The sequence below is a fragment of the Meleagris gallopavo genome, chromosome 2 (genome assembly GCF_905368555.1).
Source record: "Meleagris gallopavo chromosome 2, MGAL_WU_HG_1.1, whole genome shotgun sequence".
Taxonomy (NCBI): domain Eukaryota; kingdom Metazoa; phylum Chordata; class Aves; order Galliformes; family Phasianidae; genus Meleagris; species Meleagris gallopavo.
Window position 1 is genome coordinate 50,089,021 of NC_139405.1, and position 72,089 is coordinate 50,161,109.

General features: G+C 40.4%; 1 protein-coding gene across 23 annotated transcripts; it reads right to left on the reverse strand.

Annotated features, from left to right (window-relative positions):
• Positions 1–6,481: 6,481 nt before the first annotated feature.
• LOC146544971 (uncharacterized) lies at positions 6,482–49,726 on the reverse strand. Of its 23 annotated transcripts, none has more exons than XR_014881337.1 (7): positions 49,127–49,379; positions 44,258–44,355; positions 20,003–20,155; positions 18,985–19,067; positions 17,864–17,983; positions 15,602–15,688; positions 6,868–12,692 (listed from the first exon to the last, which is right to left on the reverse strand). XR_014881337.1 is itself a non-coding variant. In XM_085217096.1 (6 exons), exons 1-6 carry the CDS (start codon positions 49,523–49,525, stop codon positions 7,636–7,638), a joined length of 315 nt encoding a protein of 104 aa, XP_085073222.1. In that variant the 5' UTR covers positions 49,526–49,726; the 3' UTR covers positions 6,482–7,635. The 23 variants fall into 23 exon arrangements, 7 of the variants coding, with proteins under 7 accessions (XP_085073222.1, XP_085073220.1, XP_085073221.1 ...); XR_014881348.1 differs by having other exon boundaries at positions 6,869–9,528; XR_014881347.1 differs by having other exon boundaries at positions 6,870–9,531.
• Between the last annotated feature and the right edge of the window lie 22,363 nt (positions 49,727–72,089).

A 72,089-nucleotide genomic window follows, 5' to 3' on the forward strand; every position in this document is an offset into this window, starting at 1 on the left:
TAGGACAAGCAAACCTCCTGATGAAAGGTGAAGCACACACCTGAGAAATAGTGTTTATTTTATCTTCAGAGCACTAGTTGGCTGCACAGGAGGACCACTAAGAGTACAGTTTGCCATCTGACATGATTCAAGCAACTTGAGTTGCATGATCACATTGTTCCTAACTTTTTTTTTCTTTTTTTCTGTTCCCTGTCATGGTCCACATGAGAAGATGCTGGTAATGAAGGTCATTTGACTTCAGCAGCACCTGGAAGGTGAGATAGAAGAGTAGCAGCTTGTGCACACATATCTACAGAGAAGAGGGAAGTGGAAAATGAAACATATCTTGGACAAAAAGTGCATAGGATTAGCCAGCTGAAAGACATGCATTAAAATGAAAAATAATCTTGGTTGTCAGCCCTCTGCCCTTGCTTTGGACTTACTATAGTTGCCTACAGCTTTTATATTAGGGAAGACTATTGATTTCATATTTGCATAGTTTACACAGCAATACACTCCCAATTCTGGCTACGGTCTCTGATCATCTCAAGTCCTAAAAACAGTAAGTATGGTTTGTTATCTTCAATAGCTGAAGGCACTTACCACAACCTGATTGAACTGTATTCAACACTCTTGTGACATTCACACACAGGGCAGCCCAAGTCAAGCAGTGTGTGCAGAGAAATATGCGGAGAACTGGGACTCAGACCTGAAGTTGAAGAAGACTGTAAATATCTCACAGAGCCTGCCTAAGGTGTAAAAAATAGGTGATAAAATGTCTGGAGCATATGATGTCTTCTTTTGCTGGATCCTTCATTCTGCAGGGTGGAAATGTTACTGAAATAAGAGAATGTCCTAAAGCAGTAGCAAAGGAATGCTTCTATATGGTTAAAGTAATTGATTATTTCACCAAATAGCCAGAAGTAAGCATTACTTCCCCCAGGTTGCATCCACTACAGTAATCGAGTCCTTGTTAACAACTTTCAGCCATGAAGGAAATCTAAGAGAAACACTCTTCTAATCCTGGACTTCAAATTGAGGAGAACTGAGGGAGAACTGTGGTGGATTCAGTGTTCCTTGTACTTACTATTCATGGGCCAATGGGAAAGGGAACAATTTTTATGGCATTTTGAAAGGCTGTTTACAAACTGTTGGCCTAAAAGAAAAATCTTGGAAAACTTTCACTGTCAATATCTTACACAACCACTGGTCTGACATGCAACAAGCCAGATGTATCCTGCAGCAATACTCATGCGGAAGGAGCATGAAAGACAAGTTAGGTGCTGATGTTCTCCAAAATCCCATATGAGCAAGTTATTGCACAGTTATGGCTGGCTGAATAACAGTGAATAACTTACTAAATCAAAATGTTCTTTTTTTTTTTCTTTTTTTTTTTTCCTGCACAGACATTGTCATGAGCTTCCCAGTTATTCAGTTGAAATTATTCTCTCAGTTTTTCTTTGTCCACAGCAATTCACTGAGAGATTAAACAAAATAATGTCGAAATTCATAATATCAGACAAAGATCAGATATTTATTTTCCTTTATTAGATAATGAGACATTTTGAATTGAGTTTCTGCTTCAATACTTAGGCTTTTGAAACAGAAAATGGCCTTGTGAAAACACTGCTTATTATTTACTATGTTACTATTTCAACAGCTAATAGTAAATTAATTCAATAGACTATTTTGTGAAAGTCAGCAGAAAAAAAAAAGAAAAAAAAACACCAAAAACATGAATAATCAAACTATTTAGATCATTTAAACACAGAATTGTCTGAAGTCTAAGTAATGTTTGTCTACTCGCAATCACAGTTCCATGCAGTTCCATGCAGCAGACTGTACAAGATATACTTTCAAATGTAAGCTAAAAGAGAGTGGTTTATGATAAAAGGTAAAACAACTACTTTCACACAAATTAATGAAACTGGAATTTTGAGCTCAGAACAACTTCAGTTACCTAATTTGTTTTAGGATGTGAAACACAGTGGTCCAGATATAATCAGCAATAGTGAAATACAGAATGCCATATACCTTGACTCCACTCATCAGGAAGAAAAGATCAGTGCTCCCAGTTCTCCAGATAGACCAAGTTGTTTGTTTACCCTCTCTAAATGTTCCCTAGAAAAATTTGTGCCAAGCTATTAAGTACAGTGTCAGCATGTAACAAAAGCAAAAAAATCTTACGTGTGATAAAAGAATATTGAAAACACATGTTCCGTATTGCTCAATGGTGCATTTGGTGCATTACAATGTATTTTAAGGCATTATTTTGGTTAAATATAATCTCTATTTGACACTTACAATTTAAGAGAATTAAGGTATACCACTTGTTACTCTCTCTGCCAAAGGGGAGAATGAATTCCACAGAAAGGAAATTACAGAGATAGAAGTTACCCAGGGTGATGGGGATATGGAGTTAGACAACACTTAAGTTTCATTTTGCTAATGGATTACAATACTTCTCTTTAGTTAGAAGCTAATGGATAAAGTAGATACGTATATGGCTTGCTTTTTTAGTGTAGATGCATTGTAAGTTATTCTTACTGAGTGTCAAAATGAGCCCAAGTGGCAGATTATGTATTTGCTTACCTACATTTAACACTGGCATCTCTCCATTCACTCACACTAGGGTAAATAAACTGAGGCTCAGGCTCTAGCTCTGTATTCACTCTTGTTTGATCTCACTCTAGATCAGTGATGCCAAACCACTAGCACTGGCAAACGGAGGTCTGGGCTGGCATCACTGACAGTGAGCAAACAACACTTTCCAAACACTTTCCAGACACCAAACAGCACCCTCCTGCTCTAGGGGCTCAGAAAGGCTTTCTGCCCTGAACTCCACAGTTGCCTCCTGTGTTGGTCCAAAGAGCCAACTTGACATTTCTCTTCTGCTGTCTCCAACAAAGAAATCCACTGTATTTATCCCAAACAGCAACACATAAGTGATTACTGCTGACCCAACTAATCCAGCAGCATGGACGGCTCGGTAATACACAAGCAGACACAGGCTGAGAAAATTTTCAACAACCCTGTTTCAAACCACTGAGCTATTACTGGATTTGTTAGTTAGTTTGTTTGTTTGTTTGTTTGTTTGTTTGTTATTTGTAGGACACTACAAGACAAAAGCAGAAAACTACCTAGAAAAGGCAGATGGGAGAAATAGAAAGAGAAAACTGAAGGTCTCTCACAAGAGTGAGCTCAGCGTTTCAATTAATGAATTGTCTGCTAATAGGGGTTCCTGGACATTAGTAGCACCAGTGCCTGGTTCACCTGGACCGTAGGGTCCCAGGGTCATGTCCTCTCCCAAAGAGGAGAGTCCCAGCTCGATGCCTTGCAGGGGCTGTGCTCATACTGCATGCAGCCACAGCCAACCTCACACCAGCCGCTGCCTTTTAGCTAGCACCACCCCTCATCCTCCATCCCAAACGTCCTCAAAAGAGGCAACGGGACCACTGCTCCTACTGGGACGGAGAATGCAAGGACTGCCTTGACTCCCGACCAGACTACGAGCCGCCGCGCCAATCCTGTAGCCGCAGCGCTATCCCCACCCCCGCAGCGCCCCACGGCCCGCAGTGACCGCCGCCCTCCACCAGAGGGCGTCACGACCCCGCGTTCGGGCGTCACTTCTTTTCCTCCATCACCCCAGGTCTGGAAGACCCGGCGCGTCACCCCGGCCAGCCCGCGGAGCCCACACTGCTGTCCCGGGCCGCCGAGCGCCCAGCGGAGGCAAAGGAAGACTGATCTTGGAAGGGTGTCCCTTTGTGCACTGACGATGTTCGTAGGGTTGATGTGAAGCTCACGTTTGGGGCCGCGTGTGTCTGTGTTACGTGTGCCTCTCCGTGTGCACGCGTCCAAGCCGAGCTCTTTCTCCTACCCCAGTGCCTCACCACCAGCAGCTCATCGTGGTCCAGCTTCTTGCTGCATTATCCCCAGTGCTGGCTCAGCTTCTTGCTGCTTTCTGCCCAGTCTCAATCAGAAGTCCTCAGTATCTGTTCCTCCTGTGGCTCAGGGAGATGTTCTCAGTTGAGTCTGTCTCCCAGATTCAGTGCTTGTAGGAGGAGGATTTTGGTCACCAGGAGGTGACCTCCTGAGGAAACTCAGGAGAACTGCATAGCTTTCCTCATGACTACAGCCCACACTCTGCTTTTTGGGCAGCACTGTCTTCTTTTATATTTTGTAAGTGGAAATGAGTGACTGGTATGGTGGGGCACTGCTGAAAAAAAAACAGTCATAAACGTGGATAATCTGAGCTGACTCCTTCAAAGTTCACACCCCACGAAGCTGCAGAGCAAAGCCAAGCGGATGGGAGAGGGATGTTTCATAAGAATCAACTGCCTGTTACAGAACAAGAGCAGGGAAAAGTGATCCCCTCAAGACAGATATCACTGCCAGACCATATTGGTAAGATGGCAAGTTACAAATACAACTGAAGCCAGAGAATTTGCCAAAGGAAAAGAAAAATGACAGAAAACAGATGCAAAACAAAAAGATGCCAGAATAAAATGTGTCTTAGGCCAGTGCTGGAACATACCGCAATCCCTCACCATTCAGGATGATTTAAATGGATGGAAAAGGGATTAAAGTCTAATCCAGCAGTTGCTCTGTTTGAATTAATCTCATAGGACTCCTTCAGGATACATATATTGAGAAAGAAGGAGAAAGAAGGAAAGAAAGAATACAGTTGAAGGACTGGGCCCTAAATATAATCTGAGGAGACTTGAAACAGATTCTTGAGCTACAGTGTTTTTTAAATACTGATTATCTGATCCAAACCCTTCTGGATATTTCAAACAGAAAGTGGGCATTGTTAATATGAAGTTCTTTTTGAAATACCGGACCCCAAGCCTCCTGCTAGTTTTTGGCTGTAGCAGAGGCAGTAGCCATTTCATTCACGCTCACTGAGATCCTCTTCAGTACTGCAGAGCTTTCCTTGGCTGTAATCTTGCTTTCGAATGCCACTGAGTTTCTGGGACAGTCTCAACTATGAGGAGACTGTCCCACTGGGTCTTGGGTTTCCTGAGAGCCTGAGTGATTAAAGAGATTCTTCTTCCTTTTGAACTCAAACATTTTCCAGAGCTGCCTTCTCCCTGAGAAACACTATCAATCTGAGGCAGGGCTCTGAAATATCTACACCAGTACTGCCAAAACAGCCTTACATATTTCCGAGCAGTTATGCAGCCTTTAGTAAATCACCTAAGCATGAGCAAACTGTGCTTCAGGAAGAGAAAAAATATATATAATCAGAATGCTGGGGATGAGTTGTGCCTTGCAAAGTTTAAGTAGACACACTGGAAAGGAAGGCAAAATAAAGTATTAGTCCCAGTTCCTAATATGCAAGATCTTGCTTCTATACATGTTGGTCCCCTTTATGTGTGAAGGTGGGTGTATCCATGGCAGGATCCATCTCTCAAAAATGGAGCTCTAGAAATCACAGCCAAATGCTGCAGTCCAAGAACTATGTACTCATTTCAGCAATACTGCCTATAAACAGTGTAGGGTTTGTAGTTCTCAGCCTTCAGCCTCCCTGGAGGGTTCAGAAGTTCCTTGCAAAACAGAGAGCACTCTAAAGGATATTGTAATATTAAAAAATAATCTACCAATACAGAATGTAGAGAGCTGTGCTTGTCCTGTGTCTTTTCCCAAGTAAAACCATTACAATGGTGCATCATGTAGAAAGCACTCTAGGCCACAGACTCTAAGAAGAAAGGAGTTTTTTGAGGAGTTGGGGTTCAGATTAAAGTATTTACCAGTTTGCGGGGAAGAGAAGGGAGGGACTGAATAAGTTCACGTGGTAATAAGGAAAAATTACAGCATGGGAATGTTTGGGAATATGAGTTCTCCTTTCCCATTTCAGAAGCAAATCAACAACGATGTGATTCTGCCTCTGTGGAGGAAAAGAAAGAGATGAACCCTGAATGGCAAAACATTTTGGCTCAGGTGAGATGAGTGAAAAATTCCAACGGCAACCAGAACTAAATACTTACCTTTGAGTTGCCTTTGCTGGGCACATGTGAGTTACGCAACAGCAATATGAAGGAGATACTGGCAGCTTGTGATGCAGACAGCTGGGATGCAGAAGTGAGGACATGGGCAATGCCTGCCACTTGGCAGGAAACAAGGGTCACAGCTGCGATATCAAACCTACAGCGATAGCAAACATGGATTTGCGCTTCAGTGCTGTTTTGAGCATGACATACATCTACCTTCAAACATCACTGTCTGTATTCTCATTTTTCCAGGAAAATATTGGCAATTGTATTACCCTACCAATATCAACTGTGCATTTGTGTCTGTTTCTGTACAGCCTGTGCACTGGAAATGTGTTTTGGCTTCAGCTCAAAACTACTTCAGTGCCCCCAAAGAGATCTTCATTGTTATAAAGGCTTGCTGAGATTATTTCCAGTTTATACACAACTGTTTCTAAACCCTGAGACCTATGCTTTTGGTTGTCTACTGGGGAAGAGTGGCAAAGATTAAAGAAATGCATGCCTTTGGCTGCATACTTTAGAATAAAACAGCCATGGTTTTCAGGAACCTCTTTTAAGGTGTAGTAAATCCAACTTTCTAAATGCCCAAGGCTGTGTTTATCCAAAAGTATCTTGAGGGAGATTGCTATGTCTATTAATCTGTTTTCCTGTTTCCTTACCTCAGGGCTTAAAGGCTACATAAACCAACCAGCTAGAAGGCTGTTAGGGAAAGTCTCCACAGACAAGCATCTCCCTCTGCTTTCTGTGCTTAAGTAACACACTTCTGGTACAGGGAAATCATTAAAGGCTGTTATAAAGTAGGAGCAATAGATGAGGGTGACATGATAGCGACAAACCAGCATGATTTCTGTCTTAGAAGAAACCGTGTCTCAGACCAGTGAGAGGCCTTTGAAAGAGTTAACAAAACAGCAGATAAAGGGCAACCAATGGCTATATTTTATTTAGGCTTTCAAAAGGCTTTTGATAAAGTTCCTGAGAAAGGCTATAAAGAAAACTTAATAACCACAAGGTGAGAGGTAAAGTCCTGCATGGATAGTGGGAGAAAAAAGCCCATGGTTGTGAGAGTGGAAACAAAGAGTAGGAACAAATGCTCCATCTCAGCATGGAAAGGGTAGGGTGCACAGGGGATTAAAAATAAGATGTGTGCTTGGGACATTTATTAAGGATTTGAAGACCATGGTGAAGAGCAAAGGTGACAAAGTTTGTGTCACATAAAATTAGGTAGGTGAGTCAAATGGAGAGGCATGAGAAGCTGCAGAGATTGACAGAATGAAGAAAACAGAGAATGAATGACATTAAACGAAGGCAAAAGAAAAAATAGTACATATAGAACACTACAAACTGTACATGCACGTGATAGGGATTTGAATTACTTTTAAGCATCTCAAAACACATCAGTAGATACAGCTCAAGGCAAGTGTCTGCTGACTGTGCAGAGGTGGTTTAAAAAAAAAAAAAAAAGGCAGGCATCAGTCTTTGTGAGAAAGAGTTTAATGAACAATAAAGAAAATAGCATAACTGGTGAAGGACTCGGCGAGACTGGGTTGCCTCAGGTTCTGCTCCTCATACTCAGGTTCACAGGAGGCTCAAAAGATGCAGCCTCCAGCAGGAGTTTTTTCTGAGGTGAGGGTAGTCAGGACAGCTCTCCTTCGTGTGGATTCAGCTGTTATCTGAAAGGTATGAGCTCACATCACAGTGTTTCCTGTCAGCTGGCCCAGAACAGTTGCGTGGTTTGATTAAACTTTGGGAAGTTGTCATATTTGAAACATCTTTGCTTCCAGACAGGTTAGAAATGGCCAACTAGTTCAAAGGTCACTGGCCACAGTGAAGAAAGTAAGACTAACAAACACACCTGTAGAGACAGTATTTATTAAGCCTAGATGAATAAAAGCAATACTGAAAGTTCATTAAGAACAGCCAGAAAAGAGTGAAGTAAACGATGGCAGAAATACAATAGACTTGGCTATATTGTTACAATATATATCAGATAAATTTAATAAATATCCCTCTAGATATATTGTACCAAGAAGCCAGGTGGATTCTTTGTCTTTCCAGTTACACTATAAAAGCATTGGCACACATTTAAACTAGAGTTATGAAATACATTTTATAGCACTGTAATTGGGTTTGTTGGGCTTTGACATCTATCTTTACTAAAAATTGACACTTAAAATCAATATTTATTTGAGTCTGACAGTTATCACAAGTTAAAGTTTTTGCTCAGTCTTTCAGTCATTTTTAACAGTAGGCAGAACTGTGCTCTGCATCTGAGAAGGTAGGATTCACAGACAGGAAGCATCCAAAATCAAGGCTTACTGAGGAAAAATGCACATTACTAGGACAAAATGTATATTACTAACCTCTGGGACTCAGTGCTGAGAAGAATTATGGAAAAGGAAGATTTTGAATATTGGTTACTATGTTAAAACATAAAATGATAAGCTACATCAAACCTCTTACAGAACAGATAACGTCCATGTTGGTAGGTATAACATAATAAGCAATACAGAGAGAACAGGAAGAAGACTCAGTGTTGATCACTAAGGAATGAATTTCGTCTCAATTATTTTCAGCTATCTAAAAGCTAGGTATCAAAAAGCCCCTTCAGTGGACCAGAAACAGATGTATGCTTACAAGGTGCTGTCCTCCTTCAGCATTCACAATATTATCCAGTCAATCAGTCTGCTGTGTCAGAGACTAATTGCTCTTGTGATGGGTAGACTCCACAACCTCTTTGGGCAGCTTGCTCAGTGCTCTGTCACTCTCAAAGTAAAGCTCTTTCTCATGTCCACATGAAACTTTCTGTGTTTGTTTTTGCCCCTTGCCCCTTGTCCTGTCACTACACACCACTGAGAAAAGCCTGGTTCCTTCCACTTGCCTGGTCCCATCCTTTAGATATTTACAAGTGTTGATAAGATCCCCTCTCAGACTTCTCCATGCTGAACAGTCTCAAGTGTCTCAGCTTTTCCTCATAAGGGAGAAGCTCCAGGCTCTCTCCTTGTGGTCCTTACAACCTTCTCTGAAAAAGGGTACCTTAAATGAAGTACTTGTACTGGTCTGGCTGGGATGGAGTTAACTTTCTCCATACTAGACTGTATGGGGCTGTTTTTTGGTTTGTGTCTTAAGTTTTAATACCACACCAGTGTTTTGGCTACTGTTGAGCAGTGCTTGCACAGCATGAAATCTTTTCCTTTCTCCCACTTTATCCTTCCTCCCTGCAAGGAATAGGCTAGAGGTGGACAAGAGACGGACAGAACAGAATTGGGACAGCTGATCTGAATTCTCCAAAGGGACATTTTATGCCATATAACATCATGCTCAGCAATGACATGTGAGGTAGAGGAAGAACGAGATAGGGAACTTCCAAGATAGATAGCATTCAGAGATTGGATGAGTATTGTTCTACTTGTGAGAGATGGTGACTGATTATGTATGGATTTTTTATTACTCTTTTATTTCCATTAGCTATTAAATGAGTTTTCTTACCTTTGTTCTTCATATTCTGTGCCCCATCCTGCTGTCAGGGCAGGGATGAGTGAGTGACTCTGTGTGTACTTGCCTGCTGGAGCAATTGCACAATAGCAGTTATTCTATGTTCATAAATGAAACAAGTGCACATATGAAAGAAGAACCAAGTCAAATTTAAGTCTCATAAAATGGGAGTAAAACAAGGCCAGAATGTTAATGTTTGAGTAAATCATAGAGAAATGAGTGACATTGACTGGAGATTCCTGCAGAGCACCTCAATAATATTTTGCTGATTCTCATGACCTCTGTATCAGATGAGGCTTTGCCTATCCATTCCACATGCAAAGAAGAGATTCCTGTCCGAAGTTATATCTATGAAGCAGTATTTAATGTGCTCCTGAGCAATCCATCTGAGTGCTACGCCTGTGGCAATATCACAGGAAATGCCAACACACAGCACAGAAAATGTCAGCTTCCTACGAGACAAGCAAAGAAATGCTATTTCTTTATGCTATAATGTGATGCCTCATGCATTTTTCTTGAAGATAGGTATTTCTAGGTTTATGTTTGGCTAACTGAAGTTTTTGAAGCTGGAGCATACGCTAACCTGCTCCACAGGACCGTGGCAGTAGTGGGATCATTGTAGCGAGGGACACTAATGTGTCAGCTTTGATTTGCTGTGTGGCCACAAGTAAGTCATCCCACATCTCTTTATTTTCTGTTCCTTTCCTCCATATTTCTGGATTATTAATTTGGATGTGCACCTTCAGACAGAGTCTGTCTCAGCTTTTCTAGACACACTGGCAGAGATGGATGACCCCTTGAATAGCAGTGACTGCTTGCAGAGACACATCCTGACAATTCAGTGCAGTGTGCTATGATGGCTGGATCTCTGAGAGCTGTTGGCCTCCCCATGATCCTCTCCATCACTGGAAGAATCTGGCATGGTATGCAGTTGAGTCCCATGGCAAACAGCTGAGGCTGGTATCCACAAATGCTGCTAGTTTTGTTTTCTTCCACAGATTACCCAGAATCATAACACAATTTTAGCTTTGTTACTGTGGCATTTTCCACAAGCCACCTAAATCTCAGGGGAAGCAAGCTGGCCACTGTCAGCCGACAGAGGAGCTCTCAGCCTCTTCAAGTGGATCACATAATTGTTGCTAATCTCTAATGGAGGTGACTATCACAGGAGCAATTTCCATTTCTGAAGTGAAAGGTTCTGCAAAATCAGGAGAGAAACAGAGAGGAGGGCGTATGAACTTGCAAGCAGCTCTTAGCAGAAGTGCCTTCAATAAAGGTGAAAAAAAAACTTTTGTTGATTTCAGACCTAAAGCCCAAAGAGAGCAGAGATGAGGAAGAGGATTCCAGGCCATGGGAGCAGCCAAGCAGAGCGATGTGTCCCTGGCACAGGCAGAGTGGAGGACATGCGTTCCTCAGGGATTACACATAGCTGCTGGAAATGAAGCCTGAAAATCAACAGAATGGAAGCTTGGAAACCAAACCCTGGGCTGGAGTTGGTAATTTACCTTATTTGAAATAAAAACAGCTTAAGCTGAAGCTAGCCGGAAATTCATCTGACTTGAAGCTGCGAGCAAAATTAGCATAACACTCTGCAGGTTGGAACATGGGGGAAGCAGAGTGAGGGATTGAGCCTTGATGGCTGCCAGGGGAAGGCAACTGCTGCTGCTTCTGCACTCCTATTCAAAATTATCCCTTGGAGCCAAAATCATTTCAAGACCAGGCTAGAAGACCATAATAGTGCCTGTTGGCCTTAACAGCAACAAGCAAAAAAAAAAAAAACAAAAAAAAAAACAACTGCAGCAGAGTTATCATTAAAAGGAATAAGAGTATGACCAGCCCCCTAGATGGGTAGAGTATGGTAAGTACTAATGACAGACTGAAGCATCTCGGCCAGGAGTCTGTCAATGTAAATCAATGCAGCTATGCCTCTGTGAAGCTAGGCCAGTTTATTCCATTAAGAACCCAGATCTGGAATGCAAGTATGTATAGCCTATGTGTGTAAAGTGCACTGTGCTGGGGGGGATGGGGGATGAGACAGCCACAAAATGCCATATCATGTTGAAAGATCCAGGATGTCTCTCATGACTTAGATTGGGTATCAGAAGCCATCTAATCATAGCGGTAGCCAGACAGGCTAACTCAGCCATGCGAGCTAATGTATCCTGTTGCTGCTTTTAGACTAATTCCAGTCCCCAAGCTAATTCTTGCAAAGCTAGCTTGTAGAGTTAGCCTATATAATTCAGCACTACATTGCATTGGCAAACCCTTAAGGAGTTTGACTGTGTATGTGCGCAAGCGAGAGAGCACAGTTCAGTGATGCTGTATTCACAGGGTTATGTCTGATGCAGATTTTTGCCCATGTACTCATAATGAAAGATCCATTTCTTCTCCTAATGTTCACAAACTAGCCCATATGTCACTAAGTCATTTAATTAGAAAGACATAGTGATTAATGTAACCACCTATAATACGACACAACAGATTCTACTTCTGAGTATTTTCCCTGCACTTACACTGGCAGCAATAATGGCAGCAATAGCAATAACCTCTCTTTTCCGTTTAAACAAGCTCTTTCTCAAGCATCAAGATTTTCCATCAGTGTGCAGATGCAATTCATTGTTACTGCATGAAGAGTAAGATCATGTTGTGTCTGAACAACATAAGGCTCTTACAACAAGGTAATATATTTCCAAAGCCTGAAGTGACTTTCCTAGACAATGAATACCACAGAATACTTACAGAAATGATCCATTTAAAAAGGACTCTGAATGGGTATTTTCATATAGAACATGCAGAGCAGTCACTGTGTCAATGGTGTACCATCTCCCACCATTTTACTGATTTGGTTTACATTTTGATACTATCCCTATGTCTTAGGATCTCTGCTCCATTTGTGGGAACAAGCAGCAGACTGGAATGAGTAATCAGCAAGTTCTCCAGTATCTGCAGCGAAGCATAAACATGAATGAGCCTAGACATGCTTAGAAGACCAAGAACATATTAATAACACTTTCTCGATGTTTTTAATGATCTTGTTTGGAGCAGTGAGAGTGTAGAAACTGCCTCCTACTTGAGAAATAAACACACATCCATGTTGGGTCAGCTGAGGAGAGCAGCAACAGCAAACACACATTTCCTAAGTGAAGCATTTCTGTGCGAATATCTTCTGGCTTTAAAACGCAGGCCCCAGCTGAAATTTTGAAATGAGTTATCTTCTATATGTCCAGGATTCTACACACATAAAAAGAGGAAAAAACACACAGAGGGCTTTTTTAAAAATCTGTTTTTCCAGGGAGAAATACTGTTGGAAACATAAAAGTTTTTTCAGGCTTGCCCTGGGCACTCCTTGAAAAACACCATATAGACAATATGCAATGAAACCTCTGACTGTCTCCAGGAGGTATTCATCCTGCCTCCCCTTGGCACGCGGGGTTTCCTGTCCAGCCTCACTGGATTTATTGCCTCATTGTGGTAGGAAAAAAAGCAAGGCTAGTGACAGGCCTTATATGGGCATGGAACAACCAAGTATAACTATAATAGAAAAAGAAAATAAAAACAGGTATAATTACAAGTCAGTTAAATATAAATCAGTACAGGGATAAGGGGAAAGGAACAGTATGCAGAAATCTGCAAGATATACAGATGTTCTCCAATTTTCTCCCTCTGCCTGTAGATTAACAGGACTGAGAAGCAACGTCTGTATGGGCATTGTGAACAATCTTCACATCTACTGGGTGGGATTTCCAGCCACTGACAAGCATAAGAGAGATTAATGATGAAACAGCAGCATTAAAGAAAGCAATGACAGGAGGCTGAGATCTTTTGGCCGGGTTGGTTTGTGCTTCCATTACTGCCTGGTAACACATAACTCTTTATGAGGGCATAAAATTGCTCTTTACAAATGTTTTTCTCTTTCAAAGGTCAGCAAAACCACAGTGAAAGTTAAAGAGGAGTGCATAGCTCTAATGGGACTGCTGAAAGCAGGCAGACGCCTTGAGGAAAGGAGGCTTAATCTGACATCTCAAAAGGGATGACCATGACCCCACTCCTCCATTTTCAGGGTCGTGGTCGCCACTACAGATTGCTAGCACTTGTGGCAGCCAGGAGGGCACCTGGTGGCTGCTTTTACCATGGTACAGGTTTGGCAACCTCACTCATGGACTGTAAAACAGCACAAACCCTTCTTTATTCAGATCAGAGTACAGGCCAAACAAACAAGAAGGTAAAGTCACATCAGATCTGGCCAAGATAGCCTAGTTCCGTTAGCATTGGAAAATGGCCTTAGCTCATAGAAGAGAGTCACAAATCTAAAGAGTGATTTTTTCAGAGAAGCCATTCCAGTTATGAATCAAAGGCACAGTGCTCAGGCTCAGACAGTTCACACCAAATCAGCTGCTGGCCAGTCAGTTAAAAAAATCCCTGAATTGTTAGTCAGTCTGTGCTTCATTACTTGATTCTCATACATTTCCAGTGATTCTATGCTCAGCTCCAAGAGGTGACAATACCATTGAGAATCTGCTGATTCAAATCCCTCCCTCCTCACCATAAAGCCAGTAGGAAGAAGGAAAAAAGAAACACAACTCTACGTTCTATTTTACCCCCTTCAAATAAACCCTAAATTGCTTCTTTCATGCACTCAAGGTTTTGAGCAGGGTAGGAAGCTCTGATATAAAATGGGGCTCAATTTTGTTAAAGACAAGCTCTGCAGCAAGCCTGTGAACTCCAATAAATTTGTAACTCTGTTCCCAGTCAGAAAGAGAACAATAGCCTCTCCTATTTAATTGTGGATTGCAGCGAGTGGTTTCATGCTCAAACCCTCTTGTAATGTAGTCCTCTCCTTTTAATCATCAAAGGTGATCTCTGCCAAAGCAGCTGACAGTTGCATTTGATCAAGTGTAATAAGAACAGTCAGATCTTCCAGGATCCTTGTAGTTACCCATTTTCCATGTGTAATTCCAGTCTATTTCATACAACTTTAATATGACAACTGTATTACAAAATTAGAGGGAGGATTTGGGGTGAGATGACTCACTGCTTTTTTTGTTATAGAATCCAATCTCAAGACAAAGCCATTTTCTACCTCCAACCCTGCTGCTGACCCCCTACACGACCTTGAACAACCTTTGATGTCTAGATCCCGATTTCCACTTTGCCTTTCCTATTTAGACTGTGAACTGAGGAAAGCAGAGGCTGCCTGTTGTTGGGTCTCTGTAACAGCACAGAGGAGCATTCATATAGAGTTGGTGTCTCTGGCCATTAACACTAGCACATCTACATTAATAAGTATGTAAATATTTATATTTATCACAGTGCATTTGTATCTTTGTACATAATCACACAAACACGCTCCATAGCATTTTAGATTTTTGCGGACAACTACTTCAGGTGTGAAGGATACCAGTTTTAAAAGCCATCCTCCACCCTTCAAAACAATTGCACTTCAAATAGGTATGCCAGGAGAACTTCTGGACTTTGCCCTGCAAGTTTTTGCTGGCTCTGACAAAGCTTAGCAAAATATCTATTGTGTGTGCCAGCTGCTAGCTAGACCCGCCAAGAATGCCCAGTGGTGGCCACCACTTGGATGTAGATCACATCCGCTATGCAAAGCATCCATCCTTCATTTTATTATGCCACGGGTCAGGAGGAGCATCAAATCACTTGCACTCGTGTCAGATGTCAGCATTTGGGAAGGCGGTTGGTGGTGGGGAGGGGAGGGCGGAAGACAGTAAAAATGAAAATGGTTCGGTTAATTAATTGCAAGCACTGCTTGAAGGACCGGCACGTATATTTAATCAGTTGCCTAGTAACAAACGGTGTATGATGTGAATGCTATCAGCCCGCGGCGTGAGCAAAGGATGGTCCCTTTCTGTTTTTATCAGCCGCCAGCATGCATTCTCTGGGCGTTGCGTGCCCTTGTTCAGAAAGGCTGCTTTGCCACCTCACAAAAGCCACATGGTGGCAAGAAGTACCCCCCATTCTGGCTCTGCCATTTCTACTCCTCCTGTAGACATCTCAGAGGGAAGACTGTCTCTTCTTACAGGGGGTGACCTTTTCAATGGTGAATCAAATGACAAGAAAAATTATCCAGATCCCCCCTCCCCTCCACCCACACTTTTTTCTTTATGAAGTTATCTACTCACTGGGAATAGAGCACAGGCATTGCTGCTGTTCACGTTCTGTTACTGACACCAATGTCACCATTAACGGTATATATCCTCTGTAAAAACCTGTGTAGGGAAAACCAGAGATTCGTTGGCACTGGGGCAAAGGCAGAATTAATAAGATAACAGGGTTTTGTGATAGGTCTTTTTTTTTTTTTTTTTTTTCAGTGACCTTAAAGAAAGAAGTACAATGGATGGATAGATGCTGGATTGCAGCACATAAAACCAGCCCAAGACAAACTGTACAGATCTGTCTCCTGTAGGTGAAAAAATAACTCATGACATGACAGGCAACTGAACGTTGAGTACTCCTCTGGTGCTAGTTTTAGGAAGGAATTTGACAACAAGAATTTGCTTGTAGTTTTCCACCACCCGTATGTCGTTATGTTAGCTGGGCCTGATAATGCAAGGACACAAAAATCACTCACACCACCTATCCATATTCTGAAAGAGAAATATAAAGAGAACATCCATAAAATAAAAGCTCCCATTTATGTTTTAACATGCCATGACAATGTTTGTGTGCCCTTATCAGGGCTTCCCTCTCCGCCCTCCCCCCTCTCCATTTGTAAATCCCACTGGATAAAAGAATACGTCTTCCGTAAAGAATTCCCACCAGAAATCTTTATAAATCCTCCATCAGTGAAATACTCTGCTGTCATGCTGAGCAAAAGCTAATCTAATTAAGACGGAATCTGCTAAATTTAATAGCCTGCTATGAATTTTTACGGACATCTGGTAACTGGAAGGTTGGAATGACTCTGACACATCAAATACACATTGTCCAAATGACCAGTATTGGGCCGATTATTTTTCCTTTTTCGGTCACTTGTAGCCAATTCAGGATGCAATCACCCCCTTAGGATATGCCTGTGTGACTCAATCTCAAATTAATGGAAAGCAGAACTGGGCCCTGATGCTTCCTCTAATGTTGTTTTTTTCTGATTAATGAAGGATCAGGATATACATGCATTATATTTCATTGTTTACTAATACTGTTGTAAAGGACCAATGAAAAACACTTCTGACTTTCTGCAGTATGTTTGGTCACCCCTTCCCTCCTCTTACGGGTGGCATGTGACAACTATACGTGATACAGCATGAGTTGGGGCATCTCTTGACACATTTGTCTTCAGTAGGTGCAGGAGATGAACCCACACTTGACTGGCAGCTTTCCTCAGTCAAAATCCTACATCGTGTCCTCTGCCTAAGCACAGTGGGGCCCAGTACGGCCCAGAGGAGTTCCGCTATTTTAGACACTTCTCCCCTGCCCAACAGTGAGCAGTTAGCAGGATAAGGCGAAAGATGGAGGATAGGACTGCTGGGTTTTTTATCCCTCAGTTTCCCAGTGTTAAAAAACAGTTGAAAACTTCTAGTGCTTTACAAGAAATGGTAAACTGAAACATTAGGAGGCTGTTCATATTCTATGAGCCATTAATTTGGGAAGGGGTATGTTTTCAGATGCACGTCCTCCCCATTTCAGCAAACCACAGCCTGAGAACATCATGTTGATGAGGTCCTGGTGCTTTTGTGGCTTACTAACTTCTCAACAAGAAAGCACACTAAAGCAGATTCCACTGGTGTTCTGCTCTCCCAGGCGGCACTCTGAGATGGTAGTAATAAAACCACAAATACATACACAAGCATCCACACATACATAGTTTACACTCATAGTTGTGTCATTTTCTGACAGGGCAGACAGCATACAAGGCACAATGCCAAACTTTTCAAAGTAGATAGTTTACAGTTTAAAACGTGTATTTCCTTATTAGCTGTCTTGATAAGCAAACCATTTTCCTCAAACTCTCCTCAATTATCATACCCCACACCCATAATAAAGAACTACTGTAAATTCAGCAACAGTAGGATGTGATGAGTTGGCACAACAAAATTTCATCTCTTTACCATCAACCAGTATTAAATCTGAATAGTTCGACTTTTAAACATGCCAAAGTTACATTTCTAGCTTCTGGAATCCTCAGGTGCTGGCTTCATTAAAAGGAAACATACAATCTGGGGCCAAGTGCAGAAAACTGGGCTCCTTGTAAACAAAACGCCTCAGTAAAGTAACATGAATGCTGCTGTAGCTAAGTTGGAACATTTGTTCTCTGAGAAGTGAAAAGGAAATCCAATTGAATGGTTTGGGTTTACAGCTGGTACATGCACAGTCTTGTGCACAGGACAGTCTGTTTGACAGTTGGCACAAATTAATGTTGTACCAATGGCAACATGTTGACTTACTCCAGGCTGGGCTTTTGCAGTTAGGTCCCAAAACTGCTTTTCTTGGAGCAATGACATCCTCTGCAGTCACAGGTAGCAAACCCCGTGTCCCCAAACAGCCAGATGGTACTCTGCTGCACTCTGTGAGGAAAAGAGCACAATAATGCTATTCCCATCCCAAAGATTACGAAACTGGCCACCTTTGTTCAGCCATCACTAGACCCTCATTCCTCAATGGTATAAGAGCTGGGGAATCTTGCACTCACTGCAAGCCTCCCTTCTTCACACTGCATTTCACAGCTTCCTTCCAAGTGTGTACCTCTGCACTCACAGAGGAATAGCCTCACCCTCCACTTAAGACATTACAAACATTCTTGGTAAGACACAGCCTTGACCTGCTATGGATTAATTACCTACAGATACAGTCTGCAGAAGGATGTCTGCGACTTTGTTACAGAGTGACACTGAATCAATTGTGTGAACCAGACTAATGCCAGTTATTCTTTTTAGGGAAAATGTGAAATTAACCTATAACAGTTTAACGTGATTCTAGAAATGAGATCTACATCTTGCCTATAATAACTTTTTATTATCAATATCCATGTTTGTTGTTATCCTCCATTTGGAAAGAAATGAGAATGTATGAAGAGCAGTAAAGTTGCACAAATGTTGTTCATTTCATCGATGATAAGTAAAATGGAATTTTGAGTAACATACATGATCAAAACATTAGCTAAAAAGTATTTGATTATGTTTCAAGTTAACTTATACGCATTCTGAAAACATCTTAAAGGACCAGAAAAACACATAATCTTAGAAGTCAAGAAGTCGTATTTGCGGCATGTAGTTTATTGTTTATCATAAAATTTGTAACAGAAGATTTTTTCTTTGTCAATAGAATCTATACAGTAGCAGATTTTTGTTGCCTTTTAAAAAGTCAAAATTGAATTTATATTTGCAGACATTTTAAGAGGTACTTCTGTTCACCTTTAAGAGCAAAAGGCAGTGTCATAGTGCTCTTGGATTTTAAACCCTTCCAAAACCTTTATCTAGTTATCAATTTTCTGAGAACCTGAAATTTCTTCAGTAATTATACACTTTAATGTTTTTCTGCTCAGGGGATGTCCAGGAGCTGTTCTTACCAGCCACAATCAGCCAAGCTTCTCATGTCTGAATCTCACCAGCACAAGCCCTTCCTCCACACTCAGGAAAAGCTCAGAATCATCTGTTATAAAAACATACACAGCATTTACATGTGTCCTCTGCAAGAAAGACAAGATCATGCTATGGTGTTCACTGGCAAAGTTCTATTGACTACAAAAATATAAACTAATTAGCATTGCTCATTTAATTACACAGTGGCCAACTCCTTTAATAAGTATGACTAGAAAAGCTAACCTCTAGACATGATGCTTTCAAAAACTGCATCTGGATGTACTAAAACTTTAAATACCACTTTTCACTGTGGATGATTAAAGCAGTCCCCTAGAATATAAACTCTCTTGGCTACAGCTGTTAATCTAGATTATGCCTGTGCAGGCATGTCCAGGATACCAATTTGCTGCTGTAGCAATAGCAATACAGTGATTTTCTTTGACATGAGAGCTGCAGCTCATGCAGGCATTTATTCTGACAGCATATAACTGGGACACTGTTGCCCAGTATCTCCATAAGGTTGCACCTTCCAGCCTCCCAGTGGCTTAGAAAAGTGAAGTAGTGATCAAAGGAAGGGCTAAAATTCTTCATGGGGAGCTCTGCCTTCTGCTAACAACATGGGAGCCTTTTCTCTCCAGTGCATAGGAGTTCACTTCATGACAAAAAACAGTTGTGTCAAAACTCTCACCCTACCCCATCCATGAGTAAGGAAAAAAAACGTTTGTCAAGAGGCATGACGCAGCAAGAGAGAGAGCTCAAAAATCAAAATGTTCTCCTACTTTTTTCGGATGCTTTAACCAGAATTCTCTCCAGATCATGAATTCATCATGCAGACCCAGGAACCCACAGATCAGCAGCCCTTTCCATCCACCCAGCTGCTCATGGATTATGAAAGGAAGCATCCATCCCTTCCTGATGCAAGTGCCTAGGGGAAAATGGAAACTCGGGAAGAGCAGAAGACAGGCTGAGAAAGCTCCAGAACTCCAAAGCCCTTCACTTCCTCACCTTCCTGCCACCAGGTCTTTCTGTCATCTGAAGTGACACCTCAGTACATGTGCAGAGGCTGTTGCCCATGTTCATTCTCCTTCCTGATTTTTCTGTGTTTGAACTCCGCCCTGGGTTAGCTCTATTCTCAGATGTTCAGACCTTCATTCTCATCTGGAAATTTACATAGGTGAAGGAAAATTTAAGCTGAGGTCAGTACATTGTCTCAGTAGCCAGGAATCATACTATATTAGCTCAGCTAATGAAGGCAAATTTCAAGGGTCACCATTTACAGTGGTCTTGCTCTTGAGACAGCAGGCTGGAACAGCGTGCCCTATCAGGTTGATGCTGGAAATTCTGAAGTTGCCACCGTGGTGCCAGGGTGAGGAGCAACCTGTAGGCACTATTAGAGCAATGGTGTCACTGAGAGACACGTCTGAGCTCAGAAATAACCATGAATCCTCATTAAAAAATGTACAATACAGACAGTTCAGTGTGAAAAGCTCCAGCCAGCATTAGCACCTGCACACCGGGTAGGGCAATGGTGTACATTAAACACTCACTTTCATATCCATAGGAGCGTGCAGATGTGTTGGCTCAAGTGTCCTTGAACGGAGTCAAAATAATTCAAAGCTCCTCTGTGTTGAAGAACAGTTGCAGCAAAGCATAGCTTAAAGCCCAAGCCTTCCTAAACTATTCAGGACTTGTATCCAGCAATGCCAGAGTCAGGTGACCCACAGTGGCGATTTAGGATTTTACTCTGCTTGCACAGGAAGGAAGGTGGTGGAGCCAGCACTCAATATACATGCCAGGTACAACAATATAACTAACCCACCATAAACAATGCAAATTTTAAAAAGCAACTGAAGACCTAAAGATATGGTAGATCTTACTGCAAAAGTGTTAAGCAGTGTGGTCAACACAACTTAAAGACTTTGGATCTGCTTTGTTACTGGTGGAATTTCCCAGTTCAGTAGTGAACATATATTTGTGGCCCACAATAAAAAAAAAAAACAAAAACCTTCCATCACACCAGTAAGGACAATACCAGAATTACAAAAAGAGAATGAGATCAGGACTTCTCAATAAATGTGGTCACAGTCATGCAGGGGAGATAAAGGGCAATTGCAAACAGCTAAATTCAAAGAAGAAAGGAGATACTGCTCCCTAGTGCAAAGCAGTCCAAAACTAGGTCAGGAAGAGCCACCCTCAGCCCAATATCGACCCTGTCCCCTAATCTAGACGAACCTCTGAGTGTTTCCTTTCAAGTTATCTGCTTCACTCCCTCAGGACTCAGGGTATGGTTTTATAGCTGCTATTTTCTATATCAGATATAAAATGCAAATGCATGGGAAGGCACAATGAAGTTTGAAACTGGCCCAGAAGGAGGCTAGAAAAATGGAGAATTCCGTGTCCCTGCCTGATGAAAGGGAAGGAATCAGTAATGCTAAATGTGTAAGTTCAGGAGATAAACACTCTATTAAACAAGCATATCCATTCTGAGCCCCTAAGCTAGCAGAGTGCAGAAGCACATGAAAATCAGAAATGTTTGAGTAGTCCTGTTTATTTCAATGAAATTACTCCTATGCTTAAAGTTATGCACATGTCTAAGTGCTCTGCTGTAGTTCAGTCTTAAAGAACAGTTACTTTTTCGTGTCTTGTGATATGTCTATAATTTTAGCATCCAAGGAAGTTTTGAGGCTAAGCATTAATTTTTTTATTGTTAGAAATATGCCGTTTGATAGTATTGCAAAGGAATAGATGGGTCACTCATTGCATGAAATGATTTCAATGACTTTTTGTTCCTTATACTTGCTGAAACTTTGAGTTTACTCTTCTTGGTTAACATGAATACTCCTTTCTATTTATATGGTAAACAAATAATTTCACCATGAATAATTTTGCTTGGATTACATTTAAATACTTCTACCAATAACTGATAATTAAACCACTGCAGCAGTTCTCACAAGCCCTTAGGAAATGGGATCCACATTCTTGTCATACAGGCTGTTTAGTCTACCGCACTACTGCTGTCTACAATTTCAAATGAGCATAATTTTTATCCAAAGCCTTGCTAGCCCTTTCTATCTATGATCATTTACTGATCCACACCAAAGCAATGAAACTTTGGCAGTTACAAGTTCTTCTTCTGCCTGGTGTGCAGGACTTGTTCTTTCACAGGTGTGCTTGTTGAGCTGTGCTGAAACAATTAAATGTTAAATTAGCTGAGATTTTGGAGCAGAGAATATACAAGATTGGTTGTAATGACTCAGACGTATGTATTTATAAAGCATTTATATCCTGGGTTGAAGGAACCCAGAAAACTGGCAAGAAGAATCCATCAGTTTGCTACGGCCTGAACAAAGGCCTCAAAGATCAACATGACAAGAAAACTGGAAGTGTATAATGGACTGCTGTAAACTAGAGCAGTTGGCAAGAAGTGTTTTCTAGCTGCTGTACTTGAAAACTCCTTAACACACTGAGCATAAAGAGCCAAACGTCCTTTCCTCTTTGGAGGTTGCTCTCCAGGATTTACCCTGACACTTGCTGAACAGACTGCATGAAAGAGATGTCTTGTCTTGTTCCGCCTGTTATCATTCTTGCTTCCCCACCCCCCTGCCCCCCACCCTCTGAATGATTTCAGCAAAGACCATAAGCTTATGACAGAGTGAATTTCTGATCTTATCCAATCATCTGGGCTGTTTGCAAAACTTCAGTAGGTGGCAGCGTTTTGTTGATAAATGTTTTGTTATCCAAGTGATCTCATTTAGTGCAACTGTTGCAATATTAATAAACTGAACTTATGATTGCATTTGCCAGGCCTGAAAATATTGCCGTCCTATCTGGCATTTGCTCTTATCTGAACTGACAACAACATCCATTGTATTTATAAAAAGGGAAAGTCTCTGTGTTTATATGTGTTAGGGGCAGAGGGGAAAGGGAAAATGAGGGGAGAAGCAAAGACAGATTAAGATTAAAACAATGATGTTGCTGGATGTGTAATTTGTTATTGTAAAAGATGAGCTCTCTGGCAGTTCTGTTAAATTGTCACTGTTGGGGAGCGGATGCCTCAAAAGAATGGTTAATGAGTTATTTCCTCACCTCTGGCTCACCAGTTCAAATCAAGTCATCAGTGATATAATCTGGAAGTTGTTACCAGTTGATAATTGTTTGGTAATCTGAATTCAGTTGTTACTGGATAGATGAACATAATAGAAAAAATAAATAATCCCATCACATCTGATATTTGAGAAGCCCATATTTTAAAAGACATCAAAACTCATTGAAAGGAAGCCTTTACTAGAGATGAAGAGGGTAAGTGCTTCTTAACTGTCAAGTTAGAAAAAAAAAAATTGAATTTGAATTATTAAAACAGACCAAATATATTTGTACATGTATATACATACATGTGATTAGTAGGACTTTGTATAAATAGATAACTTTTTTCTATTTAGATTTCCATTCAACGTAACTTCAGTATTACCTCTTAAGGAAAATAACTTTTTTTTCAGTACAAACTCCAAAGCACTGTTCCAAATGTAAAGAACAACTTGTACAGAAGAGGACTAGCTTCATAATCACTTACTTAATGTGCAGTTTCTTGAGATTTAAAAAGAAAAATGAAAATCTGTGACTCAGTTGCACTCCTACAAAATAAATAAATAAATAAATAAATAAAATAAAAATCAAAGTCATTGGTTTTATTGCATACCCTTCAGCTTAGAACTCATTTAAATACACCAGGCTTTGGGCTAACTCCCAGAACCACTGAGATCTATAACAAAAGAAGAGAAAGAAATTGGATCAGGCCTCTAAAGAATTCATTTGGACTAACATAAATCCTCTAGAAATTACATATGATAAATAGAGCAAAGGCTCTGAAGAGGCCTCATGAACACTTTTGCATATATGGACATAATTTTTATTATTCAGGAAATTCCCTAAAATTGAGCAATCAAGAAGAGGAAGACAGAATCAATGTTGCCAAATATCAAGGTGATTTAGACCTTGCAAAGGAGGTTGCATAGAGATTAAAAGGTCTTTCAGTCATATGAATGAAAGAGAATTGGAAAGAAAAAAGAGACATCTATGCTGTGATCCTGTCACTGAGATCAAACACCATTTAGGTATGGCTCAAAGCCTAAATAAATACCTGTTCTCATCTTTGAATACAGATTCTAGTGTTGATTCTAGGGGCAAAAGTTCAAATGACAAATTTGGACAAAGACGTCAGAATAAAATTATGCATAAAACGTAGAAGGAACTCTCTGATGTCATTAACAGCAGATGGTTGTGATGGCTTTTCTTCCCACCATGGACAGTGTCCAAGAAGTCTTTACTTGTCTCATCCCAAATTGTATCCATCAGACACATTCCACAACCAGGACACAACTGGCACTCAAAAGTTTACCAAAGCTTTAAATTCTTATGCAAGTTTTGAAGTGATAGTGAGTGGCAGTATGTTTATAAAATGAAAATGCAATCTGGGCAACTGAAAGACTGGAGGGATGTTAACGTTTGTGTTCAATAGCTGCTAAGTGACCAGTCTGAAATCAAACAGACTCATCTTTCATACCTGCAAGAGAAGGGAAATGCCAGCCTGACTCTAGGAGGTGGGATGGTCACCGAGGTGAAAAAGTGAAGATGTTTTGAACTAAATTGTTGGACCTTGATGTCAATGAATACAGATGCAAAACAATGGCTTACAAGGGAGTCAGAATTTCACACTAGATGTTTCACTGCAAGAGGATGAGCTTGTTACTTTCAAAAGGCTTCTGAGAAAGGATGCCATTGTGAATTTGTGTTTATACAAGTCCAGATTAACCCTAAGAAAAGCAGAGCTTTCCAAGAGATGTCTGACAGCACCTAATCGAAGAAGAATTGGAACCATGCCTGAGATGTAAGCACAATCTCTTATGGCTGCTTCTTATTCTGCCTCAGATGGCTGTGGCAGTGCCAGCGTCCATCAGCCACTCACTACACTTCTCAACATCCATCTCTATGATTTCACTTATGCTCCCTGTCACAGTCACAAAGCTACATTCTTCCCTCTCTTCGAATTTGACCTTAAAAACACTTCCCTTCAAATGAAGACTGGCAGCCCTCTGGCACCACCACTTGAACGCTCATGCCCATTGTCCCTGAAGGTGGAGGAGGAGCAACATTCATATCGCATAATTTTAGGCATCTGAGTTTAAGTCACCATATTAGCAATTTGATTTATCCATTTAACCCTCAAAGAGAGGCAGGATATTTTGAGAGACAATTACAATGCCTCTGAACTGCCTCTGTAAGAGATGGACTGAAGGTCTGTCAGTGAAACTATGCTTATCATACTGGCACACAAATCTGTTCCCTAATGTGACAGACAATCAATGCCTCTCCCCTCCCCCCCAAACCTTTCTGCACTTCATCTGACAATATTTCCTGATTGTCTTTTACTTCAAATTAAAGTTCTTTAGTAAAGGTAAGATATTTTAATCTTGTTTTCTAGCATTTGGTCCTACTGCACCCTCACTACCATGTTAAGAGGTGAGGAGGTGTGTGCCAGATTCCATCCTACCCTACTCACACTTTGCCCTGAGCATGTACCCTCTCACCTGGCACTAGAGGATGTAAGGACACTACCACAAATAACTGAGTTGTTTTGTCACTCAGCCTGTCCTGGACTGTCAGAACCGTGACACCATAACGAACAGTAATCTAAAATAGAAGTAGAGTTTTTAATTGATGGAAAAAAAAAAAAAAAAAAAAAAAAACACATTTTGTGACTAGGTTAACAAGCTCCAGCATTTTGCTGTTGTGGAATTCTTGGTCTATGAAGAAAGATTTTGTAACTGCAGCAAGTGTAAAGGAAAACATACAGGACAAAACTATAACCTGTGATAAGAGGACACTATAGCTGCTGAGTTTGAATAAATGATGGAATGCAAAGAAACTACACACATGTCAGAATAAAGTCAGGAAAGCAAAAAGATGCAGAAATGAAGCTCAGGTAAAATGAATTGATAGAGATTATGAAAGCATACGTTGTATTCAAAGGAATACAAATCCAGAGAAATTCCTGAAGACATCAAGCAGACTAGTGATAGAAAAGGAGTAGCCATGTTTGTAACGACTTAAAGCACAATGACAGATTAGAATTCCCAGTCTTCAAGGTACTTAGCTCTGTGGTTCTTCCTGCTGAATTGTTTTTGTTCAAATGCTTTGTTTCTATGAAAAGGCGTCATCTACAGAAGATGATCAATCAAAGTTGAAGTAGAGAAGGTAGATTGTAAAACACCAAGCTAGTTCAACAGATCCTTGTTGCAAAGACAAATTCTAGTGGTTTTCAAAAGAGATTTCTACTTCATAAAGGTGTTTGGATGGTCATTGATATTTATTTGACTCCATTATTTGGAGAGTTAATATTCAGCATCAGTGTTTTGAGACTGAAATTCTATTCACACCACGAAGGTCACTTGTAAGTACGTTGTGTGTGAATACAGATATTAGTGTGAACATAGGCTTTAGAGAAAAACACAGGACCTAAACGGGAAAATAATGTTCTGAGTGAGAAAGGACAGGGTATCCACAGATTGTATCCAAAATATATGCAGACTTAGATACCCCTAGCTGTCTGTGATTGAGTGGTTTTGCTGATGACAGCTTTAATTGTCACTGGATGAGAAAGACTTATGCTTACATGACATGTAACTCCAGCTCATGCAGTCTGAGCAGAGGGCAGTGCATTGGCCACCTATCTTTCCTAAGATCTTCCTGAGAGCTTTGGAAATTACCCACTGGCTTGTTTGCACAAGGGGAAAAAAAATGTTGCCTATGCTTTATTTCATCTGCATCTGTAACTGTAAGAAGAGCCTAGGATAGGTAAAGCTAAGGTAGTGTCTAGCTAGCCTATTCAGCATACAAAGTCAGCCACTTGGAAGAAGCTAGCACAGTCTTTTGAAATAGAGGGTTAGACCTCAGCTACAGTAGCATAAAATCAGATTAGCTTCACAGAAACTGCAGCTATCACTATGTCGCAGAGGTTGTGCAGTTCTGAATCTGGCCCCTGATGCTGTAAGTACCAAAGGTAAGTTCTGTCTCTGTATCGTAGTGTATGAATACTGAAAAGATTTTACAAAGCTTCAAAATAACAGAAGGGTAAAGAGTGCTGTGTAGATAAGCAGAAAAATAAGAGTTTGCCACTTATTCTGCATTCTGAAATGTCTAATCCAGGTCATGAAAGACCACACTAAAACTCACACGCATGTTAAGTATTCAGTGCCCTAAGGTGTGTGTCAACAGTACATAAGTGCTTACTGACTAATCTCTTGAAAAGGAATGGAGGTTCAGGAGAGAGCTGTGTGGCTCAGAGACAGAAATGCAAATGCAGATCGACCCCATAATGAAAAACCTTCTTATTAAACTGTGTTTTATCTTAGAGCAGTCCTTCTTTTCAGAACACATCCAAGCAGAGATAAAGGCATCTTACCATACTCATTAAACTGTGCATGGTTTGATGCAATCAGATGCAGATCATTTGCATATGGATCAGTTTAATCTAGTTCTTCCTGTCTCACACCTATTGTTAATCATACTCAGACTCCCTCCCCCCTTCCTAATGCTCATTCCCCCTCCTCCTCCATTCCTTTGATTCAAGTAGATAAATGAATAGGCATAAGGACATCAACATCTTTCTGAGTGATCATCTGCCTTGTGTGCTCAGAATGTCCCATGTTTTCCTGATTATGTCCTGGTTGGCATCCCATATGCTCTTAATAGTCTCTGCCTTTGCTGATGTAGGAAAACTGAGGATGGCAGAGGAAGAATATTGACTGAGACTGTGAAGCCAAGCTTAAGTTTATCTCCAGATACAAAGTAAGCAAGATTTGTATTCTCCACTTATTCAGCATAATTAGAAAATAATCCCGAGTTGTACATTATGCTGAACAAAGTGACTCCTCTCAGGAGCTGAATATTATTTCTGTATTTAATCAGCAGTGGTGATACCTGCTTTTACATAGATATCTAAAATGATAGTGTAACCTGGTTGAGCAGGTAGATATTTTTACATGTTAGAGGCAATACTTTTGGAGTCTCTTTCTGCAGAATACTATGTAAGAGTAGTATGCATATATAGATATGCATAGAATATAGAAAACTATACAAGAATACTATGTCCTTTGCAAAGTGAAGCTGAGGCTACCAGGAGAAACTTCCTTTCAGTACCATCATTTCTTCTGTGGCTTAAACCCAACAGAGACATAAGCACAGTTGGATCCAGCATGCACCCAACCAATATCAGGCAGAGTGAGCTTTTTGTAGAAATTTCCCCCAGTCTGGAAGGGCGTTTGCAGCAGACAGAAAGTTGCTGTAAACAGCGCAAGGCTGAGGCTGTAGGTGGAGACCACCCAGGTTCAGCATTCTCTGCACTAGCTGGGTGTGTTTTGTGATTAAGATTACTTTGACCTCAGCAGTATATCCCTAATGGTTCATTCTGTGGTAAAGGTGAAAGCATGTTCCAGTAGGTATGGGATGGCTGTGGACTGCTAATAGAGATGAGTATACATGTCCCAGGCATTAATACTCAGATTCATTTCTGCTGATTATATTTCAGTTTAGAACAGTTATATTTCATTCTTTGTATCAGAAGTCTCTTCATAGTACTTTGTGAGCAAAGTCACAGCTCATGGAGGGGAGAAAGCCAAATCTGCTGGATCTTCATAGGAGTTAGCTTGGTGAGCTCTGAGTTTATTGCACATCCTCAGACATCGCTGTAATTCCAGACAATATGAGAAACAAGAATTAATCTCTGATAGCTTTTTCCACAGGACATGGAAAACTTTATTGGCTCTGCCTGCTTTGTTGGGAACAGGAAGGAATTAAAATTTGCGCTAAAAATATTAACTGAACAATTTTAAATCTCTAGGGGGAAAAAGAAAAGGTTATATACAATTTTATTTTCCAGGAAGAACAAAGGGGCTGGCCAGCAGGATTTTAGATAAACTAAATGTTGTTACCTTAGTAAAAATGTGTGCTTGAAACAACAGCCTAAAGTTTTTTCCTTGTTTTACACACAAGAAAGGTTCCTTTTACAGAATTTGGAGATTTCAGCTGGCCAAATCCAGTGATTTAATTTCAGCAAGAATGGCTACGGTTCCACTAAGCCCTTTTCTGCTGCTAAAGTGGCAGTTTTAGATCCCTTGTCATGATATAAGTGAAGACAGCATTGGAAGGCATGCATTGAAAGAGGGTGATCTAAGAGTTAACAGCCTTCAGAACTATATTTTCTGATTTGGAGTAATTGATTTTTTTTCAGTCTTCATGTTCCTTTTATTTTTATTTCTGCACAGTTTAGAGAAAAGGGAAGAAGGGAAGGGAGGGGAGGGGAAGGGAAGGGAAGGGGAAGGGGAAGGGGAAGGGGATGGGGAAGGGGATGGGGATGGGGAAGGGAAGGGAAGGGAAAGGAAGGAAGGAAGGGAAGGGAAGGGAAGGGAAGGGAAGGGAAGGGAAGGAAGGGAAGGGAAGGGAAGGGAAGGGAAGGAGGAAGGGAAGGGAAGGGAAGGGAAGGGAAGGGAAGGGAAGGGAAGGGAAGGGAAGGGAAGGGAAGGGAAGGGAAGGAAGGGAGGAAGGGAAGGGAGGAAGGGAAGGGAGGGAAGGAAGGGGGGAAGGGAGGGAAGGGAAGGGAGGGGAAGGGAAGGGAGGGGAAGGGAAGGGAAGGGGAAGGAAGGAAGGGAGGGAGGGAAGGGAAGGGAAGGGAAGGGAAGGGAAGGGAAGGGAAGGGAAGGGAAGGGAAGGGAAGGGAAGGGAAGGGAAGGGAAGGGAAGGAAGGGAAGGGAAGGGAAGGGGAAGGGAAGGGAAGGGAAGGGAAGGGAAGGGAGGGAAGGGAAGGGAAGGAGGGAAGGGAAGGGAAGGGAAGGGAAGGGAAGGAAGGGAAGGGAAGGGAAGGGAAGGAAGGAAGGGAGGGAAGGGAAGGGAAGGGAAGGGAAGGGAAGGGAAGGAGGGAAGGGAAGGGAGGAAGGGAGGGAAGGGAAGGATCGGAAGGGAAGGGAAGGGAAGGGAGGGAAGGGAAGGGGAAGGGAAGGAGGGAAGGGAAGGGAAGGGAAGGGAAGGGAAGGGAAGGGAAGGGAAGGGAAGGGAAGGGAAGGGAAGGGAAGGGAAGGGAAGGGAAGGGAAGGGAGGAAGGGAAGGGAAGGGAAGGGAAGGGGAAGGGAAGGGAAGGGAAGGGGAAGGGAAGGGAGGGAAGGGAAGGGAAGGGAAGGGAAGGGAAGGGAAGGGAAGGGAAGGGAAGGGAAGGGAAGGGAAGGGAAGGGAAGGGAAGGGAAGGGAAGGGAAGGGAAGGGAAGGGAAGGGAAGGGGGAAGGGAAGGGAAGGGAAGGGAAGGGAAGGGAAGGAAGGGAAGGAGGAAGGAAGGGAAGGAAGGGGGAAGGAAGGGAAGGGAAGGGAAGGGAAGGGAAGGGAAGGGAAAAATTTTCCATCCTCTGGCATTGTATTAGTGAAGCAGTATCACTAGTCTTATCTCTGTTCCTGGAGTTAACCCTGAAAGAACTATCCTTTTTTGAGGCAGGTTCTGAACAGAAAAGAAGCATATAAGGGTGCCAGTGAGATTCTCAGGTATTTTCTAACAAGGGTAAGACTAAGATTGAAGTACTTTCAGCTTGCCTCAGATTTTTTGGGAGTATATGACCATGGATGCAGGTTCTTTTGTGTCTCATTCTCTTGTAGACTGTCACAAACCTGCTCTCTTGTACCTGGGCCCTGTTCCTCTCCTTCCTATGCAGCTGAAGTTCCATCCATCTTCATTAAACAGTGGCTATTTCTCCATCTCATTTGATACCAGGGCAGTAGCAATGGGCACAGCAATGTAATTGCTCTTTGTGCTTGGTTCCTGTGTGTTAGACTAGGCAAAATTGGAGGTCCTGAGATACAGCCTGCTCAGAGCAAATGGCATTGCTGGCAAACATTGCACACTGTGAATAAAGCAAGGTAGTTCAGTCAAACTGAACCATATTTTTACAAGGATATAAAAAGAAAAACACCTCTGGTACCCCTTTATATTCCAGCAAATTCATAACTTTTTTTCAGAAAGCAGAGGAGTATAGGAAAAGAATAGCAGAGGAAAAGCACAGACTAAAGGAGAGTGAGTGATTGGAGTTGGAGCTGGGAAAAGTGAAGCAATATTAATATCATCTCTATATCTAACAGCTGTCATCTGCACATGAATACTAGCCATCAGCATGGAGTACTCTCAATCACCTTTGCTTTTGTGCATGTTAAATTCATCTTTCATACGTGCGAGAAGAGAAAAAGCTAGCATAAGGATTCAGCCTGCAAATTAGCAAGGATTACATAAGAAACTGTTGTGTTATTCTTGTTTGTGTTTTTTTTTCCTACCACAGGCTTTGTGTTCTTAGAAAGTCTGAGAATTCATTCTTCCTAATGAACTTCATGCTAGAACTAAAACATGGCAAGTTGCTTTTGTTTTTTTCCTGTCAGGGAAGTACCATGAGATCACAGCATTGAGACATGCTGTGATATGCAGGTTTACAGCATTAGAAAATTCCATTACTTCCAAAAAACTGCTAAGCCCAGTTTCCTCTCCCACTGAAAATGTACAAGCAAATTCAAACAAATTGTTTTTTACAGCCTATGAATGCTCAGGGAAACTTTTAACTTAGAACAACTGTAGTATCAGGTGGAACTGAACTGAAAATATTTCTTTCAGTGTTCTCTGTCATATATCAATTAACTAAGGGAGTCTGAATCTCATTACTGAATGGACAGCCTTTCTAATCATTCTCTAAATACATGTTAAATGATCTGAAGATACTAATCATCCTTCCCACTCCTACCTTTACAGGGGTTTCACCATGGTTTGCACTTAACATAAGTCCCGCATAACACCCACTATTCAAGGACAGGTATCTATTTGGCCTGTTTTAATTCTAAGGTCAGGGACATTACATGAAGTCCTTCACAAATTGTACCACTGAAGAAGCAGCTGAGTTCCTCTTTTAAACCAGATTTTATAAAATCTAGTCCTCCTAGTAACTGTGCACTAGTTCCATTCTAGATTAATCTTCCTGAAAAGCAACTGCAATTTATTAGATACTCCGTACCTCTTATTTAAAAGGAAAACCATTAAGATGTCTTTAGTGAGGAAGATTAGCCCATCCTGTCTAGGAGCAGACATCACTTTTCAAACCAGTTAAGTAAGGAGCCATGGTGTTTGCATGTAAGTCTCAACTATAATATTTTTTCCTTGTTTCTGCCAGAGTCTTCATGTGCAGAGCTCCTGAAGGAAACAGGAGAGTGGCCACAGCACATAAGCAAAATCTTGTAAACTTCCAAGTGTCTTCTTGTCCCAGAGCTGTAAAATGAATGTGCATATTCATGTGCATAAATGTGCTGGGGATAAATAAGTGAAGAATTCTGGACTGTGCGGGGTACCTTTCACTGGCCATTGATTTCTACTGTGTGTATCTGAAATTACAGGGAATAATGAATGGTTTGTCCTAAGAGTGTCCACACTTTCTTCTCAGGCTCTTCAAAGAGCAGGTTTGTGTTTGAAAGTCATAGACAGAGATGTGCCCTTGTACAACTTGATGATTCCAATTGCAGATATTTTGCAGATTACATCTGTAAGTGAACTATCCTGTAGGCATGTAACATAATGGGGAAAAAAAAAAAAAAGCAAAATACTTTTTTATAGAAACAAAATTAATAACATACTCCCATCATCCACCAGCTTCGCTATACAATCATTAACAAAGTGGTTTGGAATCTGAAGGAATTATTTCAAATGATTAGAGTCATGAAGAGATTTTGTTTAAAGCAGACAGAAAATACCGCACAGCTTGTTATGAGTTTTTTCCAACCATGGAAACAGTATCTCACTGCAGTTTTTTCATCAAAAAACACACAAATGCTCTCCAGCCATGGAGCACCTAGCACATGATACATTTAAAGAGCGTTCTGCTTTCAGTATAAACAAAGTCTTTTTTTTTTTTTTTTTTTTTTTTTTTTCCCATGCTTTTCTTCTACAAGCTAACTAGTAAGTACAATATCAAATCAGGAGCTATCTGCATGTCTGGGCTGGAATTTATGTGTGGAAGGTGTAAGTAGCTACTGAAAAGCTGTGTTCTACTGAGTTTTGTGGGCAGTTTTCTCAGTTGTACAACTAGCATAAGCTAACCAAGGTCAGACAAGGTCAACTGTTGGAGAAACAGCTTTTAAGGTAAACCTGTCTGATATAGAAAGCGATACTGACAATTCTAGATCTGATAGATGTTTATTGAATTGGTATTGATAAATCAAGTGAGCCAGGGCAATCTGAAAGATCATCGTAGAAGACCCAGTAGTTAGCTTTGGAATACAAAGGGTTTCTTGGCTGCTTGTGGTAATAAAAAAAAGTCCTGGGCATGTAGAGGGCAGTGATGATTTAACGTGAGCAGTCACATTCTTCCTGCCCAGTGATCCTAGCAGTGCTTCACAGCTCATCACCACTTGTGAGTCACTACCTCCATTCGAGTTCATCTGCTTTTCCAGGAAAGGTCTCTCTCCTGGGTCTATCCCGAAATTGCTGTGGCAATGCAGAGCGCTATGAGAACAGTTGCAATGCTATACTCCATCTCCAGGCATGCCCCAGCAATGGATAACATGGTCTATGCGTGTTCCTGTCAGTCTGACAATGCTCAATCATAATTCAGACAGGGATGGGGTGGAAAACACAAAATGGGCTATAGTATGAGAAATGCATTTGCCCTCCTATATTGAAAGTCTAATAAAATATGTATTTAAAATTACAAAATCACCCCATCATATACACCAACTCACTCCCTCTACTTCTTCCTGCTGCTATTCGCTTTAATTTAAACCATGAAAATCTGAAATCACATTCTTGTTTACTGCCTTATTCTTCTCCATCCAAATCCCCTCCTCACTTTTCTTTCTAAGCTGCTTGAAAACCTTCAGTTACCCAGCCCTGGAGGTGAAAGTACTCAGAGAACTTCAAGGTTATGAAATGCGAAAGCTTGGCTTTTATTTGTTTCACAGTCAGAGAAAGGAGCGCCCAGGATGAAAACCTCCGTTGTGCTGCTGTTAACACATAAAGGCAGCTTTAATTGAATGTTAAAAGCAAGGGTATTTTTGCATAATTAGGAAAAACAAAATCCCTCACAATAATGTTGAACAAATGAAAGTGTTGTTTATATCAAAATAGCTGAAAAGTAAAAAAGAAAATAAAAAATTAAAAAATTAAAAAATTAAAAAAAAAAGAAAGAAAGAAAAGAAGGTAAACAGTGGCCAAAGCAGATAAACAACATTCAGGGTCCTACTGCCATGTCTGCTAGAAAAGCAAAACTATTCGTGAAAATTAAGTACTCACTGCAGAGAGGGAGAAGCATTTGAAGTTATCAAAGAGAGAAGTCTTGATGTCAAAAAGAAAGAAGATTCTTGGTTTAAAGGACGGTTAGAGATTTTACTTTGGAATGATCTGAATTTTGAAAAGTCACCAAAAGATGTCGAGAACAAACCAGGGAGTTCAAGAGCTAATAGTAGGGGGAAAAAAATGAAAGAAAAAGGAATAATTGGTGGAATCTGAGCAATAGGTAGGAATGTTTTAGGGAGCTGAACTCAGAGATCTGAGGTCTTTGTCTCGAGATGCTGGTTAAGAGACTAGGACTTCCACTTTTCTTTGTCTTGTAAATGTTTACTCAGACGTTGCAAAAGAAATTGAAATAAAAACTCCAGTTTTCTCTTTGCCTGGGTGGTACCTGAAAAAAACAATACATATTTATGTGTGCACAGTTGTCAACATGTTACACAGCATTTGTTAGCGCTATCCATATTCAGTGATATGGATGCACAATTATAAAGCACAGGGGCTTGCATCTCTCTTGAAGACATACAATAGGAAGTCATCTGACATACTGCCATAGCTATTGCACCCAAGTGCATTTTTTATGCAGCCCTTTTTGCCAGCAATTTGTCCTTGTGCTCCAATAGTGACAACAATTAGATGTGCTGAGATGTGCCAGAAATCATACCCTGTTAAACCACGCACAAACTGGAGATGGAGTTAGAGCCTATCGGTCCCAGTTCCTACGGTGCACCTCTTGTAAGCTGACCTTGACTCCTGGGGCTGGCTGACTTTGCCCTGTGAGGGCTGCAAAATGCAGCTCCAATGCCCACAGGCAATCTTGTTGCAAACTTATTACCGGTAATTGCCACTTTCCACCCCAACCTCCCCCACTGCTGCTCCCCAGGCGTGGGATGCCTTTGCTTCGCTGTGCAAGCTGCTGGCAGCACAGAGCGCTCACTGGAAGAACAGCCCTCCTCGGGAGGCTGCTGCTGGGTCCCCCACAACACAGGCACTAAATAGTAATGGCCCACATGGGGCAGATGTGAAAGCTGCTGTGCTCAGATCTGGGTGCGGACCCCCAGCAGCTCCCAGGTAGCAGGTTTGGATCAGGGTGTAATAAAAACAAATGTGCAAAGCACTGCTGCAGTGTAACTTGTGACAGGGAAGATGCTAAAATGGCTGCCAGTAACAGCAGGGGACTGGGCTGGATCCAGGACGGATTAAAATGTTTGTGGTAGCCACAGAAAGCAAGCAATTAGACTTCCAGAGGATGCGAAAGGGCTGTGTATCTGTGTGTGCGTGTTACAACATATGTGTCTGTTCATTTTCAGTGAAATCATGTACTTCCATCATTTCCTTGCTGGCTTGATTCTGGGAGGATTTCCTGATAATTTGTGCCAAATGAAACTTCCCTTAGTTATCTCCCTGCTGCATCTTCTGATAACTTGCCCTGTTTTCTAGCTCCAGTCATGGCTGATGAAACTAGATTAAGATTCCAAAATTACACTGCAGTGAATCAAAGCTAGAGAAAATAGCAAGCAAGAATTGAATATTGTCCCTGTGCTGCACTTCAACCAAGATGAATCCAAATCACCGAGGAAGCAGAGCTTTCAAAATTGTTCTTAAAGTAAGTGGGAGATGCCGTTTTCCCCACATGTAATGGTTTTAGTCTGAATGGAAAGTGGGAGTCTCGGTCTATTTTGAGACAGTCTGTTTTCCTTATATTCCCAACTAGCTGGAAGAGGCAAGCTTTGCAAAACACATGAAAGTCTTCTTGCATGACTGCCAGCCCAGGGAGACCTGGAAGAAGAACCACACTTGGTATGTTGTATGGGAAATACAGGAAAGTGCTATGGAGGTGAAGAAAAGAGATCAGACTTCACCTCGTTAATTCTAACCAGATTTGGGTTGTGTTTATGTCTAGCAAGGAAATTAAGTTCCTTGGATTGCTGATTCAGAAAACACATCACTAAAAACCTCTGCTCACATGGTCCTGCACAGTGCCTTCTGGAGATGCATTAGTGAGATCTAGGGGAATTAGTTCAATCACCAGAAACAATAATCCCATGTGAGGACGACTCTCTCCCTCAGAGTAGCTAACCTTCCTGGCAAATGAAGTCTTTCCCCTGTGCACCTAATATACCTAAGATACCTAAGATATCCCAGAATCACTCCCTTTGAGGTACAATGCAGTCTAAATCTTACTGTTATGAACTGCTGTGAGGAAACCACTGTTCCTATTTATGTTCTTATGCAAGAAGATTCTAGGAACATGTGGGAGTTAAGAAAGCTTTACTTCTTCTGGAAAGCCATGGCATAATTTTGCCTATAGGTTGCTGCTTTCACTCTCCTGGTATGGGTCCAATCTGGTGTGATCACCAAACTGTTGTATGCAGACAATTCAGAGCTTAAGGTTTCTCAATGGTATTAACACCCATTGTCAGTTCTATTTTTGGATTCTCTCCATGCAGCTATTATTGGCTTAAGGATTTAGATTAAGCATTTTAAAATACCTCAGGGAACTGGTAGAGAGAGGTTAGCAAAAAAATCTACTGCTGAAGGGGATGTGAACCACAGAGTCACAGAATAGTGGGGGTTGGAAGGGATCTCTGGAGATCATCAAGTTCACCCCCCTGCTAAATCAGGTTCCCTACACTAGATTGCACAGAAAGGCATCCAGGCAGGTTTTGAATATCTCCAGAGAAGAAGACTCCACAGCCTCTCTAGGCAGCTTGTTCCAATGCTCTGTCTCCCACAGAGTAAAGAAATTCTTTCTCATGTTAGGAGGAACTTGCTGTGTTCCAGTTTATGCCATTGCCCCTTGTCCCATTGCTAGGAACTGCCAAAAAGAGCCTGGCCCAATACACTTGATGCCTGTCTTTAAATATTTATAACCATTAATAAGATGTCCCCTTAGTCTTCTCTAGGCTGAACTGTTCCAGGTCTCTGAGCCTTTCCTTGTTAGGGTGGTGCTCCACTAATCATCTTTGTGACCCTCCACCGGACTGTCTCCAGTATTTTCCTGTTTTTCTTGAACTGAGGAGCCCAGAACTCAACACAATATTCCAGGTTCCCCTCACCAGGGCAGAGAATAGAGGGGAAGAATCACTTCCGTCAACCTGGTGGCCTTGTTCTTTTTAGTGCACCCCAGGATGCCATTGGACTTCTTGGCCACAAGGGCACACTGCTGGCTCATGGCCAACCTGCGGTCCACCAGGACTCGCTGGTCCTTCTCTGCAGAGCTCCTCTCCAACAGGTCAGTCCCTAACCTGTACTGATGCATGTGGTTATTCCTCCCCAGATGCAAGATTCTGCTCTTGCCCTTGTAAAAACTCCTCAGGTTCTTCTCTGTCCAACTCTCCAGTCTGTCCAGATCTTGTTGAATGGCAGCACAGACTTCTGGTGTGTCAGCCACTCCTCTCAGCTTAGTATCATCAGCAAACTAGCTGAGGGTTCTCTCTCACTTCATCCAGGTCACTGATGAAGATGTTAAACAAACCAGACCTACTACTGATGCCTTGGGAACACTACTATCTACAGGCTTCCAACTAGACTCTGCATCACAGATCACAACACTCTGAGCTCTGTCAGTCAGCGAGTTCTCAGTCCATCTCACAGTCTGTTCATCTGTTCCACTCTTCCTAAGCTTACCTACAGGGATGTTATGGAAGACAGCGTCAAAAGCCTTGCTGAAGTCAAGGCAAAATTCCACTGTTCTTTCCACATGTACCCAGCCAGTCACAACACTATAGTAGGCTACCAGATTGATCTCTATTTCTTCTGGCTTTCCAACAGTCTGCACAAATGTCTTGCAACCATAATCACCTGACGTCTTTCAAGGGAAGCTTAGCTGGCCCTGTCTAGATGATCTCTTGAAATTCCATAGTGGTAATCAGTATCCAAAACTCCCTGTGTTTGTACATACACAAGCATAGCTCAGCAGTTTAGTCACAGTATCGAATAAATTTCTTTGGAAGAACAGCAGCTTTCTTGGACCAAGCTAATTCACACAGTCTGATGCCTAAGCAGTGATGAGCTGGTTGCCTCTGACAATATAAAAAGATCATCATGCCTACTTGGAGAGGCTATGAGGCATTTTTGCCTGCTTATGGCAAGCCACCTATTCTGAGGGCACAGAAGTGAGCATGAGGAAACAGCAGAGCCATGGTCTCTGGGAGTATTATTCTATTTTTCCTTCAGTACCCCAGACAGTTTTGGCAAGAAGGGAAGTCCTGTCAGGTATTCTGAAAGGTTTAAAAATTGACTTTATCACTCTGATGAAAGTCACTGATGTGCACTTGTATGATATGAAGAAGATCTGGGGAAAGTCTGTTTGTCCAGGCTATCTTTGAAATGTGGTTAAGTTTAGAGTAACAGTGATATTTAACAACTAAAGTCTTAAACTTCATTTTCTCTAAATTTTATTCTCCTATCAGGAAATAAATCCCTCTTAGACTGGGGGTAGAAGTGAAAACTGGCAGGTCACTGTCTTCATCGCTGTGCCTGAGATACAAATTCACTCAGTTACTGCATAGTTGTGAGTGACACAGAGGGCATCACAGGCCAAAGCCCAGCTCAAAAGTAAGAGAATCATATAAAACTTGGTGAGAGAGACAATAGGCGTGATCTTACTACTGACACGCTCAGGGAAGATAAAGGGACAGAAGTTCAGTGGCAAGCAGTTCCTCTACTTTGGTCACAATTCTGATAAGGTTTTCTTATAACTCCTTCCATATGTAACTCTTATAGCTCCTTCCATATGTAACTGCACTGTCATGCTTAATGTTGATCACCATTTTCCTCATACCATTTTAATTCTATTATTTTTAGTGAAGGAAAGCATTTTTGCCATCACTATGTTATGCCTAGCACAGTTAACAAGTCCCTTAGGCCACAGCAAATCTTCTTTCTGTTTTGTGGGGCATCTAGCTCAGCTTTTGGCAGACAGAAAGAGTAATGCTTTTCCATATGGCCAAGCCTTTCCTGCCACCTGTACTCCACGAACACATTTGTCTGACTCAGCGTCCTGGTGAGATTTCAATGAAAACACAAGCATGTCACACAGTTAAACCCACAGCGCCCAGGTGCGGTTTGGCTCAACTAACATCCAGCTGTTTCCAAACAATTTCTGTTCATTCAGAGCCATTCTGGACTTTCTAACAAAGATCTTTATAAAAGCAAGTTAAAAATGCATAGGATAATATTTTGTATCTATTCCATCTTCTCCAGATTAACTACTAGGAATAAGGTCCTTGGAAATACTCAATTCAGCTTCCTACTGAATAATAACAGGAACATTGCTCACTACAGATGTTTTATGTGTATTTCTTTCATTGGGTGGTTTTGATATATTTCAAGAAAAGAAGAGGTAACAAAGTCAGATTTGAGCCTTCCTTCACTTAGAAATTACTCACAATTGGAATTCTGATCTATACTTATCTCAAGGCTCTTCAACTAGAAAATGTACTTAGATCAGTTGTACACCTTAGCAATTGTTAATCATTAATTTCTTCTTTTCCAGTTCATTCCACTGTATTGAGTCAATTCCTGCTGTGGTATAATAACTTCACAAGTGAAAAAATGCTCATGAACAAGCTCACAGCTTGTTCCAAAGATGAGAGCAAAGGGGGACAGTCAGTACGATAGCAGGGTAGTTGCATGGGATGATTGGAAGGAGACAGTTGGAAAGACATAACTTTATACAGGAACAGTTCTTTGCAGTCACATTAGGAAATGAAATTGTATTTGTTTTAAAGGACTTGTGAAGAAATTATGACAGACACGCAGTAGGGAAAGAATTGACTTTTAGGATCAAAGAGAAGTCAAGAGGACAAGGAAAATGAAGAACAGTAGTGCCATTGGTGACCGTCTATGTATGGTTACCTCTTTCCATATGACAGCACATCCTGTTGGACCATGGTACTACAGAAGATTAAAATGCCAAGAAATTTTAGAGATTTTCCACAATCTAGCTTCCAGTGGATCGAAAACTAATGTTACATTTGCAAACTCATTACAGTGCAGTTTAGCAGTATGAAACACTATTACAGACAAAAGTGGCAGTTGGTGAAGTGTAACAGCTGCTCAAATTTTCAGCTTGAAGATCCACGATTAACTCTTCTTCATTAAGGTTTGGTGAGTTGCATATTTTTATTACTGTATTTCTTGCATCTTTTGAAATCCAGCAAGTCTGGTGAAAAATATGTGAGTTTGAAGAGTGCAGTATGCTCCACAAAATTCTCCTCTGGGTTTTCACTACTTAAATTTTTGTCATGTTCTGCTTCATCAAAAGCAGTGGGACAGTGACCATTAACCAGTACATTCTACTCAAACCTTGTCAATGCTGGATTGCAATTCAGAATTTAGTGATAAGGAACTCATGTAAAATCCCTTAAAACCTTTTTCTTTTATTCAGATTAAAAACTGAAGAGGAATCAACTCAGTCAAATAGACAAAATGATGGGCAATTCTCATGGCTGTCTTGCTCAGCATGTAGATAAGGGGAGGAATATCTGCAAGAGTTTGGATTTCTTTATTCTATTTGTTTGGTTTTGATAATCCACAGTTTTATATTTTCCTCCTTTGACTTGGTATAGAAGTTATCTCAGAAAATCTCCTATGAAGGGAGAATCTCAGAACATCTCTCACTCAAAATATTCTGTATTCTTCTAAGATCACAGTGCAGAGAGCTTAATCACACAAAATTTCTGAACCTCTGAATTCCTCTTTACTTCTGATATGAAAGAAATAGCTTCTCTTCTACTCTATTAGACACTCAACATCTGTTATTTCCAGTACTTTCAAGCTTTTATTGTCATTCTTGTCTCTCTGACATAGTACACATATTTATTCCAACTTGGTAGCATTTCTGTTGGGTTGAGAAAGGTCTGACAGTACCTCTGTTTTTACTAATTGAGCCTAAAAAACCCAGCACACCAGGTACCCATCAGAGCAGAGGATTTTCACTACTTCCAAGATCTATCCTCACCAATCTCAGCAGCCTCAAACAGCATCTGCAATTGGTATGTAGAAATCTATTATGAAAATCTGCATGTTGGAACAGTTTGTGTCTCTGTGTGCCTCATGTTTAAGTGAAAGTGTGTGACAATCACAGCAGCGCACTGTCCAGAAGTCATAAGCAGTTAACAAAATGCAACATGATTGTTGGTAGACCTGCTGGTATGGGTCATTCAGCCAAAGCTGAGTTTATAAAACAGGGTAAATAAGAGATGGAAAAAGGGAAAAGGCAACTGGCATTTGAAATCCTGTAAGAACCTGATAGGAGTAGTCATCAACTGCCTCTCAGTTTTGCATTTCCATTTCTTTCTGCCTGATTGGGCCCAATGGAGGCTATCTATCTGCCTTTCTTGAAGACTAAGAAAGGTTTAGATAGAATCATAGAATGGTCTGGGTTGAAAAGGACCACAATGATCATCTAGTTTCAATCTCCTTGCTATATGCAGGGTCACCAACTACTAGGCCAGGCTGCCCAGAGCCACATCCAGCCTGGCCTTGAATGCCTCCAGGGATGGGGCATCCACAGCCTCCCTGGGCAAACTGTTCCAGTGTGTCACCACCCTCTGTGTGAAAAATTTCCTCCTAAAATCTAACCTAAACCTCCCTTGTCGTTGTTTAAAACCATTCCCCCTTGTCCTATCACTATCCACCCTCATAAACAGCCATACCCATGGGATACGCCAATGATTTACTCAGAAGACCCCAAGAATAGGAGATTTCTAGGATGTTACAGTTAGACTTCCATGCCAGAGGCAGCTCATATCTTCTACAGAAGAAATAAAAAGAGATTTAAAGGTAAAGTGTAGCTCTTTTCCAATAGGAAGTCCTGGGACACATTTTCATGTGACTGACACATTGTGGCACAGCCACAGAGGTGTGAAGTCCCCCATCCAATCCACACCAAGATGCCCCTATAGAAAATAGGGCCCATCTTCCTACACTGGGCAAAAAGTGCATTTGATGCGTCTCTGACCTTTGCTAAAGAAAGGAGCAAATTGAGTGTTTTATGTAAGGGGGAGGGAGATGTTTGTGCTCAGGCAGCAATTATACCCTGAAATCCAGGGCTTGACGGTTGCTGCTCCAGGGCAGCCGACTCTGCTTCCTGCAGCTGGCTGCTTAATACTGCAAAGGTGATGAAACCTGAAGGGAGCCACTGAACAGGTGGTAATTATGACTGACACAATGACGGCTTGTGCAGACATGCAACCGTGGAACAAAACACCGCAGTTAGCTAACAAGAGATTGGTATAAGCTTTTTCACTGGCACTGTGTCTCCTGTCTGACACTTCTGAAATTGGAGGAAAAAAGCATTGTAAGATTCAGCATTCAGATATATAATAGGCCAGACGAGCTCAGGGTAGAACGCCAACATCTGTCCCCTTCAGAATGATTATAGCAGATTCTGTTTCCATGTTGATTTCTGCAAAACTGCTTTTCTTACTTGCAGTTTTTTCTTCATAAATATCTCCTCTAGGTTGTCTCCCTGTGATGCAGTTGACTACACTAAACCTCCATCTCTCTCCAGCACACAATTTTCTGAACAGATTCACAAAACCGTGGGGAATCCTGTGTGTTCCCAGACCCGTGATATTAAATGATTTGCTTTCCCTCCCTTTATCTTGGAGGACAAGAAAGGCTTTCTTGGGTGATTATGCTTTTAATCAGAGGGCTTAGGAAAGAACACTGGGACATCCTGTTCAGTCAGTGCATCTTTGGAAGTTCTTCAAGCATGAACAGACAAAAAATATGGTTTTCCTGCCTAGTGAAAATATCTGAAATAAGCTAGAAATCTTCTAGGTTTCTTTAATAATAATAGTAGCTAGGAAACAGGAGAATAAGGAATCAAAATCATCACTAACTGCACAGGCACTGATCTTTAGTCCTTCTTTCTTTTTGAAGTGGAACATGGAACTGCCCTAGCAGAAGACTGACACCTATGAAACAGGAGAATGAAAGTGAGATCTGAGGTGGGACTTAGGCAGAGTGGTGCCTGAAGAAAATGAGAGCTCTAACAGCACCTTACTGCAGAAGGCAGGAGAAATGACTTCTGTCATCCTAGTGTGAAAAAGAGAAAAACATCTATACTCTTTTTTTGGGAGAAAGATTACACAAGGGAAATTTTGTCAAAGCTGATGCAATTCCATAAAAGATGTGCATCTAAATTCATTGACATATTTTAATGAGAAAAGTTTTTATCAGAAATTTTCCCACCACTTGCTGATCCTGCCAACAGTGCCCTTGCTTTCCATGGAAAGAAACTCCACAGAGTACTCTTCCCCAGTTCCTCTGCTGGAATTACTTAACTTACACACGTAAAAGATCTTTGCATTTTTTTTCACAGAGAAAACTAGAAAATCTTTGATTTGCACAGTGGCCAACTGTAGAGCTTAATGACCATACCTTTTAACCCCTTCATAGCGGTCCTGTCAGGACCAACGTCAGAATGATAAAACTTTTTAAAAAGTGGAGGACAAAAACTTAATTTTTATCCAACTAGAGACTACTGTTCCATGGTTAGTGCATTTGTGATTTCATTCAGAAAATGCACATATGTTCTGGATCTGGGATTAATAATTGTAGTGAGATATTGTTTCAGAGAAATAAAGTAATCTAATTCATATTTCTTCAATTATTTCACTGTGTTGAAAGAATATGATTCATCCACCTTTGGTTGTGAGGCCAGAGAGTGGCAAGCAGAAAGCACTTACTGTATAGACATGTAGAACTGTGTTTGCAACCCTCTGTGGTACATACAAGCATTGGTTACTCATCCTTTATTTCTCCTGCTGTATAAGACATTGAACTCTGAGAATTAACTAAAAGCAGATTTTCCTTGTCTGAATTTTAATAGAGACAAAACAGCAATTGTGCCTTTAGGGCTGCTTTCTAAATTCTATTTTAGATTCAGTTCTTACCTAGGTATTGTTTAAATGCATTAGGCTGCCACTCCATCCAGTCTAGCATCATCCTGCCCTGGGAAGTTGCCAAGGCTTCCAAGAGGAGCTTTAGATAACTATCAAAGAAAGGGTAGTAGGAAATTAGACAGGTGTATGATCAGGAACAGTAAGGGACATGCTGTTGAAGTTACTTTCTGTTTCTCAGAGATCTCCTTACATCACCTGGAGCAGGCAACATAATAGCAGGTGCATATAATGTGAAGTCTTGGCATGTAGACCACTGGAAATGCAATGCCATGACAGAGACTGTACAATACATCTGTAGAGTATTATCATAAATGCAGGGTAAACCTATGCATATGAAAGGACAACAAAATCTGCTCTGACAATCTTAGAGAGACCAAAGAGGGTCAACATGGAATACCTTGCAGAACACAGTGATAGGCATTTCATGCATTGATAGACATCACAGATTGGACATAGATGTGAGAAGCTTCACGAGCTTGGCTCTCAGTCACAGTGGCACTGTTTTTCCAAGTGAGAAGGACAGCAAGCACGACTCTTCACAGAAGTTGAGCAGATGACATTACATGTAGTGCACCGTTAATAATAAAGACTGATTCTGTTCTTTTTTTTTATTACATGTTGGATGAATTCAAATTCTTCATTATAATCATGGGGGCTTGAGTTTTTCTTCTCTTTTTTAGTAAATATAAATCATCATTGTTACATAATCCTATAATTCTGGAGGAGGGGGTTTATAGGCTTACACTGCACATATAATGTATCAGAGCTCATAGATTAATCATCAGAAGTTAGTGATAGCTGAACGTAGGCAGGGAATCCTATCAGGTCCCCAAGAGACTGTCTAAGGGGATACTTTGGCAGAAAACTGTGCTGACTTCCTGCAAAAGAGTGCAGTGTATTTAATTCTAACCACATATTATGCCTAATTAACTCATTATGCAAATATGTACATAATAAGTCACTAGTATCCAAGGGCCCCAAAATCCAACACCACATTCTGAAAGGTCGCATCCTAAACCTATAATACAGAATGTGAGAAAGGAAATAAAAGAGTCAGGAGAATGGAAAAAATACAACCGAACATCTCAAATAAAAGGCTTTACTGTTGGAAAGAACAACAGCAGGGGCCTTTCAAAACACAACCACTTACCTTTTTAAAGAAAGTAAACATGTAGTCTGTTCTGACTCTGCAACTCTGCTTGTTCTGTCTCTTTTTCCCACACCTACTCATCACCTTTCATTTCTCTCCACTACCCCTCTCTTTCCATGTTTTCATTATATTTTCCCTTTTCTCTCTGGGCCAGCTGAAGTACCAAAGACAATGAAAGAAGAATAACAGGTATGTAGACTAAAGACAGATCAGGGAGCTGCAGAAGGCAGAAGTAGGCAGCTAGCACAGGGAGTAGAATCAGACTAGGAGTAAGGCTTGTTTGGGGTTTTCACCGGGCAACAACTCATGAAAAAATAATAATAATAAAAGATGCTGACTTTTGCTTCGTTCGTTTGCAGTTTAGTGAATAGACTGAAAAATCAAATCCAGCAAACACAGACTGTTTTCCCAAACATACATACATGCACATCCCCCATTCACCCTTGACAAAGAGACTCTCACCCTTTTTGCAAGAGCCTGGACTAGCAACATCCAACCTTTCTGCTTCTCTTTTCTTCCTCTTTCTTTGTGCAATGAGAACCAGGGGAATCAGCTCAGGTATGTCATGCCCACATACTCTTCAGTGGACAAGTAACTCTGCCACTAGCTTTCTTCTGCTTCCACTGGATATGGTGAATGCTCCAAATTCTTCAGCATGCAAGCCACACAACTTTGGCATTGCTCAGTAGGATGGTTTTCTGTGCAATATTTCCAGTTACCTTATATATTTTGCACCTAACTTCTCAAGCCTATTATTTATGTTGACTATCCTACTTACTCTGCAGTCTTACCAGAATAATGGAGATAATGTTTTATGTTTCCAATGAAGCTTGTCTGGCATCATATACCACCCAGACCAGATTTTGAATTGTATTTCCATTGGAGATGATAAGATCACACTTTTGACCTACTTACAGATACAGGCCCAAGTCTTATCTGCCAGATCCATCTACGATTCCCGCTCCTGTTTCTCTGTATATTTATGTTCATGTGCTCCCTCTGCATTCCTCAGAGCACAATAAATCCTCCCTGCCAACCCCTTCGTCACCTCTGCCTCAAAAAGGATTGCTTCAAGGTCAAGCAGTTCCCTTGTAATGTACAGTTTAACCTGATTTGTGGAGGCAAAGCTTTGAAATTTTTAAAATAAGACTAAGGCAAAGTAAAGCTTGCAAATGAAAATGACGGTAAGCTGGAGTATTTCCCTCTCCAAAGAGTTCGAGCAGAGGGCACTGTGCCATCTGAAGCCATAAGAGTCAGAATTGTGTTATTTATTGCTCTACACATAAGATATGCCTCAAGTAGAAAAGAAAACAAATGCTGACAACAGAAGCGATCAAACCTCCATCCACGTAAATGAGCAGGAGGGTTGGAGGGACAAACTCTCCCAGTCTGTCTGCAAATTCACACCAGTGAACGCTGGTGGAAGTCCAGGCAGACTTAGAATTCTTCACTGGAAAAGTTTAATGTACAAATGTAGGGTGAAAACCTTAAAAGTATAAACATGTTAATAATAATTACAAGATATAAAGATGTTCAATAATATTTTGCCAATATTTACCTGTGTTTGGCTGCCATATAAGCTCTGTTCCACTGCTGAAGTGCTGGCAATTGTTTTGAGGCAGCAGCAATGAAAATCCCTGACCAAATATTTACGTGAAGATTGAAGATGTGGATAGAAAACACAAATGCTAACATGTAGGTGCCCCTCACATGCTGACCTTGTGTACTCCCATTGGTAAGAGTGGGTAGTTTGGGCTTAAAATAAAAGTGTGGTAAACATACTGAAGCAATGTAGATGCTTTATAGCCCCTTTCATAACGAACTAATAATATGTGATGCTGTGGCATAGGTCAATACAAGTTCAGCAGCATTGGAGATATTTAAAAAATAGTGTATTATAAAAATTATTACAAAGTCTAAATATTCACCAGATCCTCCCCATTCATGAAAATAGGTTAAAAGTCATATTTTCTTGAAAAAAAAAGAAATAATACTCTTTATATTCTTTGGTCTACACTCTTTTTGATCCTGTAGAGAATCACATTTTCAGCTTTCTTCTCTACAATGAAAAACATTTTTATCATTTTAGTCAATCTATAGAACAATCATATTTCCAAAGATCATGAGAAAGAGCATAAGAGCAGATCAAGACTAAGCTGAAAAGACCCCTCAGAAAAGTTGTGTTTCCAGCAAGTTCAATTTAACATTAGCTAAATGGATTAAAGATTGTCAGTCAGCTGAAGATCTAGGAACAGATGCCCATACTGTACATATTTTTTTTTTATTTTAATGAATAGTTCCAGTGATAAATAACAGATTTCCCTATTTATAGAAAACTGGTGCTACAGGAATATCAGATTGTGCTATTACACCCCCACACGCATACCAGCTTTCTATATGGAAATTTGATAATTACAAGAATTGTTGCTTTTAGAGATTTGGAAACAACAAAAAGAAATGGATTTCTGTTGTTGGTAAAAAGCAAAAAAAAAGCTACCTATCTACTTGCTATTTTTTAATTAATCTGGAACCTGACGATATTTGTTTAACCAGAGGCAGAATTTAAAGATTAAGGAGAGATCGTGGGAAAAAAAAAAATAAGAAAAAAAAACCACACTTGAAGGCTGCACTAAATTCTTTTTTTTTTCTTTGGTGCTTTTAATTTCTACTTTCTAAGGAAAAGAAAAAAAGGCATTAGAAAGTTTTCAGGGGTAAAAAAGAAGCAAACTAAATATCTCTGTAATTTTCAGATTTTCAGGTTTGTTAGCCTTCCTCACATGGTTCACAAAATGTGCCACGGTATTTACCAATACGATAAAAAAGCACCTGAAAACTCACATCTCGTTGTGTTAGGAAAGCTGCCCCAAAGAACTGGTATTGAAATATCATGTAAAATTCATACGCTAAGAAAAATTCCATTCAGACTGGGTCACAGAGCCTCATGCTGTATTTGTAAAATTCTCAAACATGATATGAGAGCATTATTGCCTTCAGGCTTGTTATTTCATCCCCTGGATACACACAGAAGCATATCATCCTTTCATTGGATTGATCAGCAAATATCCTCCAGAGCAGTTAGATAAGAAGGCATTCCCTTCTGCTGGCTGTAGGTTTTTGCTGTGTTGCATTTATTACTGTGGTGTGAAAATCTCCCACTGAGTGCAATACCTTTAAACACATCTTTGGGTTTTTTGTTGTTGTTAGGCACTTTGCCAGGCAGTGTGGTGTGTTATTTACCTTGGAAAAGAATTGTTGCAGCATAATTTATTTTGGTCTGGGCAGAAATTAGCTATGGAAGAAGTTCTGAGACCTGCTTTCTCATTAACAGCAGGTCTTCCATCTGCTTAATTAGAAGTGCAAATATTTGGAAATCTGAAATCCTGCAGCAATGTCTCAGATAACATTTCTTTGTTGCGAGATCTGAAAAGTGATCGCTGGTAATTGTTGATTGTGCTCTGGGTGACTGTAATTACGGGACATTGATCTGATGTTCAGACACCACCGCGATGAGCTTAATAGAAGAATCTAAGGATACCAGATACAATTAGACCAATAATTGCTGAGAAGAGCTACTTTAAAAGGACAGAAGGAAATCACAAATTCACAAACAAATGTGAATGACTGAAAGGAAGGGAAAAAAAAAGCTGAATATTTTATCCAGCAAAGTCTATTCATCCGTTTAAGTTACTGATCAAATAACAAATGTTTACCTTATTTTGTGATCAAAACCCGAAGTATACAACTGTAATTCCTTGCCTGCCTGTAAAAACAAAGAGAACTCAGCAAACCTGCTCTGAACCAAGCAGGTAAATCACCAAGCTCTCAGTCTGGGCAGCTGTCCAAGAGCCGAAAGGATTGTCCCTAATACCAAGGGACGCTCTGATCTGCGGGCAAGGAGGTGAGAAAGCAAGAGGCGAATGTGAGAAGGGAGAGCTCATTTCCACAGGAATGTCTGCTTGGCAGTGGATAAAGTATTTTCACATTAGTATTTAGCACACCAGCCACACAGCTGTAAAAGAGTAGAAATCTGAGAAGGAGGTGAGATAAAAGGGGAATATTGCTTCTTAAGTGGGCTGTGAACTTTCTTGCTCTAATTGATCTCTTACCATCCTACGCAAAGGAAAGCAACTGGCACGTTCTGCAGACAGATCGTTAATAGCGTGTACACGGGAGAAGCTTTCTACCCCTCGCTGCAATTGCTGAAAATTGGATTCGCCCCCGGGCCGGCATGGGCACAACTGTTCTTGTTGTAAAGGGAAGAGGACTCAGACGCCAGTGGCACAGTGACAAAATAGCCACCTGGCACGTGGGCTAGCCACATGGCTGGAGCCTCCGCCAACAGCCTCTTCTCCTTGTACTGCACCAGAAGGGAAGGAACGACTTCAGCTCAGTTGACAGGGAGGGAAAACTTTTTATTCAAATGCTTTCTCCACGATCATCGAGCCAGCACGTTCCTTAACTTCTACATCTAACTCAATCCAGCTTCTGGTCCCCAGGGTCTCAGAAAACTTCTCCCCAAATTTATTTGTGATAAGAGTGAAATAAAGGGAGGCTGAGGAAGAGCACAGCAACGGGGGGTGGGGTGGCTGTGCCTGGGAAGGCTGAAGCCCTTGGGAAAGCACAGGCTGGGGAAAGTTGGGGTTACATTTCTTTCAGAGCAGATGAAATGGCTGGAAAAATAAACAAGCTTTAAGGTAGGAGGCTTTTGGGGTCAATCTCGTGAAATGTTGAAAGAGGGTTTTTTTCTTCCTGGGTTGGCAAAACATTAAGAAACAACATAGTCAGGAATTTGGACGTGGTGCCAGAAATGCTGATTTAGCTCCTTTCTGGGAAGCTGCCCCACTGGAGAAGGACTCAAACCTGTGTGGCGTATGATGGAGGCAGACCAGATCCAAAGAAGGAGGCATCCCTCCAGCAGCTCAGCAGAGCAGGCTCAGTGGAACCTTTTAGTCAAATGAAAAGCATGCCAACTTTCTACAGTTTGAATTCACAAACAACTTAAAAGAATTGTTCAGTAAATAATTTCACATAACAAGCGAATTTGAGAAAACAGCAATCTGTTTTAGAATAATCTGTGAAGAGATAAGAGGAAAAGTTTGTTGAATAAATTATCCATTATAAATTATTCTCCCACCTGCACTTCCAACCATATTGCTTCAGTTTCTGCTGTTTCTTTCTCCCTGTTCCAAAGTACAAGGACTATTCAACTTTCATGTGCTCAGCAGTAGGCTGAACATAAAACTGTATAAATAATACAAACTCAGCTCACATTTTGCTCAGTGGCTTTTTACTTTTCTTCCAATGTTTTTCTACTCTGTGTCTTTTTTCTTGTCAGGTTGAAATTCATGACCTCTGTCTCAGCACATATGCCACATGACAAGGAAAAGAATGATAACAAAGAGGAAAAATTAAAGATATTCCAACACTGACATCAGGCAGCACTTTTCACTTGCGGATTTTAAGTGATTTACAAAGGAAGATGTGTTTCATTGTATCCAGTTTCACAGACAAAGTATCTAAGGCACCGTATGTATCTTTGTACATATAAAACAAAATCTTCCACTCACTTCAAAAGAATCATAGAATCACAGAATCATTAAGGATGGAAAAGAGCTCTAAGATCACCCAATCCAACCACCAGTCCACCCCCTCCATGCCCACTGACTATGTATCTCAGTTTTCCACATCCACATGCTTCTTGAACACCTCCAGAGATGATGACTACCACCTCTCTGGGCAGCCTGTGCCAATGCACTGCCACTTTTTCTCAAACATTCCCTGGCATAAATTGAGGCCATTCCTTCTCGTCATATCAAAAAGGAACTCAGTTTTGCTTACAGCAGCCAGTGTGAGGGAAGGCAGAACTCTGCCATGCCACAGAATTCTGGGCAGAGTAGCCAGGCTTGCTCTGCACTGGAAGCACAAGAGCCATGTTAACCTGCTACTACACCTGCACTCATTAGAAGCATTGCAATTAGCTTGACATAGCAACAGACACCGTCGTAGCTATATTGTTTCCAGGACCCAATTAGCATCTCTGCAAGGGGCAGCACTAGATGATGTAGACAGTGCAGCCTATTTTGAGACAGACAGATACTGCCTGCTGAGGTCAGCATCCGTGGCCAGGTGTGCCCAAGATAGGCCACATCAATCCTAAACCTTCCAGAATTTGCTCTTGCATTAGAGTCCCTGGATTACGACATTTTCTCTGCCCCAAAGGCAGGATACAGCAGATATATAAGCACTTTCCTTTGAACTCAAACAATAATCATATTCTCTACAAATATACCCACAAGGCAACGTGCTTGCTGCAGACTGGTTTACACTCTTCACTTCAATCCCTTAATTTATCCCAAGTGTACCTTAGGAATCTGCAGTGATACAGAGGCATGTCAGCTGAAACCAGAACAGATATTCAGTCTGAAGAAGAGGAGGCTCGGGGGAGACCTTATCACTCTGTAGCTCTCTACAACTCCCCGAAAAGAGGGTGTGGAAAGGTGAAGTTGGCCTCCTGTCTCAGGTAACAGTGATAGGACAAGAGATGATGGCCTTAAGTTGCACCAGGGGAGGTTCAGGTTGAATATTAGGAAAAATTTCTTCTCCAAAAGACTGGTAATGCATTGGAACAGGCTGCCCAAGGAGGTGGTAGAGTCACTGTCCTCGTAGGTGTTCAAGAAATGTGTAGATATTGCACTGAGGGACATGGCTTAGTTGCATGGTGGGGATGGGTTGGTGGCTGGGCTGGATGACCTTAGAGGTCTTTTCCAACCTTAATGATTCTATGATTCTACATAAAATCCCTTTCTCCTGCCACCTTTTCATTATGCAATGAAACAATGGGTTTCTAGGTGAGCCTGGGAGAAAAGATTCTGCAAGGTGTACCTGGGTGAGTAATACCAATCAGCTGTCTGGTAAGAAATGTCTCTGTTGCACCAACACTAGCTGAAAAGACAAGGTTGGGGTGAAATCATGGGAGTTGATTGAAGTATCATCTGGAGAAGAGTTTGGATCTTTGTTGCTGTAGATTACCTGCTTTTCTCTCTTGCTTTCTATGTGGAGTCCCTGTAAAAACAGTTCTCATGAACTATATTGGTGGGAGCTTTCACAAGAACACACTGCAGTCACTCTGACCTCTTAGGTGGTTGTACTAGAATTGTGTGGAAATAGTGATTCACCAGCTTTCAAATCTGTAAAGCTGGCTTTTGTTTTAGAGCAGACACTCCATGCAGATCCCATGGACATCACTGAAGCCTCTTTTTAGAAGTGAAATTGACCAGGGCAGAGTCTTGGAATCTTATTTTCTGGGTTTTTGTTGTTGTTGTTTTGGCTGGTTTGTCTTCTATTTTTTCCCCAGTTGATATGCAGACAAATATGTGAATTGGCTTTTGATTTTCCAAGCTACTGGTCTTTGGAACAAACCAGAATGGGCTGGCAGAACAACCTAGAACACACTGGACAGGTCTGGTTCTGTTGCATCCCAGAAGACAATGGGAATTTGGGCATCAGTTTTCCCCACGGTCTGTTTTCCCACAGTTTGGAAGTGCCATTGCCCTTTCCTATTGTGTAGTGTAGTCCAATGCAAGACCAGCTGCTAAAGTGCCCGGGAGTTGCAGATTTTCTCTTCATTAACTCTACATTTGGACTTCCAAGGCAGACTTGTGATCTGGATGGCTGTTGTCAAAGTAACTACATTTGTAATCTTTAAATACAAATACAACTATCAGAATCTTAGATATCTTTTCTTGGAATTGAATTGAAGCTAGGAGTTAAAAGAGAGCTCAGGGATCAGTAGATATTCCAGCCTTGCCATTGCTCATATTCAATCACTGAAATCAGTGGGGAAATGCACACGTGGAACTAGCTAGACACATCTGCGAGTGTTGGCTGGATTCAGCCACTCTAGGGCCGAGAGATCATCTCAATTTTCTCATAGTGAGTGTGGAATCTTACTTTCCACTTCTGAGAGAGCAGCAAAAGAGAAACAAATTTTCAAGTAATGAGATTTAAAATGCACTTCTCTCTCATTTTCAGTCTAAAAATTACAAGTGAACTTGCAGCAACATTGTGTTGTCAATTTGGATTCTTAACGTGTGTTTTTACTATTTACAAAAGCCTTTTCAGTTCACCTTTTAGAAATCTTCTCTTGATTCCATTTCCTTTTCTAATTACAAACCCATTTCCTTAGTAAGCCCTTGAAAAAGCTTCCCCTATGCCTCTAATCATCTCTCCAGTTATAATCTTCAAAATTGTGTTCCATCCAGTTTTCAATTTGGCAATGCCCAAAGACAGATCTCCATGTGGTTAACAACCTTTTATTTGCTGCCAGTTAGGTCTGAGGTTTTGCTTCTTCTCTTTTTGGGCTTGTTGCTTTTATTTCCATGTTGCTATTTAATACATCCTTCTTCAGTATACTTCCACTATGCAGGTGTTCACTTTATCTTGGACTCTTGGGTTTTCTTTATTTTTCTTTATTTTTTCTTTCTTCCTTTCTTTCTTTCTTTCTTTCTTTCTTTCTTTCTTTCTTTCTTTCTTTCTTTCTTTCTTTCTTTCTTTCTTTCTTTCTTTCTTTCTCTTTTCCTTCCTTCCTTCCTTCCTTCCTTCCTTCCTTCCTTCCTTCCCTTCTTTCTTTCTTTCTTTTTCTTTCTTTCTTTCTTTCTTTCTTTCTTTTCTTTCTTTCTTTCTTTCTTTCTTTCTTTCTTTCTTTCTTCTTTCTTTCTTTCTTTCCTTCCTTCCTTCCTTCCTTCCTTCCTTCCTTCCTTCCTTCCTTCCTTCTTCTTTCTTTCTTTCTTTCTTTCTTTCTTTCTTTCTTTCTTTCTTTCTTTCTTTCTTTCTTTAACTTGTTGCAATGTTATCCATTGCAGAGTTCTATAATCCAGCCATTTCCCTCTGTTTCCTCCATATTTTTTCAAGGCCTAATATGAGATGCAAAGAATATTTTATTTTTACCTTGATTTATATGAAAGAAAATAGTTTTCAAGACTAAAATTCTCTATGATAATTAGGATAACAGCACTGAAGTTAACTAAATTATGCTGATTTAGATAGTCACAGTCTTCTGGTCCCTATTAGTGTCAAATGGATACATTGCTGCACTTAAAAGGAAAGTTCCTGTCCAGTCACCTCAGTCTGTGTTGGTCCTATTATTACTCCACTGTTCCTTTTGGTGGACCTTTCTTCAAACACAAAAGCAGAACCAGAAGCCTGAGGCAGATCTCTGCATTCCCCATGGCAGCATGTAAATTCCAGGTAGGCGTGACGTGCTGGCATCATGACAAGCAAATCCTTACCTAGAGTTTGTCTGGAGCTTTAGGAATAAATGTTGGACCATAATGGAACTAGGAAGGGGCAGAACTTTTTCCGAATACTTAGGAGCGGAATTTCTTCCTTTCTTCTAAATCACTAAATTGTAATTTAAGTAATGATTCTTTGCCCAGCCAGTTTCCAAGCACAGGGAGCATAAGCAAGTTATGTCAGATTCAGGGAAATAAAAAAACAAAATGACGAACAGAAAATTGTTTTCTTTCTCTTAACACTTGGAACAAAAAGTAAAGGTATTTTTTTTACACTTATTTTCCCTGGAAAGACAGGCACTGCCATGCCAGCTTTCTAGGAGCCACTCACAGAATCCAGAGCTGGGTGCAGCTGTTCCCTAAATGCCTCCAGCTGTAACATCTGTAGAGAAGTTCAGCTCTCTGGCTGCCAGCCATGAAGGAATGGCTCTATCCAAGGCTGTTCTGTGGCGTTGCTGAGGTCCAGCAATCCAAATGCTCTTGCTGCTGCCACGTAATGCTCATGTCTATGCAGGTGCCTAATGCCCCATTGGTAATTTCTGAACAGTCTTGTCCCAGCGGAGAAGAGGCATTATCACACATTCGGTGTTTCATATGTATAGATACGTTTGGTAACTATAGAACTGTGTGAGCAAGTAAGCAACTGAAGTAGAGGGCAAATTCATAGCAATTTTCTCTCCTTGAGTATCTTCCCATGGGAGAGTACTTTTCAAGAGTGTTCATTTTCCTGCGACTATGGAAAACAAAGGAAACCAGAATGATATTTACAGTATCCCCATCTCCTTCATTAGTTGGCATGCAAAGTGCTGCACTGTGGACAAGAGAAAGACACAATGACTCCAACAGACAGCTCCTGATTTTCTTCTTCAAAATTACCCCTTAGAATCTGTAAGATACATCTCAGTGGGCAGGAGGATGCTAAATACAGCCTTCTGAGATATTTTTTCAACAGTAAGGGTACAGGTGTTCTTCTGCTCTTTTCTGTCAGTGGATTATGCTTTTTGAATTTTCACATGTTGGCTGAAATATTTCATTCTTGAATTGTAGGTGTAAGATATAATGTTTGTGTGCCACATCCAAAAGGAAAGAGATGACTTTTTCCTGAATGGAGATGTATGCTGCACTGTTATCATGGCAATATATCCCTTTATATCCTACTTGGGCACACAAATTACCCATTTTAACACTGCAAATTTTACAATGAGAATCACTTTTCAGTGACCCCAGTATTGGAGTGAGAGATACGAGCATTTTTGTGTGTGAGGAATAGAAGTGCCCACTCCCATCTTCTGGAAAAATGTATACAAGAAGTATTTATGATAAGGAGATCCACTTCAATCAATGGAGGAAATTGAGAAGTCTGACAGAAAGAAATGGAAATTAACCCATATCTTGCAACAAAACAGACCTAAAATTTGCCCTGAAATTTGCATTTTTGGGGGGATTTGTCTGCATTGTTTTTAATTGCTATCAATAAATATCACCTTGAACGTCATGCTTCCATTTAATTATACAAAATTCAAAATAGAATAGCTAGTAAAGGAAAATAAATAAGTACACGCACACATACATGTATGTATATATGAATATATACACATACACACATGCTCTAAATTCCTCATACAGAAGGTTCCGTGCAAACAGCCCGGAAGTTCTATGGAACTGATGAATATATCACTGCTGTATCATCACCATATGAAACGTTCTCTGAAATCCTACAAGTGTCTCATAATAACTTAACTTATTTTTCCTTTCTCTGATCAGAAATTACAAAAATAACCACAAGGCATATAAAAATAAAAAATAAAAAAGAGTGCAACACCTATATGAGAAGCTGTGACCATTCTTATTTGCCATAATTTATGGAAAAAGCAATATTGCTAAAAAATTCTTCTCCTGTTTGGTAGCTCTGATATACAATGCTTTTTTGTATTATCAATCAGGAGCAGGTCAGGAAGGTGCCTCGTCTGTCTTCTTACATCTCTGTAAATCAGAAGCAATGCCTCTCAAATTGGGAGGTTACAACTTGCCTGACAAAAGAGCAAAATCCATAGATTTGAAGGAAAAACACCAATGACTGCACACACTTTATGGCTAAAAGAGGCTTTTGAAGACACTGAAAATTCTTTGCTTTCTCCCACCCACAAAATGCAGACAGTTTCTGGGTTTATTTTCCCCCATTATTTTACCTAAGCTGTCATTTCTGTTAACTGTTCATTGCGAAAGTTAAGTTGTCTCTAGAGATCCACCCAGACTGCTGCCTTCTACAAGTTTCCCAGAGATAAAAAGAAAGCTGTGGCACAGATTACTAATGTCTTCCCACCTCACAACAGTTTCTGCAAAGCACAAAGGGCCACTGGAGTTCCTTTTTGTTATGTCCTTGCCATTTCTCAAGGACCTGTAGCTTAGCTTCTCTGGATTTCAGCTCAGCACAGATTGACATATAAGTCCCCAATATTTCCCTCAAAATTTCCCTCAGAATTGCCCTTTCTTGAAGTCTATTTTAATCTCTTTGTTCTGTCCTCTCCCTCTTCTCTCAGAATGCCAATCCATTTGTTCAAATCTTTTTGCTCCAGATTTCCTGTTTTCAAGTCAGCTGAAGTCCCAAGAAATTCTTTACTTTCTGTCACCAAGAAGATCAGTGTCATTTGGACACCATTATGCCTGGTGAAATACTGAAATAGACATTACAGGTGTTAGTTCTTCCTCCTATTAGAAACCTCATTGCATATCAAGATACATGATTGTGTCTGCACAGTGTGCACATCCACCTGGGTCAGAACTTAACAAGTGATTAATCTTTTCAAACAGTACTCAAATGAGCTTGTCGCTGCCTCTTTCTCTTTCAAGCTCCTGGGAAGACAACTGCTACTCCCTTTCAATTGATGCTTTCTGGTTTGTGGGTTCCTTGGAAGCCACAGCTTTCTACCCATTTTTGAAATTTGGCATCTGTGTTTTATCTCCTTGGGATGATCCAGTGCTTCCTCATGTTCAGCAAATATATGCTGTCTCAGTAATAACTCAGTAATAACATCAGAGAGAAGAAAAACTCCTCATGGCAGCTTTTGGGCCATTAAATATTTTGCTATTATGTGCAGCCTAGTTTTCCTGGATTGCAAAGATTTCATTCCTGTAATTTGTTAATACAATGCAATACATTCTCTATTTAATTCTTTTTCACAGCATTTAGACATCCCTCACTTCAACATCACTAACTACACTTAGACAGCAGCAATCTAAGTTTGCTGCTGAACATTTTTTAGTATTCAGAGCACTGCTCTGTAATTAAACAATTCCAAAATGAGATATTAGTGGAAATCACCAGATTGTTTAAGTGATATTCCCACAAGGCTGTGGATATTCCAAATCTGAAGAAATGTGTTTAAAATTATTTTTAATTTTATTTAAAATATTTCAGTGCCTAGTAATCAAATTTTGGTTCTTTGCCTGTCATAAACATGGTTTGTGTACTATGGCAGACAAATACTATCTTTATATGTGAGATCACTCAACATCTGATTCCTGCAGCAATGGTATTTCTGGATACCATAGAATCACAGAATCACAGAATGGCCAGGGTTGGAAGGAGCCTCAAGGATCATGAATCTGTTTGGGGGTTTTTTCCAACATTTCTGAAATTAACTTTTTTGCTTTGGCCGTTTGGTCTGCACTGCATTTGCAAATAGAGTTTAATATATTTTCCATTTTCTTCATGTACAGATATCATGCATGCATTCTGTTTTCAAGCACCTGAAGCTTTGGGAATTAGCTGAGAATGCTCAGAAAATACACCCTGTATTCTATAAAAGCACTTTTTCAGTACAGTTTCAGTAAGCGCTGTCCGGTTACTCAGACGCATAACTTGTTTCGCCTTCTGCAATGTTTTATCTAGTATTTTAGCTTTCTGAAGTGACAAGTCTAAACAATTACATCCTGTCTGAGAAGATAAACAGTTCTTAATTTCTGCATGAACATCAGACTCTGTATCTGTACTGCCTCGGTTCCATTGAAAAATCTGGACAGAATGTCTGCTCTGTGTAAGTCTTTTCCAGATTTGTATTTGAGCTGTAAATCATACCAGACCTTACAATCTAGAAGCTCTGCCTGCAAAACTCTTTTTAGCAATTGCCACCAATGGCTTGAGGTTCCTGCTAGCACTGGTCTTCCATTTTTTTTGCATGCATACACTGAAGACAGAGCATCCAACTCTTTTTCTGCATGCTGACATGCTGTTTCAGTGAGGTATCCAGAAGCATATGTCATGGGTCTCCAGTGATCACCATTCCTTGTTAAAAGTGTTGCCCCAAGGCCTTGCTTAGAAGCATCAACTGCCAGCTTTGTTTTGTGCTTATTATCATACGCTCTGAGGACAGGTTCCTTCTTTATCAACTATTTGAGATTCAGAAAGTCCCTGTTGTGATTACCAGTCCATGCCCGTCATGCATTTTTATACACTAAAGACCTTCAGATCGCAGTTTAAATGGTTTAGAAGTGTTTGAACATAAACTCGCCAACAAAGCATGCCACTTCTCTGAGTTTCTGTGTGCCTTCTTTATGTATGTACGGGGATGCATTAGTAACCAGACTTGTTTGCATCCTCTGCTTTTTTTCTTTTTCCGAGATTTGTTATTTCTGTAACCTTGAACTCATATTCTTGTCTTTTCCATTTCCACCCCTTAATTTGTGTCCCTCCTAAGAACTTACCGAAGTCTCTCAATGCAACATTTTTTCTATTATTTTATCCTCATCTTCTCTTCATAATTTCATGTCACTTATTGTATATTTGTAAAAAATACTTCAGATAAAAAATACACTTTCCAAATCATGTGGTAAACTGGAGCCTTCTAAACAGTGCATTAGAATTGCACAGATGTGATCCCTTTCTTCTTAGAGAACCCTGTCAGAACACAGTTCAGGCATCCAAGGTTCCCCAGAAATCATTCCCTGGCCATGGATTTTTTTCCCCATTTTATATGCTTTGCTAGCTGCTCAGACTGCCAGCCACAGGAAAGTACTCATCTTTGTCTTTTGTAATTATTATAGAATAAGCCAATTTTGGAAGCTCTCTGATAGTTTCCATTGTGTCTAACTTAGCCAAAATAACTCTTCCAAGTTTTCATTTCAGCTCCAGAGAGAGATTTCTAGGAACATCTATGATGGGACAACTGTTTCAGTCATTCTTACTTTATGCTTTTGTTGGCTTTCTCTACCATTAAAAACATCTGGAAAACTCTCCAGGCTTACAAGATGCTGTCCTTCCAACAGTCAGTAGAACTAAGTTGTTTGCAGCACTCAAGCAGGTACTCTGTTTGTGACAGCACTTACAAAGTGTATCTGCTAAAGCTGTAGTTTACGTCAAGTCTGCAGTGAAAAGGAAGTGTTTAGCACTTAGTTTACGAAGTTTTGGTCTCTCTAATTTAAAAGTAGTAAGAAATCAATTTCTGATCAAGATGATTATCCCACATAAGGAGCTGGCTGTCTCTTTTGCAAATCATTGAAAGTGATTATTTCTCATTTTGAAGATATGCATACTTTTATTTAGGCATAGGTTATCCTTTACAAAAATATTCTGTTCTAAGGAAATATAGAAGCTCTGTTTAACAAAAAACCCCAAGAGCATATACAATCAAGTTCATGCAAGGTCATGTCATCAGAATTTTATTGAGTATTTTTCTGTGTTTTCATTTTCCTCCACATCTGCTCTTACCTATGAACTCATGGTTTGCAAAAACATTTTGTTCATTTTCATATTCTGAAGTGTGGCAGTATTGCTTTTAGCAATTAGGTAAAATACAAAAAATTTTTCTGTCTTCATATTAAGAGCTTCTAGTTTGAGGCTTCTTATTACTGACTGCAGTCTTGTCTCAAAGCAAGGATAACACAGGCCTACAAAACACAATTTCCAACTCAATCTCAGCCGTTGTTAATACTTCAGAAGAATCACTCTTTCTACATGCAGCTGATCTCCCAGAAGTCTTGTGCTTCTTGTGATCAATCTTCTTCAGCTGGTTCCTATTCCTAGATCAACCGTGGATTATTAAAGAAATCTCAGCACTCTCAGTTTGCTGTCTTAAACACATAGCAATCTTTTGCTTTTGCACCTTTCTCTTCTGCCTGCCATCATCACAGATACGTCTTTGGGCCGCTCTTTGTGTGTTGTGCTTATGAGAGCTTATGCTGCTTTAGAGCTCTTAGATCCATCTTAACCTTTTCATACCTTGTCTCCTTCTCCCCCTTCTTCTCGGTCTCTTTCTCCTCTTCACGTCTCTTGTGCCAAATTTTAATCTGAGATGGTGAGTAACAAGGATTTACAAAGCTCTTAGTATGGTAGGCAAGCAAACATTATATGTCAGGGCTTGAAAAGGAAAAAAAGCTAGCTCTGTATCTTTCTTTGGCTTCTAAACTAACAACAAATGTGACATTTCATCCTGACATGCAGAAGCAGCTTCAGAGTTTGCTCTTTTAACAAAATAGTTGCCTAGAAATTATTTTACACTACCCTGAATTTCTGAGAAGACACAGCTATTTGCAGTAATTTTTATCTTCTGCTTCTTCATTTGCATGTGTGTGTTGTCCCATTAGTGATACAGGGAAGGAAGTGTTTCTGGAGATGAACAAGCAGAGTTTTGCTCGTTTATTTCAAGCCCATGATATTCACATGCATAATAACCTAAGGAAAATTAATTTTAAGATTGAGATAGATCATGAGGTTTGTAATTGTAATATAACTCCAGAACTATTTGTTGATTTAAGGAGCAACTCTATTAATAATTGAATGAATGGTGCTCTTTTTCACGGTTACAACCTTTTTTGATTGCTCCTCTATAGAGAAACATAACCTTATTGATTTGGAATTTGTAAAACACCTCTGTAACTGTACTATGACTCATGAGGGACCATGAAATCACTCTGTGACCTTCCAAGCCTCTTGCAAGTTCAAGGAACAATCATTTCTAGTAGCTAGTATTTCAAAATAGGGTAAGAATTTTAAAGTACTAAAGTGCAGCATCTGGAATGAAAGGCTGTGGGTGAAAATAGAGATGCAAAAGGCTTTGGATGCTAGAAAGCTAGAGAGAAAATCTGTCAGCTTATGTTGCTGAATGATGAATTATTCTTCAGCCTGTGCCTGTCATTTCCTTCTGGTTTTTCTTCCGCCCTGTTACTTTACATGCTACGCGTTGATTTTGTTTTGCACTTGAAGTGTATGTTACAGGGCAGTAAACAATAAACTGCAAGTGCATCTATTTTCTTTTCTTTTCTTTTTTTTTTTTTTTTTTTTTTTTTTTTTTTTGAAACTTCAGCTGGTCAAGAATTTTGGGACAAAAATCATTTCCTGTATAGAATGACGCTTTGTCAGAAAATGTTTTTTCATGGTCAAACATAACAATTACTTTTCATTTTTCAGTGGCAAAATCTGAGAGGAAAGTAAGTTTCAATCAACTTTTCTTGTTTTGCTTCAGCTTGAAATTTGGACCACGTTTGTTTACTTTAAAAAGGTCATGAAAAAAATCTGATAACATATTTAAACCATCTGTATCTAAATAGCAAAATGTTTAGTGAGGAGTGCAGTGGCAGTGTTTAGCTCCACTCAGACTCTACTCTCACTGAGTGGTGGTTTTAATCTAGAATCCATGAGGTAGGATAGATGGGTGCTGCATGCCCTGGAGAAGGCACTGGCTGTTAGAAGGAGGCAAACAGTAATCCTCAAATAGACAAAAACCCTCTATCAGCAGTATAGCTGTAAGCCATGCTCATGGCTCAGAGCTGCTACAGGTGCTCACTGGCACCCAGGCCAGTTCTCCAGGCAGTTCTGCTGGCTCTGTGGGACTACGGAAGGCCTGCTGAATGCCTCAGTTTGTTCAAGTCAGCTAAACACTTATACTTAATGCAGAGAAAAGAATCAAGATTTTGAAACTTGGACTGTAACTCTGTTAACAGCATACATTCATCCCTGCTTCTTCAAGGTAAAGCTAAAGTCCAAGTATCCCTGCTTTTACTCTTCCTGAAGACAAATTTACCCATGCAAAGTGATAGTATCCTTCTTCTGGCCAGAGATGCTTTCTTCCTTCCCCCCATCTTGCTTGCATACACATGCCACACCAGCTACAGTTCATCCCATGGCATTTCATTCTCAAGCATCTGGAGAGCAATTAGATGGTTCTTTTACTACTAGACACATATTTACAATTCCCATTTGGTCATTTTCTGCTCCTCTCCCTCTATGAGGCATAGCTCTCATCCACATTAGCATGAGCCACACTCCAATGCTAATTAAAGAGAGCATTAACCAGTGTCTATATTTGACAGTGCTAATCACATCCATCATGTACACATGTGACAGTACTATCAGTATTGGGAATCAGATGCTCTCTTTAGTATACCTTTTACATCTTTTTAGTAAAAAAAAAGATTCTTTTCACTGACAGCTTCCAGCTCTGATACTATACTCTCAGATCCTTGAAAAGGAGTAATCACTTCTATTCCAACTTTTATAACCCACAATTTTGGCTATTAATAAGACATATTGTATTTCTAATTATACTTTAGAAACTATGCTGCAACACAATGCAGTCATTGCTTTACTTGTTCTATTACTTACTAGTTCTTTAAACAACTTATCTTTTTTAATACAAAACACCAGCAGTTACCAGATATACTGGGGCCACTGACAAGTCTCAATGAAAATACAAATGCCCATTCACTGAGGAAAGAGAACAGGATTCAGGCTGAGAATCAAGACCTTGTCTAGTGGCTTTATAAATTAATTTATTTTATAAACTGTAAACAATTTTTTATAAATAGAAAGATTTTTTTTAGACAAGCTAATTCCAGAAGAAAAATACTAAAAATAAGGAGTGGGGTAAGAAATAAAAACTCTTGAACGCTTCAAAAATACAACACTGAGTCCTCCATGGCATGACCAGGATTCCCAGACTCTGTCAAAAACACTAGTAAGATGTCTTAAATAACTGTAGGAGAAAGAAGTGATGCTCTTATGTAGTCTATAGTCTATGGCAGTCCAGAGCATATAGGCCTAAACAATCGTGATGTCTCTTTTTAGCTATCTGCCAACCTTCCCATGAGAAACATGAAAGGAAGTGCCTGATTTTAGCAAAATTTGAATATATATATATATATGTATATAACATTAATATAAATATTTATTTATTAATATAAATAAAATATTATTTTATATCTATATATTATATACATATATAATATTTATATAAAATATATATTATATATATATATAAAATTCTTACAACTTTAGGGAAATGCTAAAGCTGAAAAGATAAAAGAGGTCATATACTTACTCTTGCTGGTGGAGAAACAGACAGAGCTTGTCCATTATGTGTCTTCTATGGCAATAAGTTTGTCCAGCATGACCTTCCAGCACAGATCCATCCCCACACACCCTGCTGCAGTCCAGTCAGTGGAGATGCAGTGAGGGCCCAAAGCACTGTTTGCAGCAACGGCAGCAGAAGGGACATGAGAAGGACAGGTAGAGCTGTTGCAAAAACAGAGGAAGCACGAGTAGTTAAGCACAAATCCACAAGGGCCCCCATCTTTATTAGCACCACAATCACGGAACCAATTGTTCTAATGTGATAAGGAAAAGAGGTGAGATAGGTGGTTACATGTTCCCAAATGATGGCTCAGGCAGAGCTCCCTTATCAAGAAAATGCCCAGAAGAACATAATTAGATTAATTCAGCCTGAGTTACAGGTAAATCATAAGCCTTTTCTGACTGGAACCAAGAATGTCCACTTCAGTGCTACAGGCAGAAAATCAAACAGAAATGCAAAAATCCATGACGGAATGAAGAAGACCATTCATGCCAAGGAAACAGTGATATGCTGGCCAGAGGTGAATGAGAAATACAGGAAAGCTCTGGAGCTTTAGCCTCTTCAACCCCACAGTGCATTAATGCTCTCTGAAGGCCTGGTACTCAGTACCCATTAGATAGCTTTCCTTTCAGGGCTTGACTTCGCGTAGGAATAAAAAACACTTTGAAAATCTGTATTCAAGGGACGATTATTTCCATTTTCTTCCAGACCCAAGGCTGAAGCCTACCTTGCGGCTGGGGTACAGATACAGTGCTCTAGAGAGCATTTCCCCTTTGGTGCAGGCTGGCACAATCAGTAACACTATCGAAAAACTACTGCCAGAAGTGAAGGCAATGCTCCAGGATGCCACCCTGGACAATTCTGATTCAGCTATGGGGATATTTAACTTTACTACTACCCTATGGCTCCTGCCCTCAGCGATCTGCCTCTCTCTTAGTCTTCCACTACAGGTGGAGCTCCTATGCTCACAAAACAGTACCTCAGGTAGAGCGGCTCAGCTGGCAGCAGGTTTGTCTTTTCACTAAACACTCCATTGTAATGCACAGCAGTTCTGTTGTTGCTACTGGAGCAGCTGAACCATCCCTGCAAGATGGAGGAGGTAGACATATAGAAATGAAAACAGCTATGGTATCCTGAGGTTAACTATTTCTTGCATCTATTTTAAATCAGACTCTTGCAAGTTACACTGTTATTTCCCAGACATCTGGTCAACTTCTCCTCTCTTTAAATCATCTCTGAATTTTGTCTCCAGCACAGAGGTCTGAGTTTCCATTAGGCAGTAGTTGCCAGCCCAGCCCAGCCAAGCATCTGCAGGCAAAGTCCATTGTATTTATTTAGAGTGCAGTATTCTCTCCAGAAAGGAAACTGCATAGAAGGCACAACTTAAAGACTCAGCAAAGTTATTTCCTTCCATCTTGACTCATCAGCTGACACATTCCATATGCTGTTTTGGTTATTATTAATTAAACTAACAATAGAAAATATAGTTAATGAATTATGATCTTGTGACAACAAATTAGCTAGACTAGTATGTATAAAGGTCTCTCTTTAAACTTTAATTAGTTTAACAGTGATGTGCCTGCTGCCTGTTTTTTCATTTCAAGAAAACATATAGCAGCTTAGAAGCAGGATGTTTTGTATTTAACATGGAAAGCGTCAAGCTTATTTAAAGCAATTTTCTAATATTGACCTAGATTCAGTGGAGTTCAATCCAGGATGGAGTTATCCTGACTTATATAAAATGAATATTAAACAGCCTACCAAGATCTACTTGTAACAGCACAGATAAATGTAAAGAATGGAGGGAAAGGAGATGAAAAGAGGTGGCTTACTTGTAGAGTCCTTTTTCCTGAAAACTCCCCTCTCTGTGCCATGCCCAAAGCCAGGGCAGGTGATAGATTGAACCACTACAACACTGCCTTGCATGTAGCACTCCTGGGGCTGAACATTTTAATGCTTCCAAGGCTCTGACTGCAGAAGATGCTACTCATCATGCATCATGCAACAGTGTACCAGCTGGTCCCCCTCCCCTCTCTTTCTTGACTTCAAGATTCCCCACATTTCCTCCCATCTTCTCTTTCAGCACAACAGCTGTGTGTAGTTCCCCATCCCTTCCTCGCATGTACAATTTACCCCCGTAGCAGATTTCCTCCCTCAAGGCCAGAAGTTTCAGCAACTCAGTTTTACCCACGGTCTAAGAACCTTGTTTTCCTGAAAACCACAAGCTGGCCCTTCAGTGCTAGCAGTAACCTAAAAGCTGGCGCATTAAATATTGTTTTATATTACCATATGAAATTTGTTGGACAGTGAAGTCCACGGAGTTGAAACCCTCCCCTCCCCTCCTCTCAAAGCAGGACTGTTGCCACTAATTTGAAGCAAGGCTTTGAAAGGTTTCTGCAAGATGCAGACAGGAAGAAGATGGTGCAGTATCTGTCAGAACAGCCCATACTCTTTCTCCTTTGCAGCTATTGCTCATGCTTCATGTCATCTCTTCACAAAGACAGAACTTCTTTTACACTGTAAATTATCTTAAACAATTTTTGTTTACTTTATGTTCTTTGATTATGGCCCAACATTTCAGTCATCAAAGCTTCTATTTTATTAATCCTCTAGCACTGCAAAAAAGAACCAGCTGCTGTTTAATTAACCACACACCAAATCAATAATTTTCTTGCCACCATTTTAAAAGTCTCACACATTTTTCAGGTCTTAAAGGGTGTGACTGAACTAACTGAAATAGATGTATGGTACTGTTTCAGATGTACAGTGTTTGGCAGTCAGCTTTTTCATCTACTTCTCTTTTCTCCTCACACAGAACATCAAAAGCTTGAGCAGCTTCTTTGCTCACCAGGCAACAGCATTTGGATGCCCAGTCACAGGAAGATATCTATATTGTCCCTCATTCATCTGTATGGTAAAGTCCATTTATTTAGGACATTTTTTATTTGTGTCATGTTGCTAACTCCATTTTCAGCAATTCCATACCAGGACCAGGACCAGGACTGCAATTGCTGCCAGCTCACACCACAGCAGAGTATGAGCTATGCCTTGGCATCCTTAAGATGTGACAGTGATGCTTGTGCTACTTCTGGACATATGCTGTCTGCTCCACACACCAGAATTGATCAACACATGGTGTTGTGCACAAAATATGGTTTGTGGGAAGTGAGGGATCACTTGTCCTGAGGGAAGAATGGGGAGCAAGAGGAATAGCATACAAGGTAGAGAAGTCTCGAAGCAGGAGATGACCAATGGCCAAAGCAGAGAAAACAGAAGAGAGATATCATAAGTGGCAGCCATGGGACAACCTGCAGTATCTCAGTTCAGCCAGTGCAGCAACTCTAATGCAAGTTCTTCTCCCAGCCAAGAGGGACCCAGCATCCCAAGGGACAGTAATCAAGGGAAAGAATACAGAGGGAGTAGTCAAGTTGAAATAAAAGGGGATTTTGCTGCATGACACATTAGAAGAAGGACGGCCACCTCAGAATGATGTATGGGTGGATTTATTTCTGAATTTTCAAGCCATTTTAGGTGTGTCATGGCTCACTGGCTGCCCCTCGTTCCATTTTTTTCCCAGAGAAGGAAGAGGAAATGCAGGCAACTGTTGTCTGCAAGGCATCTAATGTAATTGTGGCCCCAATGAATCTCAGCCAGAATCTCTAGATAAATTTCCGAAGTCTTAAGACCTGGCAACACAAGCATATTACATCAGGATGTTTTATAGATGCTCAGTGGCCCCTAAAAGCATGCAGAAGTGTGGTTTTGTTTGGCTTAGGTGGCTCGGAGTTTATACGAAGGCTGGGAGCTCAGTTTAAATGCTAATTGATTCAGAAACAAGATTGAGTAAAATAAAAGAATCAACTAGCATCAGCTAAGCTAGATCAGTTTAGAAATGAGGTCTTTTGTTAATCAAACAGAGTTTGTACTGGGGTAGGCCAGGCCTCACTCCAAAAGCAGCATCAGATTAAACCTCCTGCTAGAAAAACACTCATTAAAAAGCAGTTTTCATTGAAAAAGATCCCACATGTCGCTAGCAGTCATTGTTAGGTAGTGAAACAGTGACAGATATTTTTGAAGACTATTATGGAGAAATAAATATTTATTTAGCTGTCTAAAGTAATTAATCCCCGCTGTTTGCTTTTTATGTAAGCACATACAAGGCAAGACTGTCTTTGTACTTGAATTTTAGGAGACAAGTCTGCATAGAGGCTCCCAGGGTTTTTGAAAGCAATAACAAATTCATTCCTAATACTTTCTGTGTGACTCAAGAATACCAGCCACTGAGCAATAATAGACTTTTCCTATCCTCATTCACTTGCAACAGAAAGGAGATATGAAGGGGAAAGAACAGAGAGGAGAAAGGTGAGAAACTAGAAAATGCAAGGGACGTGGAAGGCTGCAAGAAGCTGACACACTGCAGGCATGGGACCTGCTGAAGGAAATCACTTTCACAGAGTATCAGCTTGAGAATCAGAAAAAAAAAAAAGAAAAAAGAATGAAAGGGGATTAAGCTGTAAAAGCACAAGAAAAAGAATCAATAACCATCTTGGATGTATTTTCTGGGAATCTGGCAAGGATAGCACAAAGATGTTACTTAGCGAATATGTTGGCATCCCTCCCATTTACAACTTAGACAGCCAAAGTGCAATTAGCACATTTGGTGAAACAATAATTAAACAATACCAAACAGGCAGTCCATAGACTGGTTAAAGCATATGTCAAAAATAGAGATATAGACCCTAGCTCAGTTCTCCTGTGAGATCCTCTCTGCCCTAAGGAGCATTTGAATAAGGTACACACGCAGTGTAGCATATGAGCTACAGATGATAACTACATATGAGCTTGATAACATGCAGATTGTTTTTGCTTTTTAAATTTTAGCAGGTAAATGTCATTGCTACATGTTTAAAATCAGAAGCAATTTTTAAAAAAGTAGCTCAAGTGCTAAATTTCATATTTCTTTTTCCCCAGAAGTATTTTATTCCAGAGTAAAATGACAGATGCAATTAGATAATGTTGAGCAGATTACAGTTTGAGAATGTTATGCTGTGTTACATATTCACGAGTGAACAATAGCAAGAAAGAAAAAAAAAAAAGAAGAGACGGTTATCTTTTCTTAGTTCCTATTTAAAAGTTGGACTAAGATATGTGTCTTTTCTAGGTAGGCAAATATTACGGTCTCTATGAATTCAGTTGTGGTATGGTATTTTTTTTTCTTATCTCTTGTCAGTTGTATGAGAAATCTTTTCTGACAATTTAGCTTTAAATATCATTCTGGTATAACTGGAAAAAATATTGGAAATGACCAAGATCTGGATTCATAAACAACATGACAGTTGGGCTCAGAATCATGAGCTTGTTTTCCATTGAAACCAAGCATTTGCAAACCTACACATTTTGTTGACCTATGCCTCAACTCACCTACCAAACCATAAAGTCATAAGTCTGTGGACGAGGTACTCATCAATGAAAATACAGTGTGGGTTAGGAAATATTATTCATCAAGCCAAGGCCTCCTGGAGATTAGATTCCATTTCTCAGAATATTCAAGCAGCACAAGAGTTGGTCTTTATGTCTGGTATATATTTCATCTAACTTGTGTGCTTAAAAGTTAGTTATCTAATGGATACAGCTTCACAGGGTGCTTTGTTTTGCCCACGTTAGACCACCTGGTAAGATGACATGTTGTATTTGGAGGAGAAAAAATTTGTCTCTATTGGCTATAAAAAGAAAAACTTTTTCAATCTGAATAGGCTTCACTTTGAGATACATAAGTGAGATGTGATAAGTCTGATTCTGTGGGAAGAGCACAGAGACAGCACATAATGCCTTCTCTCCTCATTTTGTACCCACACAAGAAACAGGCACAATCAGACTCCTTGTTTGAAAATTATTTTAACTAGAACTGTGGTTTTACTTGATTTTATCCACAGAAGGCTAAATGATCATACAAAAATAAAGTTTCTTCCCCGTTCTTTGTTAAGGAAAGCATGTACTATCTCCAAGGTCAAATTTTGCAGGCTCCCAATATGATTAGGCAAAAAGAGGAATGCTTTACTTTCACCATTTCCAGGAAATTTATGTATTTTCCTTCTCAAAGTATCCACTGTGCCATAACATTGGGACAGAATGGCCTTGGCAATCTGAGAGGGAGATTTTGCACTGATGGACACAGTTGAGGGCAGAGTCGAGGATAAGTTTCCCTTGGAAAAATTCAAACTGAATCAGTCACAACTCTAGATGGTATCTCTGCTTTATAACTTTGGTTACCTTCATCAGGGCAGGTGAACTACTCTGCTCTGGGATAGGCCAGCAGGTAGTACAGGGAGGGCATTTCTCCTCCCCTGTTCCATGTGGCCACCATGGAGAGAGAACAGGAAAGAGAAGAAGACTGACCAAGGGGAGTGGTTTATTGCATTCAGTGAGAGGATTCTGACCAGATTCTGTTGGAAAAAAATATCCTTCACCAATGCCTCTCTCTCAGGAAGCAACCAGGTATCTAGTGATATGGTAGGATAGTAGACAAATAGTGATTCATTGTGAAGTGCTTTGACAGATGTGGAATACCTGTAATTTCTACCAAAATATTATGATACTCGTTTGCACTATTCTACTTCAACACGGCTCTGCTGTGAATGACATTTTCATGGACTGACAGCCAAGTGCTGATAGCTGCCCATCTCCCAGCCCCACAGGTTCTGTCTACGTATACATACTCCACCAGTGCTCATTCTCTGTTCTCTTCTATCATTTGCCCTTGAAAGATGAGTATTCATAACCTTGCCATGCCGTTGCCCCTTTTGCCACATTTTACCAAGCTCCCTTTGTTTTTACCTCTGTCCTCTGGCAGCTTAGCTTTTCGCATCAAGTTCCCCAGACCTCTGAGTCCAACCTTGGACAGATGGCAGAAATCTACTCCTTACTTCTCAGCATGGGCTACAGCCTGAGCCATCGCAGAGCATTGGCCTGCTTGCAAGGGCTGAAGAAAGGGCTATATTCCAATATTTCATATTAGTTAGGATATCTTGTTGCCTCTATGACTGATAGTAATGGTAAATGTTTTAAACATTTCATTATGGAGAAGTTCTCTGGTCATTTATTAGGCCCTGCAAGGCAGCAGAATCCAAGGTCTGCAGCCCTACCAACAATGCACAACTACATGCAAGGGCATGAAACTCTCTTGCCCAGGAAACAAATGGAAGGGGCTTCACTAATTGAATATAACAGTGTTCTACCCCTTCTTTGCACAGCTAAAGCAAATCTCTTTACCCAAGCACTCAAAAACCAAGCCTCTGAGTCATTGGCCACGCACATGAATACATTTCAACAATTTCCCTTCCTCCAGGTTCACTGTTTCATTCCTTGAATAACATGCATTATAAGCAGCCAGTTCCCCTCACTTGCTGCCATCCCTTTTCCTTTTGCCTGTAAACCCATGTTATTTTGATCAGCTGACTAGTCAGCCACACTGCCACCTGATGCAACACAACAGCCATTCCAACCTGTCACATTCTCTGGAGTCACTGAATGTTGCTTTCAGGTTAGTAAACAGATGTTATCAATACCTCATAACAGGCAGAGAGTGTGCAATCCATCTCATTTAGAAGAAAGAAAGATTTAAATAGATTTTTCAAAAATTGTAAGGAATACTGTGAATATACTCAATATTGAATTCACTTCAATGTGGGAACTGAGTACTTTGAAATGTCTGAAGAAAAATTACCTGCTATAGTTACAGTGGATTTTATTCCTTATTTAACAGAATTTGACTTTAAAATGACAACCAAGAAGAATTTCATCTTCATCCACAGATTTTAAATAAACACTTTATAAGATCCATTGCACTTGGAATCTGTAAGGAATACACTTAGTCCTCAAGGAAAAAATTCCAGTTCTGTTTCAGTCTTTATGACAGACCTGTGAAAAATCTCTTTTTCCTTTTTAAATTTTGGTGTCCCCATCTGCAAAATGCCTACTACATTCATTCTTTATTGTTTATTTTCATCCTTTAATGAATTTGATCAAAATCCTCTAAA

What these genes read in the sequence shown, in the direction of transcription:
- LOC146544971 (XM_085217092.1), bottom strand. An exon ending in TGCATTTAAACAATACCTAG is followed by an intron (nt 36,126 to 44,257) that starts GTAAGAACTGAA and finishes TTCTTCTTCCAG; the next exon opens with GTCTCCCTGGGCTGGCAGTC. An exon ending in TTGAAAGCTCTGCTTCCTCG is followed by an intron (nt 34,738 to 35,919) that starts GTGATTTGGATT and finishes TGTTTTTTTCAG; the next exon opens with GTACCACCCAGGCAAAGAGA.